General features: G+C 39.2%; 1 protein-coding gene across 4 annotated transcripts; it reads right to left on the bottom strand.

The window, feature by feature from the left end:
• Positions 1-17,015: 17,015 nt before the first annotated feature.
• Positions 17,016-65,475, bottom strand: plppr2a (phospholipid phosphatase related 2a). Of its 4 annotated transcripts, none has more exons than XM_086068415.1 (8): positions 64,986-65,475; positions 54,740-54,855; positions 36,190-36,378; positions 28,455-28,575; positions 24,143-24,393; positions 23,683-23,859; positions 21,538-21,681; positions 17,016-18,110 (listed from the first exon to the last, which is right to left on the bottom strand). In XM_086068415.1, exons 2-8 carry the CDS (start codon positions 54,806-54,808, stop codon positions 18,054-18,056), a joined length of 1,008 nt encoding a protein of 335 aa, XP_085924541.1. In that variant the 5' UTR covers positions 54,809-54,855; positions 64,986-65,475; the 3' UTR covers positions 17,016-18,053. The 4 variants fall into 4 exon arrangements, with proteins under 4 accessions (XP_085924541.1, XP_085924551.1, XP_085924524.1 ...); XM_086068425.1 differs by lacking the exon at positions 64,986-65,475 and adding an exon at positions 64,844-64,950; XM_086068398.1 differs by lacking the exons at positions 54,740-54,855; positions 64,986-65,475 and having other exon boundaries at positions 36,190-36,575.
• Positions 65,476-72,089: the final 6,614 nt, after the last annotated feature.

Below are 72,089 nucleotides of genomic sequence, written 5' to 3'. Positions count from 1 at the left end.
GCAGGTGCATCACTAATGGCTTTTTAAAAAGGTTACAGCATGTCGCTCCCTCTTCATAATGGGGCCCAGGCTGTGCTGGAAATGCAATTTCCGGGAAAGATAATGCAAGGAGTGAAGGGCTGTGTGTGTCAGGGAGGCTGCTTCTGCTGCTGATGTTGGAGACGGGATGGGTGGGTGCTCGCTTCCTTGAGCTTATATTCAAGCGAGAGAAAGAAAGAGAGGATGAAGACAGAGATGAGGGACATGTGAATGGGGATGCTGAGAGGATGGAGCAGGGGCCGAAAGAAGAGAATGCAGGCGTGAAGATACTTGACGAGGGTGGGGAGGGTAGGTGGTGGGACGGTACAAAGAAGGGAGGGTGACAGATTTTTCCTAGATGCTTGAATAAAGAGAGAAGGAGGAAGGTGGAGTGGATGCAGCACATCTGCTGGAGGAGACAGCGCGAGTGCTGTATGAGGGCTATCTGCCCGCCTGCCTGCGTGATCAATAGTTAATGACAACATTATGGCTGGACACCGCACGCGCCTGTGTATGGAAACAAACATTATCCTTCAAGCCTTCAACTTGCTTTGCGCTTGGTTAGATCCAAATATACTAATTAACCCCCGCTCCACCGCCGATATGAGCCTCAACTTTGCCTGATTGAATCTCCCTGCTTTTCAATGGGCAACTGTAATTGCAAGCCATGTTCCAGGCACCATTTACGCGCTATACATTATGTTCTTGTCGACACAGCACACTTGGCTCTATGCTGCAGTAATACTTTCAATTTATTTCACACCCCCTGCACCCAACACAAAATCAATAACTCCCGGTTATGTGTAATTTCTTCGTGTCAGTCTTTAGTTCTGCCTGGACAATTATAATCGAACTAAATTAATATTGAGCGTGTGAGCTTCATGCATGTGTGTGAAACAAGAGCAAGCATGCATTCATTCGTTTGTTAGTGGAGAGAATGGGCAATAGAAGGTAAAGCTGTATGGGGAAAGTAATAATGGCCCATACACACACACACACACGAACATACATGCACGCCTCCCTGCCTTCTACGTCTCTGTCTGTCCCATCATGACTCATCCAGCATGTCTCTCCTCCTCTCCGCCACTTAACCACAATGATGACATGTGCTACTTCCTCAGTGGAACGCCTCAGCCGACTGCTCCTCGCCTCCAAACTGTCAGGGGGAAACTGATGGCCCAAACCAACAGCACCTGCTTTTAAAAACACAGGGCCTCGCATCTCTCAGAAAGAAGACAACAAGAGCAATGGAATTTAAGATTGTGAGTGGGAGTCCACTCACTTCACATGTGTTGTATGTCCACAAGTTACACAACCATCTTGTGACAAGCTACATGAATAAAGCGAAAAGATATTTGCTGCACTACCGGTTTAATTCCAAATGGATGCCTGTATCCCACATCTACATCTACTTTCATGTTTCACGATTAACCGAAATTTGTTTGTGATTTTGATTTTGGCTTCTCTCAATCATTAAAACATAATGATCGAAGAAAAATTATTCATGTTTAGAACGCCGCGGCGCATTTACAAGTTCCCTAAGTTGTGAAAGTACCCTGAATGCACCATATAGCTTGTAGCAAGCCCGGAGCGATTCTGCAGTCTCTAAGCGTCCTTCGAGCTGTTTAATGACAATCCAGCTGGAGTTAACTGTAAAAGAGAACTAAACACACGATAAGGATAATTACATACAGTGTGTATTTAAATACAAAATATGCTTCGCTTTTAAAACACCGCTAGCCTAGCGCTAGAGTTGCCACCCGTCCCTTTTTCACCAGAATTGTTTTCTTTTTTTTACCAGCTGTCCTGGGGAAAAAAAATCTCTCCCAGGACACAATTTGTCCCGTATTTTAAGAAGAATGTCTAAAGCTAATTTGATTTCCTAAATTCTGTAGTCTAAAAATGCCCCCTGTGCTACTGTGGAACACTTTGTTACTGAGCGTACCACGGGTGGCACATTTCCGTAGGTGCACTTTGCATTACCGTAACTCTGGCACCATCTGCGCTATCTGAAAAATTCCAATGGTGTTTGAAAGCTAAGCCCTTGCGCTTTACAGAAAAAAAGTACAGCCATTACGGTAATTTCAGTCCTCTTCTCATGGAGGCCAGGGATGTCAGTGAGTCACAACAAAAGAGTGCAGAGAGAAACAGCGGGATTTTCAGACATTTCTACATCAATTTGAACAAAAATGTTAACAAAAAGGTATGTATATCGACACTTGTATCACATGGTGGCTTTTTATAGAATTGACCAAGTCTGTGACTTTGTAGTACGTATGTTATTGTGGGTGACGTTTTTCTTGAATATTTACACGTTGCCACGTTGTGTTTGTATCTTTTTGTTTTTTAGAGTGTATGCCTTGTTTGTAGTTTACAGTGTGTGTGACTAGCTGAATAATGAATATTTCACTAAGTTCAGACATTTTTTACAAAAAGTGGCACGTCCAAAATTATTCATATGTTTCTCCTCAAAATCAATAGAAACGCCTTAATAGGCTATTACAGCAAATAAAACGCATCCTTAGTTGCTGATTAGCTTTTTGCATGACTTGGCTGATATTTTTGCCCATTCATCTTTAGTGATGAGCTCTTCTTGTCATCACCCTGATCTTTAGTTTCCTCCACTGATTTTCAACTGACTTCAAGTCTGGACTGTCGGGGCCCATGCAAAACGTTAATATGTTTGTCCGCGAACCATTTTTTAACCACTATTGCTATAAATTATTCAAAGTTTTGGGATTTCGTCATGCTAAAATGTATACATATTCAAAATTGGCCGGGTGTATGAATAATTTCGGGCTTGACTGTTAAGCGCCCGGGCTTGGTCAGGTGTCCCTTTTTTTCACAAATCCAAGGTGGCAACCCTACCTAGCGCTAATGCTAAAGACTTGCATGGTGGATCCCATTCAAATGCTAACAGGGAGTTAGCATCGACTTTGGGAGTAATAGTCCTTCAAATAACGAATATTCACACACAAATGCCGTGGAAACACCTACCCACAGGGAAGATAACACTACTCAAAGGCACAAATTCTTCCCAATTTGTGAAAAACTAGTTATTTTAATAGAATTTAATTGCAACTTTTTTCTGTTCTCATTGTAAGTGTGTACACCATGGATGCGCCTAAGAAGCCACAACGCGCAGGAACACCCTGAATTGGTTTTGCAGTTACTGTTTTATTATACTGTATTTTTATTTGTTTTTTTTATTTTAACTTTTTTTTTGTTTAAAGTTTCACATAATTGAATTTTCCTCATGTCCAATGATATTTTTTGTGGGGTCATACCATCACACATTTCCACAAGACATAGCACAAAATATAATCCCTGAGGTCCTAGGTTAGCCCACTAAATCCCCATACTTGTGAAAAATAACACAAGATAAAATAAATATGGTAAAGAGGGTAATGTAATGTTTAAGCTTGAAAATGAATGAAAATGCAAGAGGCTTGAATTTCATATGATATTTACAAGGTTTTGTTATACTTTACAAAAAGAATAGTGTTAAACAACAAAGTGTTTAACGTGAAGGGATGAGTGGGTCATAGTTTTCAATATGAAAAATATGAAAACAAATATTAAGTTTTAAAATCAATGAATAGTCATTTTATTAATCATGATTTCAATCTCAATCAAAATAATCGTGATTATTATTTTTCCTATAATCGTCCAGTCCAGTGACAAGCGGTGACATTTTTTATTTATTTATTCATTTAATGTATTTTATTTAAAAAAATAATAATTATTATTATTATTTCATACTGTGGCAACTGCCGCCGTCTTAACGGGAACACACTCATCAAACATTAGTTCCATGGGGGAATTATGTCAATGAGCACCACAATACCACTGTATAGGTATAAAGTTAAAGCAGAAATATTCAGGACTGACGCAGGTTGATGCACACATACTGTAATGTAACCAGCTCCGCGGTGAGTGAAAAGACACAATCACATGTCCACAAATTTGCCATTACGTTGGAATTTACAGTATTTGGAACTGGCTTGTGCCCACGAAGTGCGCTCAAACCGGGAGAGGAAAAAATGAGATCGCAGAGGAGGGAGTCACAAGCGGTTTCAACCAACAATCAAGTTTGCTAACCTGTGGACATCCAGCGAGCCATTTATATTTTTTGTACGTCCTGGCTTGAAAGTGAGGGACGAAATTCTTCCCCGTTTTCGTGATGACTACTTCAGGAGTAAGACGACCACTTGAAATTATTCTCTTCTTTTCCTAATTTCTTCGGGAAAACAGCACTCATTGTGACTCGGCGATGAACTGAACCACTGACTGTTTGCCGCAGAACAAGTCAAGTAAGCCAATTATGTGCATGCGCGTTGTCAGATAAGCTGCCTTACTGCCAGCTTTTTTGCTATTCAAAAGGCGCACGTACAGAAACAACCTCTCGGAACTAACACAACGTAATTGCTCATTGCGCATGCGTAAAACTAACTGTCGGCTTTTCAGCTCTCCGCGAGGAAAACAGGACAAATTACACAGGAATTTGAGACCAAAACAGTAGAACTAAGGTATAATAAAGGACACATGATTTTATTGAAAGGCTTGGGCATGCACTGCATTAATAGCTTATTATGACTGCTCGACACTGGTCCAGCCCTCCTTTCAAGTGAATCACATCTGAGATCAGTATGTTTACATTTACTAAACAATTAAGACCAAAACAATTGCTGGGTTCACAAATGTAAGCTTTGTCAATGCACCTCCACGGATATTTTATTCATTTGTATATAGCCTACGCAAGCGATTGTCACATTTAAACGATGTTGCAATGGCAAGATATAAGTGCTATATACATATATATATATATATATATATATATATATATATATATATATATATATATATATAAGATATAAGCCTGCTTATTACAGCAGTCCCATTGTCAGTTTTATCCACTTATGATCAAGGTCTCATTCCATGCGTACACTTCTAGAATGTTCTGAACCAACTGACATTTGTTCAGCCTTGGTGGAGCTCAGCATTCTACCAAGGCCTATCCAATAGCTACATATTGTTCAGGTCGTACTTGATTTGAAGAGCCAAAAGGTGGACTTCCACAAAATGTTTATCAGTGCTTCACAATAATTTTTTTGTTACACCACCCCAGGAAGAAGAAACTATTTCTATAAATATTTATATTGGGTTATGAAAGGGATAACCCAGGGAATAAGAATAAGAGCATATTCAGGTTATTGCTCATCTTTACATGGCCTTACAAAACCCGAATATTTCAAATATTCGGGTTTTAAAAGAGTTATTACCTGCGTGTAAACGTAGTCACAGATACGGAAGCAAGTGGTTTGTTAATTGTTGTATCGAGTTTCCGATGTCCTTCACCGCAATAAAAACGACAAGAAGAAGAGTTTGCCACTGAAATGTACTTACCACATAAAGTTACTAGGTGGAGATTTAGCGCATGTCAGGATGTTAAAAATTGTTCCAGGATTTTGCTGAGCAGTTGTTCTTAGACCCTTTTGTAAAAGCTGTAGACTAAAACAATCATCACAGAACCAAAGTATCTTCCAGCGTATTAAACTGAAACATTATTAATAATGGATGGATGGAATCATAGTGTGTTATTGCCCGAGTGCAACATTTTTGTGGCCACCAAATTGTGAAAACAAACAAAATCTATACAGTTAATTGTAGTAGGTCGAGCTCATATTTAAAATTTTTATAACGTACCTATAGGTTATAATGGCAAATTAAGCCACTTCTCTCTTTTGGTTATTGTTTTCTCTTCTCAAATTGATGTTGAGTGAACCACATGATGCCACAAACACAAATGATGTGACTTTTTTCATATGTTGACTAGGATTTAGAGTCTCGTGAAATAATCATAAAAAAACTGGTGGGGAACCAAGGATTGGGAATGGTCCTCTGGTTTGGGGGTGCAACTACTCAACTTGCCCAAGGTGCTGACAACTCACAATATGCTACTGACTGATGGTTATCCAAAGAAAGTAATTCTATTGTCATTCTTATCTTGGGGTTACTGGAGAGCAGTCTTAATCAACAACAAAAAGAGATCCCGCATGTTATTCGAAGGCGCCCTGTAAGTAAGTTATTATCCAAAGCAGAATAATGACATTCAACTGATCAATTAAAATCTAACTTGTGGGCTTGTGTTTTGAAATGCCAGCAAGAGAAACAATCTTCTCCATTTTCTCTCTCGATGCAGCCCTGTTCCCAATCTGAATCTAGACCTTATCAAGCTCAAGGCCATGTTCAGTGTGTGACGTTTTGAAATCATGGCTAGACAATAAATCACACATAATAACACTGTTGTTTGTCTGCAATGCCACCTTAAAAACATTTTGACATTTGTGTATGAAGAATCATTTATGAACAACAAATTTACATGAATAAAAACAATGATGTAAATAACACAATTAGGCTTTTTCTATGGTGCAAGTATCATAATAAAATGTCTTATTTTACCTTTAACTTGATTCAGGTACGAGGCCTTTTATTATTTTGCTGCAGGTGTAGATGGTAATATTTCATTATTGGGACTGTACCCAGCAATTACTGCAACTGCCACATTTCAGCAAGCTACATTGTTTGTTTTTGATAAAACGCTGTGATTATAGTTGTTCTTCTTATTTTTTGGGGTTCTTTATTGTCCCCCTAATTTATGAACACACTTCTACCTATTTCTTATTATGACTTTACTATGACTGCAAACCGCCCAAAACGAGCTGCAAAGATCATGTAGCAATTCCCACATATATTTTGAAGTATATTTCAATTCAGCTATCATTGAGTACATGCTACAAGTTGGAGTCTTCAGGAAGATTTTATTAAAATTTTGAGTGAGGGTTACAAATTCCGACATATTCTGTGTACCTTAAACGCATCAGTAGTTGGAGCAGACGCTCCATACCCCGTCCCAATGGAAAAGGAATGTTAGTTTTACCGGGGATTTTTGCCGCGGCGAAAGTGGATGGGAAGGATTGTGGTCTTTATGAAACTGAGGGCGCGTTCTCAGAAACAACTGCGCCCAAATGTCAGACTTCATCGTAGTTGCGAGGATGATTACAACTTGTGTCACTACATTTCAATTGCATGCTAGGCTAGCACGCAGTATGATCTGTGTTCCTGGCGACAATATCTATCAAATAAAGGCATTGGTTTTGCTTGAGTTTTCTGCATTCTATGACCTTGGCTTTTGTTTACTGTGAGTGAGATTACGTAAATACAAACGGAGCGACCAACTTACTGACCGTAGGTGTAGTGGCGAACGACCTGGCATAATGGGGCGCGTCTCGTAGTATGACGTCATCCAAGGATAACGTAATAATAATAGCTTGTTTTATGTAAATTATGTTGTGGAATTTTAGTTTTGAACGGTAACAAACAATTTTATTTTTAAATATATAAAACAAATAAATAAATAAATGGACAAAGGGACACTTTGGGCTTCAGTGCCAAAACGGCATGTGCCCCGACTTCCCCCCACCCCTGCACGTGCCTGCTGCTATCTCCCTGCATGAAATTATACGGTGAACTACTGAACTGTATGGAATGCTTATGAAATAAGATTAAAACAATGGGGTAGATGCCACGGACTTCCGACTTCCGGGTTTCACACATCAACGTCGTTTGCGGTCACTGAAGGCCACTTTCCAACACCCCCCCCCCCCCCCCCCCACACACACACACACAACCGTATACTCCCGCCCATCGGTGAGAGCGCGCAGGGCGTCTCAACTCTCTGAAATGCTTCGGACAACTGAGACAGACACACTACACACTCGCACTCATCGACGGGAATACGCAACCGAGGGGCACAAAGGCGGAAGCGCTAGAACTGGGACGCGGCCCACACGTCGGAAACAGGAAATGAAAACAAAGCTGATGTGTGAAAACCAGGAAGTCGGAAGGCCCGCCTCCTCTGTGGCATATACCCTATAAATGAATCAAAATTGTGAGAAGTTTGCTGGAGGTCAAAATGAGTTTTGAGGACCAAAAAAACCCAAACAATTTATCACTATCCGCCATTTTGGTTGTTTACTTTCGCTTTAAACGCTTTCAGGTCGGAACTGGGAAAAACTTTTTGAACCCCAATGTCTTCTTTTACTTTGTTGTTTTTGTTTCTTTGGACTTTGCCTTGATCGCCACCTCATTTTTGTCCAATTAAAGAAAATCCCTTTTTTTCTTGGACTTCACCTCTGCCTCCTGGTCTCTACTTCCCTGCAACTGGGTCCTCAACCACATCAAACCTAACAAATCACAGATGTCCCCCCAGTGAGAAAACACTGAAACATAAAAAGAAAATTAAAACATAACATTTTAAAAATATATACATATAAAAACAGTATCTAAATATGTACAAAAAAATCTAAGAGCACTAGAAAAATTACAGGATGCAGAAACACTATAAAAAATAAATGTAACAAGTAACGGCTGAATATAACAATGTATAAAATAGAATAGAGTAAAAATAACAAATGTAAAAAAGTGTAAAAGTATATAAACTATTAACAAATATAAAAGGTGTAAAAGAATATATATTGAATTGGGCGCACGTGATCTAAAAGTAATTAAAATAAAATATGGGTTAAAGAAGAAGACATACACATAAAAAATAGGTACAAAAGATAGAAGTCGCAATCAATTAAAAGCTAGGCTAAAAAAGTTCGTCTTGAGTCTCCCTTTATAAAATATCAACGCTCTCTGCGGCTCTTATGCTCTAAGGCAGGGTTTTCCACCAACGAGGGCTGTAAACCTGGAATGACGTATCGCTGTGCGTCTTAGAGTTAACTCTGGGTACCGTAGACTATTGCTAAAAGGCTAGCACCAGGACCCGAGGGCCTGCGAGGGTTGATATAGCAAAAGATCTGCTGAGAGAGGCCAAGATCATGGATTGCTTTATAAATTAATAATAATAAAACATTTTAAATCCACCTCAATTCTCAAATCAACGCTGAGAATTTTTTAAAGCATCGTCAAGATTCACATACCACTTCCCATAACACTTAGAAAATAAAATTATCTATCACCTTTATTGTGATGAGGTGCAACAACAACAGTGCATTTAACTGCGTGCAAATGGCATTTTTGCCGAAGTGAAATGAAAAACCTCTCTCTCTCTCTCTCTCTCTCTCTCTCTCTCTCTCTCTCTCTCTCTCTGTGTAAAAGCGCATACGTCGTCTTTTTTATTCATGAAATAATTCTGTCGTGGATTTGTGGTATATAAATCCTGTGTAAACGCAGTGTAAACTCTCACAGTTTTGCTAGCCAGTGGTCAGTGTCCATTTGACTAACAAAATAAAAAAATTCTTGTCAGAGCATCTAATACTTATTGCAGAAATATCTGACAAACAAATACGAATACGATTGACGTATCAGGGCCAATGATCACATTGACCTGTAATCCAAAGTAGAATGTTGCTTGGAAATAAAAGTTTACCAGCAAAGGCGTGTAATTAGAATGCGGCAAAGACCTTCGCTCAATTAACATTCCTTGCAAACAGAGGGTGTTGTACTGCCCACATTAATGAGGCAAGAAATAAATAAAACACACACACACACACATACACCCCCACACACAGAAAGACGCTGCAGGTGGCATACTACCAAGGAAACAGCATCATCTTTTGAATCCTTCTGGATGGGATGCTTGGTGGTCTTCTAAGATCAGTGAACCAGACGTTTTCAAGAATTGCATGTGCGTCTGCAAAGTCTGGAGAATTGCGCAGGCTGCAATTAAAGCCAGCAGCATCTCTTATTTATAACCCTTTCACACTCATTTCATTTACACTGTACAGTATTCCTTAAATCAGAGAGAAACGAGCTCTTGCTGTAGATTTTTGAGTATGCAGACTGAAGGACACACGTTTAGCCTCCAGGATGCACAAGTCATTGTTTATAACAATTTAGAAAATGGGCCTTTTCAAGCACAGGTGCATACACTTGCAGCATGTGCAAGAGTATTTCCTTTAATTTCTTGACTGAGTTGGGAGATTCTCTTCATGCAAAAAATGCTCACTGGTGTCAAGAGCCCCTCTTCAACCAGCAATATCCATGACGTACAGTGCCATCTTTTGGATGCAACCTGCAAATGCATACAGGAGTTCATTATGTTTTGTCAATATATACTGTAGGCCTGTTCGATTCATAAGGATTATTCTCATGTTATGTCATTTGATATACATGGCAAGTCGTTTTTACATAATGTATTATATAGCTGTATTATACAGTATCATGATGCTGTGCTTCCATACAGTTGGACTGACCATCTATACGAATGGCTATTGAGCTGTTCACGGAACATGAACCTATCAACACTCATAATACACACAAAATCTAAGTAAAAACAAAAGAATTAAAGATAATATTGTGTCATTGTGCTTTTTAGATATGATTTGAATGAATTAGACGTCGATTGCCGGGGGGTGCCGGGGCACATGCCCTTTTGGCACTGTTGACCAAAGTGCCCCTTTGTCAATTTATTTATTTTATATTTTTAGAAAATAGGTTTGTGAAAGTAGTTTTGTTGCCATTCACAACTAAAATTCAGCAACATAATTTACATAAAACCAATTATTATTATTACGTTATCCTTGGATGACGTCATACTACGAGACGCACCCCATTATGCCAGGTCGTTCTCCACTACACCTACGGTCAGTAAGTTGGTCGCTCCGTTTGTATTTACGTAATCTCACTCACAGTAAACAAAAGCCAAGGTCATAGAATGCAGAAAACTCAAGCAAAACCAATGCCTTTATTTGATAGATTGTCGCCAGGAACACAGATCATACTGCGTGCTAGCCTAGCATGCAATTGAAATGTAGTGACACAAGTTGTAATCATCCTCGCAACTACGATGAAGTCTGACATTTGGGCGCAGTTGTTTCTGAGGACGCGGGGAAGATGTCCGCCTCAGTTTCATAAAGACCACAATCCTTCCCATCCACTTTTGCCGCAAAAATCCCCGGTAAAACTAACGTTCCTCTTCCATTGGGACGGACATGGAGCTTCTGCTCCAACTACTGATGCGTTAAGGTACACAGAATATGTCGGAATTTGTATCTCTCGCTCAGAATGTTATTAAACTCTTCCTGAAGACTCCAACTTTTAGCACGAATGCAATGATAGCTGAATTGAAATATACGTCAAAATATATGTCGAAATTGCTACACTATCTTTGTTTTTATTTTAACTAACGTTTTGGGCGGTTTGCAGTCAGAGTAAGTTCCTAATAAGAAACAGGTAGCAGTGTGTTCATAAACTAGGGGGACAATGAAGAACTAAAAATAATAATAATAATAAGAAACAACAATCACAGCGTTTTATCAAAAACAAACAATGTAGCTTGCTGAGTTGTGGCAGTTAATTGTTGAGTACAGTCCCAATAATTAAATGTTAACATCTACACCTGCAGCAAAATAATAAAAGGCATTTGCTCGTACCTGATTGGCATTGCAGACAAACAACAGTTTTATTATATGTGATTTATTGTTTAACCATGATTTCAAATAAGAATTTTACAATGGATACCCCCCCCCCCCTTTACTTGAGGGATTACAATGAGCATAAAACAAATCTAGATATGTCAGTTGCAGCTAGATGTGGTTCTAGTGCAAGTGTGTCCTGAGTGTCCAGCCTCTTTGTATGTGGGAAGGACGCCTTGCTCCAAACCGCCTCAACAGTAGCCAGCAAGCAGATTAGCATCTCTCCTGCAACTAGTTGCCAATTTGACATTTTTGTCCGCAGGGGGACTGGAACCCTTGACCTAAAAGATGGAAAATCCAAGTCCTCACAGATGTGGGAGTAGTACAGTGGAATAAACACTAGAGGGGTAACACAGAGGGCAGGACTGGCCATCTGCCATTCAAGGCAGCTGCCCAGTGGGCCGTTGTCTTTTGGGGCTGATGCGGTGCTATTTAATTCTCCATTTTACCCCAATTTACAGGCCCACAATTTAGATTGATTTATGAAAGCGTTGAACAAGGTTCTGGATGTGTATGCATTTAATTCCATGAAACACTAACTGTGGGTGGTTTGATAAAACATGACTTCTACTACTGAGGTTTTTGTTATAAAATATCTACTATGTGCGAGAACAGTCACATCCAAGTTTTCATACCCATTGAAACAAACATACACTTGTTAGACTACATGATGAGTTCCAACGCACAACTTTTACTAAAACCTCTGTTTTTGGAGATATAAAAATCAGTTCACAGAGTTTCTCTTATTGCAGTATCCATTTATTGTTCTCATCACACAATTCTTACAAAACAAACAGTTTTCTGCAACAAGATTTGAAGAAAGGAAATGTGTCGCCCTCAGCGTTGTAGCTCTGAAGGACACTGGTGCTTTTTATTCACTTGTCAGTCAACTGCTGTGTTTTTGTTCTTCACTGAAACAGATATTACTTTACAGGAAAGTAAACTGCCATGCTGATGGTTGAACCCGGGAAAAATATACAGTATACTGATCAGCTCTTACTCTCTTGGGCCTTTCTTTGTGTGTCAACACATTTAGAAAGTCACTCTCAGACAGGGAACACTGACACACAATGCACACATATTAATTGTGCGCTGAAAAATTTAATGCACAATATTTGCAGAATAATCATCTGCCATATGTGCTGTTGTTGACCATAAAGTTATACAGTACTCTTAAGGCATTTCTGCTTCATTGTGGCAATGATGGCAAAACAAGGATGTTGTGATGTCATATGCTGCAAATGGCATGTCTTGTCACAAAAAGGTTTGCACACGTGAATGGTGTGTGTACACTGCATCTCTCAACCTCCACAATTGCAGCTTTACTTTTTAGACTTTTCACAGTGCAAGGCACTCAGTAAATTGTCACTAGAACTTTACACCTAACACTATATGAGATGCCTGCACATAATCAATAAAAAAGAAGCAAAAGTTACTACATTTTCATTGGGATAAAAGTAAGTATTGCAACAGCTGGTGCCATCAAATATTTACCATTAGTTTTAATTTAACAGGCCACACATGCATTCATTGATACATCCTGTCTTATCTGTGCCTTCCTTATAATTATTAAAACCATTAAGAATATTCCATAATAATAATAATAATCAATCCTTGTCTTACTTTGGTCCAATCAGCAGTTCATTTGAGACCTAAATATGATGTTATTTTACAGCCAATATATCCAATAAGAACCAAGACACTCTTTTGATCACATCCAGATTTTCCCCATTCAACAGAGTAAGTTATGTTCACCTAAATATACACTCTAAAAATAGTTGGGTCAAAAATAACCCAACTATGGGTCAAAAATGGACCGATCCTCTACTTGGGTCGATTTGACTCAACTTTGAGTCAAGAAATGGGTAATGGGTTTCAGCGCAAAACAACTCATAAATATTGGTCAGATCCTTTACTTGGGTTAAAAAAAATTGGGTTATTTTGTATAAAACAACCCAGAAAGTTGGGTCAAATTGTCAACCCATAAAGTAGATCAGTCCATTTTAGATCCATAATTGTGTTACTTTTACCCAACTGTTTTTAGAATGTATATATACATAGAGAGAGAGAGAGAGAGAGAGAGAGAGAGAGAGAGAGAGAGAGAGAGAGAGAGAGAGAGAGAGAGAGAGAGAGAGAGAGAGAGAGAGAGAGAGAGAGAGGAATAAATAAACTATGTACAATATTATACAGCTTTCAGTGTAAAGTGTGGATCAAACTGGTGGACAATATAAACTACATGAGAAAACATGGACACATTTCATTGTGCACATGGACTTATGTGTGTATTCTCCAGCAGAGGGAAACATTACGCAACAGAATGATAATTAAAAAAAATATGGGAGTGGTGCCTATGGACTGTGAAAGGATTTGTAGAGAAAAAAGCAAAGGGGAGGGTGAATGAAAACATGGATGGGAAGAAGTGTGCAAATCAAAGTCGCCAAACTGTCGCCACATAATCACGATGCGCCGAAAACAACAACACCATATGTCACATACATGTGAATAAATAACAGTGATTATGCACCCAAAATAAATGCATGAACAATTAAAATTAACATAAACGCACAGTAGAATAGTACATAACCTTTAAAAGTAAAATGTGGTGTCACTAGAGCTGATCATTTTCCAATTTGACCACAGCTCAGTCAGATATCATCAACAGTAATATGTAGTGATGGGAAAATGAAGCTTCATGAAGCACTTGTGATATTTTTTGACTCCTCTAGATGCCACTCTTGGTTGAAAGATGCAGTGGAAATGTAATCAATTTCCTTTGCACTAGCCTTTATATTTAAACCAAGAGCACCATCTAGCGGAGTCAAAAAAGTGCTTCATGAAGCTTCATTTTCCCATCACTAGTAATATGGTGCTTATTTTCCTATACAGTAATAATAATAATTCTTGAATGTTTGAAGAATTTAGTTAAAAATTGTGACAATTCGAGTGTTTCCAAAAATGATTTTGAATTTAAACTGACCTCTGGCATCTTGTATAAAATACCATTAAACGCAAAAGCGAGCTTCGTTTGATATGAGGCAAATAATACAATTTAAGAGTCAAGTGCTGGAAAAGATTTTTCCATTTGTTGTTTTACCTCAGCTATCTGATTTGACGGAGAATTGTGACAGATAGCAATTAAAGGGGAAGTCAACCCCAAAAATGTTTTTGGGGCAATAATATTTTCTATGCAGCCCCACTAGTCTAAATATGTTATTCTGTTTAAATATTGCGTTAGTGGAATATGAGTTAAGCAGCAAAATCCAGCCGTTTTTAGTCCATTGCAGGGGGCGGCCATTTTGCTACTTGCTGTCGACTGAAGATGACATCACAGTTGCTTAGGTCTCAGGTAACAACCAATCACAGCTCAGCTTCAGAAGACAGGTGAGCTGTAATTAGTCGTTGCCTGAGCCCTGAGCAACACTAATATTCAGTAATCTTCATTTGACAGCAAGTGGCAAAATGGCCGCACCCTGAGTAATATTTAGTCATGTTTAGACTAGTGAGGTCATATATATTATTGTCAAGAAATGTTTAAAATCCCCACAGAAGAGAATATTGATGTAGATTGATCAAAAATTGTGCTTGCATACTGGGATGACTTTTTTTTTTTTTTACATCATTCAAAGTGAGTTGAGGTATTCTTTGGATGTCAGAACTGATTATTAAAATGTGACACACACTCTAAAAAGAGAATTATTGAACCAACTTAAAAAAATAGCTTCAAATTAATCCAAAGTGAATATATTAAGTTTAATGAACATTAAACTTAATATATTAACTTAATTCAATTGTGTGTTACCATTTGAAGTGATTTTTTTTTTAAGTTGGTCAATAATTATCTTGTTAAACTTAAGTTGGTTCAACAATTCTCTTTTTAGAGTGCACCCTACACATGATTGGGGGGGATCACCATATGTGATCTTACTGCTCTTGTAGGGTGCGGTGTACACATATGACATCAAATTCTCCGTATCACAGTAGAAAGTTTCTATTGTAGTGCCAAAACATAAAGAAAAATGAAACACTTGCTTGTTATTTTCATTGTGGTGAATGTCTTGGGAGACACATTATGTACACAAAAGCTCAACACAACCATTTGCTTCTTTTTGTGTCTGGCAAGATAACAAGCTTCAGCTTGCTTCCTGAATGGCACTTGTCCTGTTTCATGTCACAATCCACACATAATTGTAAATATTGAACAGCTTCAACAGTTTCCATGGTCAACCCTGACCGATTTATGTGCAGATCATGGAGGAAAATCACTCTTAACACACCACAGAATAATGGCTCAGGATAATCTTTTAGACACATTTGAAATTTGTGGACATTGATGGCAAGGGAGGGTACAATGCTCCGATTTGGGGCAATTGTGTGCTTAAGTTTGAGCTTGAGCTTCACTAGCTTTGTGTGAACTAAAAATATGCTCAGAAATGAATGATCTAGAAGAAGAGTTGAGATTTCTGCAGTGACTTGAATAAAGGCTCCTTGCCCATTTAGGCATTTTGCTCCTGATGGTCTTTTGTTTGGCTGTCTGTTATACCAAAATTGTGGAGACGAGTATGGCATTTTTGTTGTTGCCTGTGCCTATAAAATTCGCAGTGAGCCACAGAAACATGGCGCGTTTCGCTATGTGAAGATGTTTCCCATTTAATCCTGTTTGCTTTTGTCTACTGTGTCTGGCAAGAGACCACAAATGGATCCTTTGATCTGAGTAAATCTCAAGCAGTGCTGACAAGAGTTAAGCAACTCCAACTACAGTGTGTGCGGCGCTGCATGCATGAGAGTAATGAGATAGAAAATGGGAGCGAAAAGATAAAGCAAGGGAGTGCAGAGAAGCAAAAATCATATATGTGTTCAAACACTACTTTGCTAAAATTATTTTTTTTGTGGGTAAACCAGCAGCACACATTTCCTTCAGTGGGCTTCTCTGGTCCAACTTCATGATGGCAGACCAAATCAATTCAAGCCCTGATTCACATTTGACTTATTTTGGCATACAGGGAACCCCCGCTATATTGCGGTTCATCGTTCATGCACCGCCTATTTCTTAGATCTTTAACAATAGTTTTTATGGGTTTCTACTTGTATTGTTCCGATACCGTTTTTTGGCCCCCGATACCCAGTTTTGGAGTATCGGCCGATACCGTACCGATACCTAGCCCCCCCCCCCCCCACCCAACATGAAAAAGCTGCCCTGCTATTGGTTCAGAGCATTCAAGGGCCAATAGGATATCTTAGCTTGGCATGCAGTGATCATGTATGACACAAATCCAGAAAATTGAGAAAAAGCAAGCTGTGGGAGTTAGGACAGCTACAAATGAAAGAATATTTTCTTACAAGTGTGCCATAGAAAACAAGCCAAAAACAACTGCAGTCAGTTCACCCCTGAGCTTTCCAATATTTTCAATTAATTTTAGCTCACTAATATCATCCTGTGCTCCCAAACCGGAGATGTGGTCGTGGCAATATATCTTGAAAAGTGGATCTTGGGGCAAGAAGGTTCGGCACCCGTGATTCAGAAATTGTTGTTTTGCTTTATTTTCTACCCATACAGAGGAGACATATGTTAAAACAGTTATATTGTATGGCATATTTGAGTAAACTTTGAGTATCATTTAAGGATCTTAAGGCCGGGCTGAGTGGCCTTATTTTTGGAATTCAAAATATGATCACCATAGTTTTATGTGTAATTCTTACAGTCAACTTCAACTGGCAGTGCCTGGCAGTGCTTGAACCATGAACCTCTTTATGGAGAACTGCGTGAGCAAGAGTGAAACAAGTGCAAGATGCGTGTGTTAGGAGCATGTGGAAGGGATCACACCTTTGCAGTCGGACTGGAACATTTCCCACGGTAAACAGGGGTTCACTGTAATACACGCATTTTGGTGGAGAGGAAAGGGAGAAAACATGGACATTTTTTGTGGTCACAGTCTGATGTGTCTTTCCACACAAAGCAAGCACACCAGTTAAAAATAGTGAGCTTCACATGACTTTATATAAAAAAGTAGAAAGACGGCAAAAAACATTATTGAAAAAGAAAAGTGAATGTTCTGGCCCTCTACTGCAGGTTCCAGTTAAGAGAAAGTCTTTGAAAAAGTCTAGCCTATCGGTTCCCTGGGAGTTTGGGTGGGGTGGGGAGTGTATCAGCAGTCTAGACTTGCGTGGAATAGGAGCGGTGCAGCGTCGCGTACCGCCCGGCTGAATGTGCGGCACAGCGAGGAGAGTGCTGCTCCGGCTGGTCTAGACTTCGCTGGAAATGGAGCGAGACAGTATGAGGACATCGGGTTTGGCGGGGAACCGATAGGGCTGATGGTCATGTGATCTCGGTGAACGGAGATCCCCGCGGAGTCTGCAGGGGAAAGAGAGGAGTGAGAAAGAGGAGAGGGAGGGGGAGGAGAGAGAAAAGCCAAGAGAAGGATCATCAAGAGAGATGCACAGGGATGTAGGGGTGAAAGAGGATGTCTTTGTGGCTCGTGATCATTTACATGTAGCTACAAAACAGAAATATGAACAACAAAGGAAGTGAATAGTGAGGCAAGAGCCCAAAGTTGCTTAGAATGGTTGAACGTAGGCGTTGTAGAGTGGGGGTGAAGAGCAAAGTGCCGGATGCTGGTGGAGAGTGAGGGTCAAAGGGAGCAGATTGAGAGGAGAGAGGCAAGGTGGGAGACAGAGGAAAATAGGCAATCAGGTAAGGGTTAGAACAGGTGACAGACCACAAAGGACGCAAGGCATTTTCCAAACACAGTGGCTATATTTACATCACTAGGAAGTCGTCCTGAAGGCTATTTTTACAACAGCCGCACCATTATGTGCAGCGCAAGAACAGAGAACTGTTTACATCTGTTTTTCATGGGATATGCATCTTTCTTTTGACAAAAAAAAGATCCATTCGTTGACAAAAGTAAGCAACTGCTTGCATTGCACATGGTGATACCTGCGATCCTCCACCTTCCGTTTGAGGACGCCTCAGAGAGCTTCAATAGGGTTTAGTTCTAGGGACATGCTTGGGACCTTTACCCTCGGCCTTTAGCAAGGTAGTGGTTATCTTGGAGGTTTGTTTGCCGGTCATTATCATGCTCTGCTAACTTATTCACTCCCAGCCATTTTCACCAAAGCAACTCCCTTCACTCCCGGCTGTTTTATTGGTTTTTAACAGATTTTTCAAGGCCCACAGAATATGTTCTATTGTTATAAAAACATAGATCAAAAGAAAGATTAGAGCACCTTCTTTCATCAGAAAAAAATAATATTTGTATCTGTTTCCGTTTTAAAGCAATTAGCATTAGAATATAGCTAAGTTTCGTCAATATTCACATTCCTGTCAAAAACACTGACAAAAAGCTTTGTTGCAACATGGCCCTAGCTGATCTCTTATACTCTGTTGCCACTTGCTTTCTGTTTTTTGTTTTTAATAACTACCTTTGCTTTAAGCCACTGGTTCTCAGCGCAGGTTCTCGAGTACCCCTATCCAGCCTGTTTTCCATGTCTCACCAGCCAAAACAGCTGAGGATCGTTCTCAAGCTTCATGCAGAGCTTGCTGATTAGCGGATCGTTTGAAACACCTGTGTTGCTTGTGGGAGACATGGAAAACAGGCTGCATACGGGTACTCAAGGACCGCGGTTGAGAACCACCGCTTTAAGCCACCTCTTCATGTCAGAAGCTGCATCAAAGCCTTCTGTATGCTCTTGCATAAAAAAAACAACAACAAAAAACATGTAAACACGTTTTTGGAGGGCAAGGACAAAGTATTTAAAAACGTTTTGGGGAATCAATGAGTTTAAGTATGTCACAGTACATGTTGGCATTAATGGATCCTACAACGAACTGCAGCTTGCCAATGCCGGCAGCACTCGTGCAGCCCCAGACCATGACACTTCCACTACCATGCTTGACTGTAAGTCAAGTCCTGGTCTCATCAGACCACATCACATTGTTGCAGTAATGCGTGTCCTTAGTCTTTTTAGTCTTTGGCAAACTGTGGACTTTCTTGTGCAACATCTTCAGTAGAGGCTTCCTTCTAGGAGGACAGCTTTGATGCAGAGTGTGGTGTATGGTCTGGGCACTGACAGGTAGCCCCTTCAACCTCTGCAGTAATGCTTGCAGCACTCACACGTCTATTTTCCAAAGACAACCTCTGTGCACTCAACTTGTTTGTCCTGTTAAACTGCGGGGTGTTCTTAGACACTGTGCTGCAGCTCAGTTTCAGGCTGTTAGTAATCTTCTTATCAGTCTCCTTTCATTGACCAGTATGAGGCCCCCGTCCAGATGGAAGCAAAGCCGGCTTCGTTCCTCAAACAAATCTCATACACACAGAAGCACAGACTTGCGTGTGTCCAAAAGAAGACACTGAGGACGTTTAACGGCTGTAATGTATATGCCAAGTCTGGAGTGGCGCTGTAGCGCAGCCACAGGAAGTTAACGGAAAGCGCAGAAGAAGAATCAGCGAAGAAGACGAACACTTTTTTTTCTAACTTTATTGCATTCTACAGAACAAACATGGCTTTGCATGTATCAAAACAACATGAAAAGACGAACAAAGGAGAAGTGACAATGGCGGGTGATTCAAATACAACACCGCTTGTTGAACGTGGGAATAAAGAAGCAAAATATTTTGCTGCAAAAGCATAAGCAAGCTAAGGAGGCTGTGCAAAACGACTACGCTACGGCACGGCTCTCCGCCATAGTTGCTGACAGACTGACGGTTCGCGCAGAATTAGCGCATAGGTCATCAATCAGCGACAAAGCGTTGTCATCAAGCTGCAACCATTACGTCATCACTGGAGGAGTATCCTGCATATGGTGTCGTACGGGGTGCGTTTTGAAATCTTTCCACTCTGGAGCCCAGTTTCAAAAGTGATCGGTTTCAAGCTCCGAAACCGCACCATCGGTAAGAAACTTGTGAGGATACATTGAAACTGGCATTCGTGTGGACGGGGCCAATATATTTAGCTGTAAAAGATAAGGAGGTTGCACAAAACAACTACAACACAACTATCCGCCATTGTTGACAGGCTGACGATTCGCGCGCAGTCACGCGAGAATTGGACCATACGTCATCAAACTCGAGGAGTATCCCGCATATGGTGTCCACATTGGAACGTATGGGGCGTTTTGAAATCTTTCCACTCTGGAGCCCGGTTCCAAAAGTGATCGTTTTCGTCCATGTGGACGAACTGCCTAAACGGTAAGAAACTTGTGCGGATACATTGAAACGGGCTTTCCTGTGGACGGGCCCTAAATATGCTCAATTATGGCATTTTCACTTAGGGGTGCACTCACTTTTGTTGCCAGGAGTTAAGCTATTAATGGTTGCATTTTGAGGGAAGAATATATGAACGCTGTTATATTAGTCTGCACACTGACTACTTTTCATTGTATCAAAGTGTAATTTCTTAAGTGTTGTCCCAAGAAACTATATGATTTAATATCTGGTGTTTTTTCTGCCAATCTGAGGGATGTTTTCACACAGTGTGTAAAACTGCCCCCCCCCCCAAAAAAAAGCCTTCAGATGATAAACTTGTATGTAAATATAGCCAAAAGACGTTGTTTTCCATCCATAAAGTTGCTTTCTAAATCACAGCATTGTGAAGCAGGCGGCTCCAGCCAACTGCTTTTCATTTTTCCACAATGCTGAATTACACCACAAGGGTTGTAGGGCAAACTGCTGAATCGCAACAAACACATAAGTGACTTTCTGCATGTAAACATGTATAACACTCGTGAGAGGACAGCCCTTCCCTCACACACACAATAGAATTTGTTCCATTCTTTTGTTGAAATGTAAGCACAGCACATTTCATGCCATCCAACAAATCCCAGCTGTTGTCTTATCAGCTGACTGCACAATATGCATGTGCACAGATTTAAAGGATTTTCTTCATATATTTTGTTGTTGAGTGCAGTTGGGGACTTCATGCATGCATGTGTGTTTTGGATGTTTGGGGACAAAAAAAAAGGACAACAGATTTAGGTATAAGACAAGGAGGGTTTATCACAGGCGGTCTTGAGTGTGTGTAAGCATGCCTTGGCCCTTACCTGAGGGCCACTTAACTTTTCTAGTGGACTCTCCACACAGGGCAGCGTCACCATGGGCATACCCAGCGTTGACTCAGGGTGCTTGGGTAGTTGTGCGCAAGGTCTGGGGTGCATCTGCTGGAAGTTGTTAATCACACAAGTCACCTGGAGGAAGAGTTAGAGAGATGCTTGACAAACAGTGAGAAAGTCAATTGACAGGTTAATTTGATGGCTTTTTTAGACACTCTTCATTCAATCATTGGGCAGCTCACTGGTCATAGCGAAGATGTGCAACAATCATTACAATCATTAGAATCATTACAAGATTAAATTTAGCGAGCTGGATGGATTTTGGACACATTGTCATGTTTGAGCTCATGATCAACATAAAAAATGTAGTCATTGTTTTTATTTGGTGTGTTCTTTCTTGCACAAACATATGGAAAGAGGTCAAATTGAAAAATGTGTCTGCAATGTTAGAACTTTCTTACGACTGCGTATTAGGGCCACGTATAAATATATAGAGATAAAACTTTATAAAGTGGCAACTTTGTGTGAATTTTTTTGTCAATTTACCAGGAATAAACTCGCAAATTTGCTACTTTATAAAGCGGCAAATTTGTGACTCTATAAAGTGGCAGATTTGCGAGAATAAAGCTCAGAAACTTGTGAGAAATACACGTAGCATAGCTATATTCTGGATGAGTGCTAGCTTTTGTCCACCAGGAGCTAATGTAAGGATTCGTTGTTGGTTAATGGAACACTCTATAAAAAGAAAAGGCAGGACGGAGCCAGATTTCTTCTTCATTTAAACTTTACTCATCATACACTTCCTGATCCCCTATCAGCTGACTAACACTAGCCAATCAGAAATTAGCATACTTTATGTAAATGCAAGTGAATGAAGGAAAACAGCAGAATCGATACGTCAACGTAGCTACTTGTACAAAAAAATAAAAATAAAAATATGAATGTGTAGATAAAAATTCTGGAAACATAAATGTACTGGCAAATATACATTTGAACAAATTAACTTTGTTTGATCCTCAGTGTGCGGACCTTTGCAAAGCAGAGGCGTCTTTGTCGTTGGCAGTACCCAACGCTTCAAAATCCGAATGCTTGATATGGTTGATGATATGGGTAATCTCTGCTAAAGCAATTACTCTCACGGCTGAAAAATATTGGCACAAACATCAGAGTTGCACGCTATGTGTATTTCTCATAAGTTTCTGAGTTTTTTTCTCAAAAATCTTTATAAACTCGCAAATTTGCAAGTTTTTTCTCAGAATATTACCCACCTCTATACATCCATCATCTACCGCTTATCCGGGGTCGGGTCGCGGGGTCAGCAGCTTTAGCAGGGAAGCCCAGACTTCCCTCTCCCCAGCCACTTCAACCAGCCCCTCCGACGGGATCCCAAGGCGTTCCCAGGCCAGCCGAGAGACAGTCTCTCCAGAGTCTCCTGGGTCGTCCCCGGGACCTCCCGCCGGTGGGACATGCCACCTCTACAGGGAGGCATTCAAACCAGATGCCCGAGCCACCTCAATTGGTTCCTTTCAATGCGGAGGAGTGGTGGCTCGACACAGAGTCCCCCCCTGATGACCGAGCTTCTCACCCTATCTCTAAGGGAGAGCCTGGACACCCTGCGGCGGAAACTCATTTTGGCCACTTGTATCTGGGATCTTATTCTTTCGGTCACGACCCACAGCTTGTGACCATAGGTGAGGGTAGGAACGTAGATCGACTGGTAAATCGAGAGCTTTGCCTTTCGACTTAGCTCCTTCTTTACCACAATGGACTGATACAGAGTCCGCATCACTGCAGACGATTACCCACCTCAAAAAAAAATATTATTATTATATGTGGCCCTAATATGTTGTCATACTTTCTATTGCTTTACTACATTTCTTTTCAAAGCTGAAAACATTGAGCACATTTCTCACTTGATCAAGATTGCTAAGGCTGGTAACAGAACTCTCATGGGGATTTCTGGGTATGCTTTCATAGGTACTATTTTCAAAACACTTTGAAGTGTTACCTCCTTCAGAATCTCCTCTAGAACAACAGAGAAAGGTTCTACAAACATGGAATTTTTGAGCTTTAATACTTACAAAAATGAAAATTCATATATCCCCAGAATAGTGTTTTTCAATTTTCTCTTCCTACCAGAAACACAGCAATAGCTCCGCCAGTGAAGAATCCCGCCAGGACATCGGCCCAGTGGTTGCGATATTCAGCCACCCTGATCACGCCTACGATCATTGCCAGACACAGCAAGGTGAAGCTGACGGTGGGCTTTGTCAGACGCGTACCTTTGGTCTTGAACACCAGCGTCACATACATCTGAAGAAAGGCATGTGAGAGAGCACACACAGTAGGGAACAACAAAGCCAGGAATGCCCGTAACCAGCAAATTGCATTTGATAAAAAAATAACAAGAGTTCCTCCTTCCAGCTAAAGGTTAGAGTGAAATACGCATTATTTTCCTACCCAAGATGTATGACTGACTTAAATCTTACTGAAAGGGTCAACTGGAAAACATAATCTCTAATCAAAGAGATGAGATTGATAGCGTGGGTCTTGCAGCTTTTTACAGAAGCGTCACCTCTAGCATGCATCAACCTACCACTGTGTACACTGCAGAGTAGACGCTGAGCGCTGCGTCCTTGGATGGGAACGATTTACGTGCAGACATGACAACGAGAGGGTTGCCGGTGCAGGCCCGACGCTCTGTGATGTATTGCGTGTTGGACTGACAGCCTAGGACTGTGTAGTTTGGTCTGCATGCTGAGAGGAAGTGAGGAGTCTGGTTTCCTGTCACCACCTGCCCGGCGTTGGCGAAGATGGTTGTAGTAAATAGACCAAAGGCATAAACACCTGCATTCAGATGGGAGAAATAAGCACAAGAGCTGTTTAATCCTGACTTTACACTCTTGATCTGAATGCCCATTCTTTTAATTCAGCGTCCAAATCTGATTACTTTGTCTCAATTTATGACTTTTTGACCCATAACCTATATGGTACAGTATGTACTAAAAACTGAAGCAAGCGATGCATGCACACAATTAAAATGCAACAGGGACCCTCAGTATTGACCCCCGCTTTTGTTGTGATCAATGGCGTAACACCATGCTGAGAGGCCCCGGTGCAAAAAACTTTTTTGGGCCCCTCCTCCCCCTATTTTTCCCCCATCCACCGCCCACACACGCACGAGCGCTCCCGTGCACACACGCACGCACACACAGTCTTTGAAGAGAAGTGCGACTTGTCACCAAGGACTTTTGCAGGGCCTCCAATTTTAATATTGTGACATCTACATTGAAAATTAAAAATACCGCAAAAATCTTCCAATACATTATATTCTGTTTTACAGCTTCTAAATCAGTTTGAACATGCTGCGCAAAAGGCTCACTATGGCACCAAAATACAATAAAGTAATTTGCCATTGATTTGAATCCCACTAACTGCACTTCATAAAAATAATTTGTAGCTTTTCTCACTCATTAGAAGCTCATGTGCACGCCGCGCTCAGCAAAGTCATTTACGACGCTCCTATACGTCTAAAGTAGCATTTGTCAGACAAACACCTGTTTCCTTGTTTATTGTATCTGGAGAGCGCCTGAGCCAAATGCGATATTAGCTTTTTGCATTTGGCGTCAAATTCATCCCGAGGCTGCATAGGCGGCTGGGACATGGGGAAGCTGCCTTTGGACCGCCGTGAGAAACGACACACGGCTGGAGGGTCGCTTCTGCGATGGAGCTAGCTGCTGGCAAGCTACAGCTCCACTCAGTTGGGAGCGGGACAGTAGATTTTGCTAATGGCCTGGACTCAAACCATGTCTATCACATTTCTTCCAATAGCTTTAACGTCATATTTTTCTTTTGTCTTTTCTTTTTTGCGCGCCACTTTCTTTTTTAAAGTTTGCAAAGCATGAAGGCGACGATGGCACGCACACTAGTTACCACTTTTTTTTCAACTCACATAACGTCGAGACTCATCGTGACTGACAGATGCCGAAGTCAGGTGATTAAATGATCATTTCCGACATCGTATTTACAAAATAACTCTTTTTAAAGATTTGTGTAACTCCAAGATTTTGCTCTAGGTTTGATTGACAACAGACGTCTTTACACGTTACCGTTTTCATTTTTACTGATGACCTCTCCGGCTTTGGAGAAAATCCTTTCAGTGATTTATATTATAAAACTGTATATAGTGTGTGAACAAATGCCTATAATATGTGCAATTGCAAATTCATCTATTGTGTTGTAATTAGAGCTGTCAAACGATTACATTTTTAATCAGATTAATCACATCTTGGAATTTTGATTAATCACGATTAATTGCTTAATAAAAAGTTTTTTTTAATCAACATTTTTGTCCAGCCAAATTTGAAGAGCACCGTTTATGTGTTAATTATTTTCACATTTAATGTTATGAGGACGTCTTCAACATTTTTGATTCACTGCACGTGCTCATCCGTCTCTTTTTCTAATCAGTTGATTACTTGCATAATTTAAAATGGAAAAAAATTACCCCAATATTTTGACATGAACAAATATTCTAAATGTGATACGCAAACATTCATTAAATGCTTTACTTTAATGCATGTATTTATGTTTATTGCTCAAACACAATCTCTGCTACCTTAAACGTAGCCATCCGCTGTCACGCTAAAGGCTAATCTATGGTCAAAATTAATTAATCTGCGTTCATTTATGACTAATGCGCTAATTTTTTGTGATTAATTAATCAATTAACACTTTAACTTTGACAGGACTAGTTGTAATCTAATCTAACTTCACCTCACGCTCTAAAAAATTGGGAGTGATATATTATTTACTTGAAAAAACCCAGTGACGTTTTTATGTATTATATTTTTAGATGATAAATTTTACAAAGAGAGTTTTGAGTAAATTTTTTAGTACATTTTATCAGTAACTTTTTTATTAAAGAAAGTTACGCAAGTGTGGAGGAACAAACTCATGACCTTCAGCTTGAACAAACTCATGACCTTCAGCTTGGTAAATAGTAGTGATGGGAAAATGAAGCTTCATGAAGCACTTGTGATATTTTTTGACTCCCCTAGATGGTGCTCTTGGTTTAAATATAAAGGCTAGTGCAAAGGAAATTGATTACATTTCCACTGCATCTTTCAACCAAGAGTGGCATCTAGAGGAGTCAAAAATATCACAAGTGCTTCATGAGGCTTCATTTTCCCATCACTAGTAAATAGACATTCCAGCCATAGTCTTGATCTTTGCCAGTAAAATGCATCTCTGGTGTGAGACCAAAAATGGCTCTTTGGGGAACCAGCATTCTACCTGACACCAGCAATCACTTAAAACACAGCAGGAGTGGTGTGGCTCAGGTGGGTTAATTCCTCAACCCTTGAGGGTTTTTTTGTTTTGTTTTTACTAGTAAGATGTACTCAAAACACTTTGTAAAATGTACTTAATTTTAAGTAAAAAAAACTTACCTATAGCTCATTTTCCCAGTAAATATTACTCATTGTTTTTTACAGTGCACCCACCCTTTGTTCTCAATGATTTAAAGCACATAAAAGCTCTCCTCCTAAATAACCCACAACATCTTGAGGGATCTTGCCCCTTTATAAACATTGTGAGTTTGCCTCAATCAAATTGACTGACCTGACCCCACCCTAAACCACCTGGAGTGGCACGTCACAGCCGACACGCGTGTGATCATGTAACAACGCTTCGTTTCCGCGGTGGCGATATTCAACCGGATGAACGTACAAGTATATTGTGACATTAGCTTCCTATGATAAATGTAATCCTTTTCCTTGTTTTATGCTAAAATGAATTTTCTGTGCAAAAGGGGAATTTTGTGGTTGTGATATTTATTGAAATTCTGCCAGATAGACAGGCATGGCGCCAGGATTTATTTATTTTTCTCTCCTGTGGCTTCAGGCGCCTTTTCCGATATGTGGGCGGTTGGGGGAGTAGGAAAATTATTGATTGTCATCACTTCACCTACCTTATGAAGCGGTTCTCTTTTTTTCAATAAAAGCATGATACACAGCTTGAGCATATTTGGTATGAAAGGAGGCCAAGATATAGCTAGCTCTAACGCTCTCCCAGGTCCGCACCCACTCGTTCCGAACGATGAGTGTATAATGCATAAAAAATCAGGGAACGAGCAGGGCTGAGGAGCTGTCATAAATGTCATAAAACCACTTATTTGACATTTTGCAGGGAAATCACCGCAATTCACTTGCTGCATGTATAAGTCAAACTTGGTTCAGTAAAAAAATAACTCTATTGTTATTCATCTTCTTTGAACATTATGTTTACAATCCAAACATTTCCGCACTCAATTTATTATTTGTATTCAATGTGGGAGTGTGTGTTTTAAATTACAGTTCTGGCAGTTAAAAACATGGTGTTAACACTGTCATATAATATAACACATTTATAAACTTACATATGTTACATAACATTACGGGGGAACATAAAACATTCTTATGTAAAAAAGTAAAAATCATACTGTAGAGTTACAAGGTTGTAACTGAACATTAACGTTATCCAAAATAGGAGGGGCGGGGGGGGGGGGGGGGGGGGCACAATTAGGTTAAGTCGAGCCTAAACAAAAGGAATCAAGCATGCTCTTAGATAAAACAGGTGACAAGTCTTTCCTCTCAAAATAGCATCAACACATTATTATCAGCCTGGGTGTGAAATTGCAACTGCCGTTTTCACCTCTGAATATTCAACTTAACAGTATGCTAATTTCTCAATGCAGTTTATTATTTAAATGGCTTCTACTTGTTCAGTAGTTGACATAGCTGTCACTGGCCATTGTCTTCATGTTTGTTTGGTCTTCCTCCACTTAGTGTTTTTACATTGTTCTCAATCAGAAGAATGACAGTGAGCTTATTAAGTGTGAAGGCTGTGGAATACAAAACAGTGTTCACCTAAAAAGCGAATGATGCGTCTCAGGAGGGGGTTGAAGTAGCAGCAGTCTGCAGTGACAATGGTCTTCTCCTGGGTTCCATCAGTCTTGGTGAAGAAAGCGCACAGTTCTCCAACAAGAATCTGTAGACACGCAAACGACATAGAGTTGATGGAAATTGTTGCACATAACTATATATATTTTTTACATTCATGAAAACAGCATTACAAAGTGCTGTATCTGAAAATGCTTGCGCTGCACAGTGATACGAACAGAAAAATAATGCCTGACGCCTGACGCTTTATTTCCATGACCCCAGGCAACTTGCCGGACTACTTTCGTCTCAACCAAAACCGGATCAGATCTCGGGTAACAGAACGCTGTAGCGGTAAGTCAGTGCTGATTGCACACCACTATAAGGTGAGGATGCCGTACTGATTAATGTGAAAAAAAATCCCGAACTTTAAGCCATGTTAAGCTTTTTTTACATGACTGTCCCTATTTTTTTTTTTTTTTTTTTACACATTCCGTCCTATGTTGAATATGAATATGTGATTTTGCCAAGGGGACCCGTTTAGAAAACACGGACAATATAAAGATGGACGTTAATTATATCTTTTTGGGCACAAGTCCTAGAACCTTTCTGAACATACCTTGTACAATGAGTAAAGATTTTTTACAAATGTACAAACGTGAAATCGATACAAGACGAGTGGAAAGTATATACACATACATAATACATACACATGATTCCTTTTGCATACAATGGAGGGCTGCAAGTCTGCTCTATGTGTGTGTAAGTAATCCGATCTTGATTTGTGTCAGTGGCTATTAGTCAGACGAGTGTGCAATCAGACATGACCTCTTTATGATTATGTGGCTATAAGAAGAAGTGATTGATCCCTGAGTGATTTACTGAGATAGATGGAAAGAACAAAGAAAACAAGAATAATACACTGAAAAATAGAGAAATACCAGATCTATAAAATTAAAAAAAAAAGAAACTTAGTAGATGCAACACAATTAATTTACATTTCTTGAGTCAACATGTTTTAATCAGCTAAAGTTAAAGTGGAAGTCAACCTTAAAAAATTCTTGACAATAATATGTAACTTATATGTGACATCACTAGTCTAAACATTCAATTCTGATTAATATTACATTTGTGGAATATGAGCTATGAAGCAAAATCCAGCCGTTTTGATCCATGTTAGGGGCGGCCATTTTGCCACTTGCTGTCGACTGAAGATGACATCAATGTTGCACAGCGCTCAAGCAACAACCAATCACAGCTCACCTGTTATCTGAAGCTGTGAGGTAACAGTAGAAGAAGAGTGTCTTTCGAGTGAAGGCAAAACAAGCTCGAGGGAAACAAATTAAGGTCATATTTAGTTTCTCGACTTGTGTAAAATGAACACATAATAGAGATCGTTTTCTGTTTTTCAATTTCAAATTTTAAACGAGAAACGGGAGACGGCTCGTTCTTCTTTGGCAGCTGCTGCTTTCGCGGAGTAGAAGAACATTTAAATGTCCATCTATCCATTTTCTATCAAATTCAGGGTTACTTTAAGGCCTTCAGCCTATCCCAGCTGATTTAGAGCGGAAGGCAGACGACGTCCTGGACTAATCGCCACTCAATCTGAGGGCTATTGTGTAGAGCCCATTGAGTGGGAAGTGATCCCAGGAAGGATACGTGAAAAACTGTATTATTTGAAACATCAACCTACCAACGGCAACATAATTCAAAGAGTTTTGACTATTTTTCTCAATCATTGGCTGATTTATTTATAGTTTTTTTCTGTGTACCTGACTACATACTCTGTATATGCACTTGATTACTTTCACCTCTACACTGTACTCGCTAATTAATGATTGGAAAACAAATGAAAAGAATTCATGGTGGATTTCTGCTCTTCTTATTTTGCAGTCAACACATTGACATCCATGCAAGCCAAAAAAGAAGGTACATTTGACCCTCCCCCCCACACACACACACTTCTGAAATAAGCTGTTGATCAGCATCAGATAGGCATGAACATGCTTCATCTCTGTCCAATCACACTGTTCACCGCCTAATCCATTGAGTTGATGCAAGAGCTGACTTGGTCCACCAGGAAATTGGCACACAGGGTGAGATTGGCAAGGTCAAATTAACAAAATATGAAATGATGACTGATGGAGAAATTAGTTTTGAAATTCATATGAAATGTTTGAATTTGGAATTTATCCAGTCCATTTTATTGCTGTGAACATGCAGAGCAGCATGCCAATAGGCAGAGTGACAAATAATCAGTCTTTGTGGATATGTACTAAGGAGATACAGCATCAGCAATTCAATTTAAAAGCAGGGTTTTTTTGGGGGGGAAACGTTCTTTTTTCTAACCTTATTTTGTACCTTCTAGTTACATTCAACATTATATGTTCACTTTTAAATGATCTTTTCTAAGCTATTCACCTTGCGTTCACAGACTGAGCAACATAGCTGGTGCAGAGCAGAGAAAACCTCAACCCAACCCAGTAACAACTATTGGTGCTACCCTCTCCCACCACGGAGCCCCTGCCATCTGTCTCTTTGACCTGGGATGATGGTACACATATGAGGGAGGTCTGTATTTTACTGGGGTAACATATGGACATTTGAAGATCCATCAGACCATCTATTCATCCGTTTTCTATATGGCTAAGAATTGCAATGATGGATGGTAATGTTCATTTGTACCAGCCTGTGTCCATCACAGAGATTTAGTGTAGTGATTTACCTTGCTGCCGTAAAACACAATGAACTCTCTGCCAGCTCATGTGAGGAAAGACCAGTACTGTAGGTGTAAGTGATGTGCAATGACCTAGATCAAGGGGAAGGGAAGCACCAACAGCTGGGGCAGCCTTGAAGGATCGCTAAATGGGGTTTGTAAACGAGCTGATTCTTGTATTCATTTGCGAGTAATGATGCTACAGTTTTGTTGTATTGATCTTTAAGCTGTTATCATTATTTATAGTAGATTGTAACATTATTTTATGCAAAATAGTGAAACCAGCCGCGCTCGACAAACAGTATTAAACATCTAGTTTTTTTTTAGCCATTCCTCATCACATCTCACAAGATTAGTCACCCTGGTTTGGTCACCAGCCAATTGCAAGGCACATAGAGACAAACAACTATTATCATTCACACTCACATTTATACTTATATATATATATATATATATATATATATATATATATATATATATATATATATATATATAATTTTGAGTCTTTGATTAAAAGTGTCACATTAGGTGCGAAAATTAGGACGCAAACGCAGACAAGACGGGAAACTTTAAGTAATAACAGAGATCAGGGCTAATAATACACTTAATTAATATTCATGAGTCTAGCAAAGGGGTCAAATTTGGCGGGCCAGTCATGCTAAACGGATGTAAACAGTCTACTAGCAAGATGTCTACTGCGCTAAATCTACTAATTCTGTCCAAGGATAATGTGCACTGGTATAGACGTCAAAGAACATACAAATGTTCAATTAAGGAGATGGCTTGACTGTTCAATGGCTGAAAAAGACGAGGAAAAGAGCCAACGTGATCCAGAGGTACTTTTTTTTTCTCCCCCCTCAAAACATCGTCATTTGCAACTGACACTGACATTCTCCAATTTCAACAAGCTATCTTTCCTTTAGCACCATATGTCCTGTCTGTCATATAGTGATGGGCATGACAGTTATTTTAAATGAACTGAATCTTTAGAAGCAGTTCATTAAAAAGAGCCATTCAAAAGATTTGTTCATCAAATCGTTCGTCTACGCAAAGGAACTGAGAAAAGAACAAATCACTTCAGGAAGTGATCCGTTCACTCACGTTCAATGAAAAGATTTGTTCTTTTTGAACGAAACGTACGTGAACGACACAACACTACTGTCATATCTGGTTGTCTTACGTCTTTGACAGTTGTTGGGGGTACATTTGTATTGCTTTTTGTGTGTGTAGCGATCTCAATTCTTTCAATTATTATATCCTTGCCGCTTATAAACCCGTTTTCTTAATTAAGAAAAGGCTCTACAGATACATTTTCATACATGTCACAACAGCAGAAAGGCAATTTTTTTATTATATATATATATATATATATATATATATATATATATATATATATATATATATATATATATATATATATATTATGGGTGTGAATTGCCTAGTACCTGGCAATTCAATTCGTATCACGATTCATAGGTCACGATTCGATTCAATACCGATTAATCCTGATACCAATCTATAAATTGATTATTGCGATTTTTTTAAAATCAAATTTAGAAAATACTAATCAGTAAACTTGTACATGTACACTGTAAGATTTGTATGAAAATGTATTTATTTATCTGAAAATTCGGGCTTAGAACCGAGCCACTGCATTTAACAAACAGTCTGTTTCATGTTTGAACAGCACTGAAATAAAATATTAAGGCTTAATGTTCCATTAATATAACATTCTTCCATCCTTAATGTGTGAATCCTAACCCTAAGTAAGAAGTTTTGTTGAGTATTCCCATAAAAAATGTATGTTTAAAAATCGATTCTGCCGCATATCGAATCGATTCGAGAATTGCGCACTGTAATATCGCCATATATTGCCGAATCCCTAATATATATATATATATATATATATATATATATATATATATATATATATATATATATATATATATATATATATATATATATATATACATACATATGAAAAAAGCCGGCGGTAAGCAAGACAGGTCCGAACAACAGTGGAAAACCCATTTTAGCATTTTTCCTCGTCATTTATTATTATCGTCCGGCTGTCGGGGTAGGGCCAAACTCCAAACAAATAAAAAGAAAGAAAATCGCTTACCTTTTCGGGACGGCAATGGCCGGTGGTAAGGGTAACACAGCACGTTTTTGGGGATGATGTGGGAAAGCACGGGCAGAACATGCAATAATGCTGCCGGATATGAAATTGCATCAAATAATTCCTCAAATAGGCAAATTAAACTAAGCAAGGGAAGAACAAGCAAACAACCTAACAACTCTGAAGAAATGCTACAATATACTCTCTTTCTAAACTACCTTCCCTGGTCAGCCTTTGCTAATTATCTTATATGGTTACTAAAAGAATACTGCTTGTATACACATAACATTTTAGCTCTTGTTATATTAAAATTGTTTTTGTCCACTGGGAGAATAAACAATAATATTTAATTAAAATTACATTACATTACGGTGTTAAATACTAATACAGTGCAATCAATTTGGAAACTAACCCCATTAAAAATAAAAGACATACTTGTAATATTATTGTTTTTGCTCTCGGATTAACATTTCTTCTGGTTCATGTAAACCCGCACGGTCCAGTGTCACTGGAGACACAAAAGTGTTACCTTGCACAGTAAAGTTTGAAAATATATATAAAAATAAAAAATTAAAAATAAAAATAAAGGAGTTATGATGATAACATTACCGAATGAACAATACTGAGCTCTTAAAAAAAAAATAATAATAATATATATTTTTTGTTTTTGTCCACTGGGAGAATAAACAATAATATTTAATTAAAATTACATTCTATTACGGTGTTAAATACTAATACAGTGCAATTAATTTGGAAACTAACCCCATTAAAAATAAAAGACATACTTGTAATATTATTGTTTTTGCTCTCGGATTAGCATTTCTTCTGGTTCATGTAAGACCGCATGGTCCAGTGTCACTGGAGATACAAAAGTGTTACCTTGCACAGTAAAGTTTGAAAATATATTATGCTCTGAAAATAAAAAAAACTGTATTTCATGTGGTGGGCCTTTTTGGTTCTGTTTGTTGCACATTTGAAGATCCATTATTATCTTGCTTGGAACTAAACAATTACTATCCTTGAAACACAGAGCACATGCACTCTCTCCCTCTATAAACTGCTTTCCTTTGTGTATATTGTCTCTTTTCATTGCCCACCAAGTAATTTTTTTCTTGCTGCAACCCACCATCACTATGTACTGACTTTCGTTTGTTTTTATGTTGTGGAGTGTTCCTGAGTAAATCTTTTTTCTATAACGTCAAGCCTGCTATTCCCCATTAGTCCCTCCAGGATTTCGCAGCCAATTTTTCTAAAAGTTAGGCTAAAAGTTGTAATTTTTTGTGTGTTTTTTTGTTCCTCAAACAAGTTTTCTGCAAATTTTAAGAATTTCGCGGGCATTATTTTATGATCGTTGTGGGCTAAAATGCCTGATTTTGTGGGCAATTTTGTTGCTATATAAGTTGCAATTATTTGTTGTTGCTTAAAACACTTTTAAAATTTCATGAGGATTTTTACAAGAGGTGTTTGGAAAAGCAATAGATAGTTTTAAATCTGTATAATCTTCATTTAAAATAGTTCATTTTAAAGTTTAAACAATTTTTTTCAAGCTTACAAACTGAAAAAGTCATCATTGGACAACAAGTTTACATAACTTGAAAAGTGCAAATATTCTTACAGGTGCATATGCACAATATAAATCAAACTATATAAAATAAATTTCCACAGCTATGAAATGTGCAGTGCTTAATGCTATCATTGCCGAAATCATTGGCATAACTACTGCTACATTTCCTCCTCAAAATCATCAGCTTTTGCTTGATCTCTGAAAAAAATACTTTTTTCAATTAAGAGAGTATGGTTATATATCTTTTGTTTATAATTCTACAAATTTAAAGACATGTTTGATGATTGATTTACATCAGAAACCTGCCAAACTCTAGGCTTAACAAGCATCATTCACATACAAATTTCATAAAGCTACGCACCGTTTCTCACCTTTATTCGTTTGTTGTTCCCGACAGACCTCACCATCGGCTCAGTGAGTGTGATTTGCCGAGACTGCATAATTCTTTCAACACTTTTCATGTGTCTAGCACTCGTTAATTGCTTGTTGAAGGACGACTTTCTTTTCTATTCTATAATTACATTGCATTTGGAACAAAATAGTTCACCACCACTTTTTTTGCAGAAGAACATTTGCCATGATTTCATCAACCATTTTCCATTCCGTTAGTCCGCACGAGGGTCGCGGGCATGCTGGAGCCTCTGCTGTCAATATCAACACATTCACTAGCATAGATATATCTATGTTCACTAGCATTAAAAAAAAAAAAGTGTGTAATGTGTAACTTCTTCGTGAATTCAGCTTCGACGTGAGGGATTTCTTCATCATAACATTTTTTTTTTTTTTAGTTAATACTGTTACTATTTCAAGTAGACCGCCCGCGGAAATAAACCAAAACTGAAGTGAAATGGGCATTTTTAAAATGTATTTGTTGAGGTTAAGTCCTTGTGTTAAGTGCTTGGACAAAGCGGGTAAGTGCGATTTTGCGATTGTTTCTTGATTTTGCATTAATAGTTGCGATCGCAACATCGCAAAATCCTGGAGGGTCTGCATTGTAGATACATGTGCACCTACACACGCACACACACGCACACACGCACACACACTTGTCAGGGATGAGGGGGAGGGTTTCACCTCCATGCAGATCGGCAATCTGCTCACTCTCTATGTATAGTGCAGCAAATACCAGTAATAATTCATCAATATAATGCAGCCAAAACTCACAATCGAAACAAATGTCTCCCTATACGGTACTTGGCAGTGACTTTGACAGCCTCACTGTCCATCAGAGTTATTTTCTTCACTCTCATATTTTATTAATAGATGCACACCAACTTGCTGATTTTGCTTTTCTCACACACTCATAAATAAGTAAAACTCTTACCGTGAGGGTGGGAATGGCGGTGACAAGCGAGTAGATGAGGACAGGCGGAATCTTGCTGGTGTTGTCTGGTCCAGGGTAGGGCTTGGAGAAGGTTTTGTCATAGCAGAAGAACCCTTGGATGTGCACGGGGAAGGTGTCTGTGAACTCAAAGTAGTATGCCAGGAGAACCGTCCCAGCCATGATCACCAGCTGGAAATAGAGCATTATCACTCCGTTAGCAAACGATAGGACAAGAGGAGAGCGAGAGGAGGGGGAGGCGGAGGAGGGGGAGGAGAGGAAGCTGGAAGAGTCCAGTCCCAGCTCCCCTTTGAGGAGACGCATAGGAAAATATCAGACACAGAGTGAGATGTTAAAGTGTTTGGATCCAGAGAACTGAGACGAAAGAGAGCGAGAGAGCAATAAAAATAAAACCAAAGCAGGTTCCTAAGTAAGGAATTGAAAAGTGAGAGAGCCGATATAGAGACAGAAAGCTGCTACATTTGAGTGTGTGTGTGTGTGTGTGTGCGTGCGTGTGTGCTACATTGACAGTGAAATGTGTAGAACTGAAGTTATCTTCCGTTTATGGTCAGTTTCAGTTCTCTTAAGTTCCTTAGCAGAAAAAAAAATGGTCAAAGGGTTTTCATGAGCGCAAGCAGCCTGGAAAACATGTGGCCAGTCACTTTTTGTTGATGGCGAGGTGTGATGGGGAGGACATCACGTGTGGATGAACAGTTACTGCTCATGGTCAGAAGGGGCGAATCAGGCTCACAATAAATCCACTTATTGTGTCTACTGGCCTATACAGATATACAGAATCAGGTTTTAAGAATCCTGGATTGGCTGGCAACCAGTTCAGGGTGTACCCCGCCTACTGCCCAAAGCCAGCTGGGATAGGCTCCAGCGCCCCCCGCGACCCTTGTGAGGACTAAGCGGTTGAGAAAATGGATGGATGGATGGTTTTAAGAGTAAGCAGCTAATTTTGATGGTTACAAGATCATCAGCACAGGCTACAGTACGATGATTACTGTAAAACCTGCAGTCTTGCTAGTAGTCTAGTAGGACAAGTGTCAATAGCCGAATCAAAAAATCACACGTTGATTTGAAGCCACGCCTCCATTTGGAGATCAGAAAGCCCAAATCACTCAGGGAAGATGCATCCTGACATGCAAAACCTACAACAATCTGGTCCTAACAGCCAAATCAATACACGTCATAAAGGACTTTTTAGCAGTGCCTTTTGAATCCATGCCTTCATTTGGAGGCAGAAATCCCAATTTGCTATGGAAGGAGTCACAGCTTTTGTCAGGTGCCAGAGAGTCCTAAGCTATACTGAATCGTAACAACCTGTATATCTAATAAACTAAAATGCAATAGTTTGGTCTCTTAAGTATCTACTGCTGAGCCCATATTATGTTCAAAAGGAATTTGTACTCGAACCCATGCCTTCATTGGGCGACCAAAAGTCTCAACACACAGTGGAAGGAAGTGCACTTTGTGTAGCACCTTAGACCATTTGGTCATGCTGACACCTAAGAACTTGTGTATGTAAACCCAACAGCTGGTCTCAAAGTTTCAACAGGCTGATCAGGGCTACTGTAATCCTCTTGATTTTGGTGATTTTTGACATGACATGGTATGCGATGCCATGTGGGTGATGGTAGCTCATTGTAAGACATTTTAGGCACTTAATCTTCTTCTCCAGATTCTCATTTGTGGTCATATTTTTACACCGCTGCCCCTCCTAACACAATCATCTCCTGATATTGGATCAAAGATATTGCAATTAATGATCCTTTGGTCTGTCTTTTCTGTACAAGTGGGTCTAGGTTGTTGTTGTTTTCCTTGCTTTACTAGGTGTGCTTAGTAGAAAAACTGTTCTGCTATGTTACTGGCACGCAGATTTTTGAAAGTTAGAATATGGCTGAGACTTTTATTATGGCCCAACACTGCAAAATTCTGCAGAAAGATAGTGATGCTTTTTTTGTGTCACATGCATAATGCCTTTGTGCAATTTTACACTACTATATATCAGAAGAAAATAATTACAAATAACTTAAGGCAGGGGTGTCAAAATTATGGTTTCCTTCAGAGGGGCAGTTGAGACTGTGAAAACCATATAAATGCACACGGAACAAATTATGTAATTACATATTTTTAGTTAAAAGCTAATTTGAATCCAGAATTCATGGGAAATAGTGGCAAGTAAATATTGTAGTAGTATACTGTAAAACTATTTACTATACCAGTTTTTGTAGCCTGGCAAGCCCCACCCACTTTCTTGAAAGACAGAAAGTGGGTCTGGAAAGGCTGCCATTGACGGCGATTCATATCATATTTGTTTACGTGCTGTGGTGTATTCTTTGTTTGTTTGTTTTCAAAGTTTGATATTAATGAGATTGGGGGTGGGACTTAATTTAAGGCTAGGTTTAGTTGAGTATTGTCTGGAGAAATTGATCAATTGTTGATTTTAATTGCTGCCTGAAATATATGATGGTAGATAATATACAGTAAATAAAATGCCTTTAACATGGCTTCTGGTTTAATCCCTTTTGTCTCTCCATGGAGGTCAAGTCATGTCCTTGCAGAATGCTGTTAAAGTTGTGTAATCTAAAAGAGCAGTTTTGTGTTTCATGGATGGAGGATTCAGAGCAGAGAGACACGACCACACAGGGCTTTTACCGTTATACACATGCTTTCCATTAAGAGGGCAACTATCCATACACGCTACACTGCACCTGGGCAGCATGTCAAGGGTAGCAAAGTAAAGGGCACTGGCGTGCACAGGTAGACCCCTAGTGGTGCTCACACCCTTGCCCTTCTGCCTTCTCTCAAAAAAAGTGCCCTTTGGAAAGTTCTTCTTTTTTTTTTTTTAATAAACACTTTACTGAGGACAGGTCAATGTTGACACAATCTTTTAAAAAAGCTGCATGATTCATCGCATGTGAAAACCCCCCACCCGACCTACCTCTCTCGCTCGCTTCCTTTGTCACGTGAACGCTAATTACCCATATATATATTTAAATATATATATATATATATATATATATATATATATATATATATATGAACATAATTCGTTCCTGCAAAGTGTTTAAAGTCTGAATTGTTCAACCTCCGAATTATTTTTCCCCATAGGAAATAATGTAAATGCAATTAATCCGTTCCCAAGATCCAAAAACAGAAAATTCCTATTTTAATTTCTATTTATGTTTTTTTTTTTTTTTTTTTTACATTTATACCCTTTACAGTATTTAAACAGTAAAAAAATACCTTAACGTTTTTGTTTTGGTGTGATGACATCAGTGGATGATAAATGCTATGTTAATAATAGCTTTAGTTCAGTGCTGAGTTTGTGTATTTTACATTGGGCATATTGTTAGGCTACTCTTGCGCGCGTTGTTTAACGTCAGGTACGTTGTTGAACAGCTAAGGGGGGTCCTCGTGTCAGTATTTACAAAAGTAGTCACGGTAGTTACAACAACGCGATAATCTCCTTCCTAATTCCACTGTGGTTCGTAGCACTGTATGATTTTCTTTGCTGCCACTGGCACTGTTGTCTTTCTTTAGGCCCATGGCAAAGAAAATTGTTGTGGAAAAATCTAAATGCACTCGCGAGTATGGAGCATCTCTGGGAGTGTTCACGATCTGACTGGAAATGAGCAGTGCATCGTCTCAACTATCGCAACGTGAGCATTCTGCATTGCTCGGCTTTGCTCGGCTTCACTCGGCTACCCGTTTTCAAGGTATGTTCAGCTTAGCTTGCTTTGCTTGGGTGTTCAAACTCCGAAAATGAGTTTAAACTCCGAGGCATTTTTTACTCAGATTTTTTGGTTGATTGTTTTTTGTCAAGCGAGTGCCCATAGAGATTCGTCAATTGCATTTCCACCGACGGAGACACCATTTCATCACCAAGCCACCAAAATACATTTGTGAGTTGGTGTAGCAATGTGGCACATGACATGGCCATTAAACACAGTTACCCCCCACTTCGACATTGACAGCTTAACCTGACATTATTATATAATTATTATCAAATCTAGTGTCGATAACACTGTTAGCAAATGCTCCTTTTGGCTTTAACGTGTTATTATTGCTTCTGTCACCGGTTCAAAGCGGTTCTTTTGCTGTAGCACTTTAACCAGCCTAGCCAATGATGTCATTGATGGAGAAACTTCATGTGGGTGTGGCCATTATGTTAATTTGATATGGAATAGTGGGATGGAAATACAGAAGGCGTAGGTGCACATGTGGACTAAAAATGTGCCAGATTCAAATATGTTTTTTGTGCACCAAACATTTTATAGTACAGAATATGAGCTCAGATTTTCATGGAATAATTGATCAAATTACATTGTGGATGGACAAGTGCAACTGTTTCATACTTGAAATGTTGCTATTTAGAATACATCAGATAGTCAATATCAGGAATTCCCTTGTGCATATTCTGTGCACCGCCCACACTATCAAGCTGTACCGAGACACTGAACAAAAAGCTTTATTGATTGCCCCAATGAATTTGAGTTTTCTGGAAATTGTCCTGACCTGAATAATTGCAGCAAGAAAGCGAACAAACTAACAAATAAACACAAAATCTGAACTGAAGAGAAAGTGTGTGGGAATACTGTTCCAGCTTTCTGTTACTCTATATTCCACAGAAAGTTATGATCTGGGACCTTGTGTTGTTTTGTAGTCAGCCATTGTCTTTGTATTCTACACTCTGACAAAAACAAAAAAACACTCACTCACCAGAATATTGCCAGTACATACACCAAAACTACCCACGCATCATGCTCCCACTGTAATATTCCAAAACAATTGCTATTCTTTTGTGTGTCTTCCTACTATTTATTAAAACTACAGTTATGTCGCAACACATATTCTAAAAGGAAGATTCCTTCCTATCATCGAGATGTAGGTTACATTGCGTGAACAAGATACTGACAGGCGGTCAGTGCTAATTAGAGATTCTCAGCAGGAGTTGGACAAGCTCATTGGCCTGCACTGAAGGCTGATTTGTCACTTTGATTATATGAAAGGCTCCCTGCTGAGTGCTGACAGACATTGAACAGGCTGGGGAAATAGAATGATAACACTATACCTGAAGTCACGCAGGTAGTTTTAGAACCATATTTGTGTGAATTCCCCATCCTACAAATGCTTATGAGTTACATCCGTATAAGATGCTTCTGTGCTTCTAAGTAGAGCTGGGGAACAAACTCTAGAGGCAGAACTCAACAAATGCTGCATTGAAATCCTCAGTGGCAGCTTTATGTTGAAATTATCATTATTGCCCTTGCATTTATATTTATAACTTACAAAGACATTATTATTATTATTTGTAGTAGTAGTAGTAGTAGTAGTAGTATGCAAAAAAAAACTTTACTTGGAAAAAATACATGGAGCAGTGGAAACACAGGTTGGACATAATGACCTGCATTCTTTCAGATATATTTCTTGGAGGGAGAGTGTGTTCATGTGTGTTCATGGGCAAGTGAGGAGGATGGAAAGAATGGAGCATTTGTGTTGTAAAGGTGAGTCATGGAGGGAACTCTAATGGGAATGGCAGAAAGGAGATAATCGCTTTTATCGTCGTACAGCTCAACTTTCTTTCCCCATTTGAAAATCCCATCTCCTATTTTTCTCATGCCATCTTCTACCAGACATCATGTACAAGAGCTTACATTTATCTTTTAATGGATAATTCAGAACAGTATCACATTTCTCCTGCTGGGAAACTGTGTTTTTTAGGCCAGGATAATTAAAGCATCGCAATAGACTCATCTATTAGTGAGAAAATATGTTTGATTGATGTTTGGTCATTAAACTTAATTGCATTGGACTGAATTGCAACCTCTAACTACAAATGCCCCTGAGGTTGTACAATTTGTAATTTGACCCAGATTTTCTGGAAAATTGTTGTCAAAGTCTCCCAAATGCTCATCAACATACATATGATGAGAGATGAGATGTTATTTCACAAGACATCAATTAAACCATATCAAAGGATGAACTGTTTTGTTTGTTCTTTGGCTCAGTTTTGATATTGAGAGAAGAATGTGAGAACAGGTGATGAAGACTATAATCTAAAGTTGTGCAAAATTAGCTTACTCATATTCAATGCTAGAGGTCAGAATCATTATATGAGCCATCACTGGTCACCAAAGTTTAAATGTGTGCATTCAAGTGGTTTTGATATTTGGTGCTCAAAATAGCACCAAACAGCTGCAGCCCACTCTGAATGCTACAGCTCAGGTTTAGACCAGAAAAAAAGAGATCAGAACATGTTACGCCAGTCCTAATGGCTTTGCTCCGGGTCCTAGTCAGCTGTACAATAGATTGTAAAATTGTGCTATTGATTTATTTCCTTTGATTTGAAATGTCTTTGAAATAAATCTTAAATGTGTTTGAATCACCCTTACTCATTTGCCATTTAAGATGTTTTTTTGGGTCGCTATCAATTGTGTTGTTTATTTATTTATTTATATGTTTTATGTATTTGTTATAATTTTTATATTATTGTTTTATTATTTTTTTGTTTTTTTATATATATTTTATGACCGTTAGTGTTAAAGCTGCTCTATATAAAAAAAATGCCCAAAAATATCTTTACAATAGCTTTTTTTATTTGGCCATTTATGACTCAAACATCTTCTAATTAGCAGATTAGCGCCTTAGCCGTTCACAATGGGTACTCCTGCAAGCCACTGGCCAATAGCTTTCAGACTGGTTTTGGGTTTGAATCTCCTGCCGTTTTATGTGCGCATTTTGTACGTGAAGAAGGGAGTGTGCAGTTTCATTTTTTTGCCACAGGTGGCAGTAGCGAGTCAAAATTAATTTTCCTGCATTGAGCAGCTTGTGTAACTCAATAGGAAATGAGACCCTTGCTCCAGCCATCACTACGATTTTAAATCGGCGCTTGCCTGTGGGACTGTTGGACTTGCGAATGAGGAGAGGGTCGGGCGTGGTTTGGCTGTGATTGACAGCAGCAGTGAAAATTACGATCTCAATCATTTCTATAGTATGACAAACTCTGCTAAATAAACTAACCAAATGCTACGCTAATAAATCACTAACCTGAAAATGGGTATAAAAATGTTTGCAAAATGCTACTAATACAACTCCAACAGGAGACGTTTAAGGAGGCGCATACGAGACTGAGCCGGTGGGTGGCAGAGCGACTACGTCATACTGTACAAGTGATGTAGTCGACCACTTCTCATCCAATGAAAGGACAAACAGCCAAATTATGTTTATCCCAATGATTAACCTGAAAATGGCACCACACACATAGTTATTGCCCCAAATTCAAGCTTTCAAAAACATACACTAAAATGTCAAAATTATGACCAGGGTATGTGTACAGCATTAGTAGACACCGGTGTATACAGTTTATCAACAAAAAGAAGTTGATTTAGTGTTGAGCATATCTTTAAGAATGATAAATATGCTACTAACTATAACTCATCAAAGAAGTGTGAATTGTTTTCTAAACTGATGCTTTTGGGTAAAAGTGTTGATCACATCATCGGTGAGATATTGGATGTAGGCTCTCATTGTCTTCCGTAGAGTTGAATTCCACAAATGACTCATATACAGACCAAGACACAATAAAAAAATGAAATGTAGACAGAGTGAGTGTATAGATAGCGAATGAATTCTCATTTATAAAAGCGTCAGGATTCAAACTATTTCCAGACACAAATGTGACCTCGGCCAAATTGAAGTGTCATCCAATAACTTGCGTCCATCATGTACATTGTAGTCCTGGCTACTTCTACTCATTCGTGCATGAGCATCCGCCATTACTAATACACGGTGTCCGTTGAGAAATAAAGGGCATGCCTTTTTCTGGGCTCTCTGTTTTCAAATCCAATCGATGGCTCACTCATCTGAGAATCTGTTAACATGATCAGATTGTTCTCTTGAATGCTCACTGTGTCTGCTATGTTGCTATTCCAAGCTCGGAAGAGGCCTGCATGTAAGTATTTGATTGTGTTGTTTTGTTGGCAAGATGAGTTGACTTCCTATGTCAGGTGTGAAGCTTTATAGCGATAAAGTAAGCTTGGTAAGGACAGTCTTGTTCTGTGGTGCATGAAACTGGTGAGACTTAATGTGTGGCCATATGAGAATAATATACACTCCAAAAAAAAAAGATCAACAAAAAAATAACACAATTTCAAAACAAAACAAAAAAAACATGACAACATTCATTTACTTTCTCATTTATTAACAGGACCTACATAAGACTAATATAGTATAACAACATTTTTCATGGGATTAGAATGTGTTTTTCATATCATTTCAATAAAAAAACTATATAGAGATCAACAGGAAACATTCTAATAGCGTGGTGATATGGCACTTTATAAATTAAATTTCACATGGCATCAAACTACATTTGCTTTTTCTTGAATGCGTCAAGTCTATCAGTTTATTGTGATGATGTCTGCCGTGTAGCAGCAGTGTCATCTAGTGGTGGAATTGTACTCAGTTTCAAATCTGTTTACTGTCCTTCAAAGAATATGACATGCATTTATTTCATTTTCAGTTTATCACAACTGATTTGTGAGAAAAACTTCAAATTAAATATCTTCATTTATTTTAATTCAAAACAGTCTAAAAAATGTGGCTATTCATCTCAAGTGAGATTTGTCAATATGCACACAAAGCTTACATAATAAAGTAAATTAAGCACAGGTGAGCCTAAACTGTTCATCAAACTTGTGATCACTGAGAAATGGAAACAAAATCTTTCTTCTCAAAGGAATTTGATGTTGTCCTGTGAGTCTGGTTCATGTAGTATAGAAGATAGTGTTTGTGATACCTACGTTCTTGAAAAAGTTATAGTGCGAACTAAATTCCTTCACAACAATTATATATCATAATTAAATGAGCGGCATGGTGGCATAGGTGATAGCACATCTCAGTCCTCCTGTCCTGTGTGGGGTTTGGTCCAATTGTGCTTGCATGTGCTTTCTCCAGGTACCTCAGTTTTCTCCCACAGTCCAAAAACATGTATGGTAGCTTAATTTGGAAACTTCTAATTGTGACAATGCTGGAAGCATTCCCACAATTTTTATAATTTATCATTTTTACTCTCCTCACTTTTTTGCCGAGAAACAATTAGTTAAATGTTGCCTAGAAGTGACGTTAGCTGAAAGTGCTTTTCCATTGGCTGCTGCTAGATGACGTCATTTCTGTGTGACACACTTTCAAACCTAATCCTTATTCCGCTTAATATTGAAATAAATATACTTAAAATCACATTTAAAATCAACTTCAAAGGCTAATTTATTAAATTAACTCATTTGCTCCCAAAAAGGTATAAATATGTTCTATTTTAAATGTTTTAAGTGTCCCAAAGACGTATTTATATGTTTTTAATGTTTTGTTTATGCATACAGAAGGCTTTGATGCAGCCTCTCAACTGCAGAGAACGGTTGAGGAAATGGTAGTTATTACTAAAATGTCCAGAAGGCGCCATCAGAGTATAAGAGATCAGCCAGCGCCATGTTGAAAAAAGCTAATTTTCCCACAGTTCTATACATATTTGTGAATAATAATTCAACTTAGCTTTATTCTGATGCTAGTTGCTGCAAAACGGAAACAGAAATATACTTTATTTCCTGATGAAAGAAGAGACTCAAATTTTTCTTTGGGTAGGTTCCATGTTTTTATAGCAATAGAACACAATATTTTGTGGGCCTTGCAAAATCCAGTAAAACAACCGGGAGCGAACGGGATTGCTTCAGTAAAAATGGCTGGGAGTTTTAATTACCAAAGACATATAATGTAGTTTCAGTTAGTTTTTCTAACATATATATATATATATATATATATATATATACACACACACAGTGGTACATTGGAGTTTGAACATAATTACATAATTTGTTCCTGCGAAGTGGTCAAAGTCCGAGTTGTTCAACATCTGAAAATTTTTTCCCCATAGGAAATAATGTAAATGCAATCAATACGTTCCCAACAAGCTCCAAAAACAGAAAATTCCAATTTTAATTTCTATTTATGTTTTTTACATGTACACCCTGTACAGTATTTAAACAATAAAAATATACCTTACCTTTTTTATTGTGGTGTGATGGCATCAGTGGATGATAAATGCTATGTTAATGCTAGTTTTAGTTCAGTGCTGAATTTGTGTATTTTACGCTGGGAATATTGTTAGATTACTAAGTGCGTTTTGCGTGCGTTGTTTAATGTCAGGCACGTTGTTGAACAGCTAAGGGGGGTCCTCGTGCCTGTATTTACAGAATTAGTCACGGTAGTTACAACGGCGCGATAATCTCCTTCTTAATTACACTGTGGTTCGTAGCACTGTATGTTTTTCTTTGTTGCCACTGGCACTGTTGTCTTTCTTTGGGCCCATAGCGAAGAAAATTGTCGTGGAAAAATAAAAATGCACTCGCGAGTATGGAGCACCACCGCAACGTGAGCATTCGGCATTGCTGGGCTTCACTCGGCTATCCGCTTTTAAGGTACGTTCGGCTTAGCTTGCTTTGCTTGGGTGTTTGAACTCCGAAAATGAGGTTAAACTTCGAGACATTTTTTACTCAGATTTTTGGGTTGAAGCCTGAATTGAACCACCGATAGAGACACCATTTCATCACCAAGCCACCAAAATACATTTGTGAGTTGGTGTAGCAATGTGGCACATGACATGGCCATTAAACACAGTTACCCCCCACTTCCACATTGACAGCTTAACCTGACATTATTATATAATTATTATCAAATCTAGTGTCGATAACACTGTTAGCAAATGCTCCTTTTGGCTTTAACGTGCTATTATTGCTTCTGTCACCGGTTCAAAGCGGTTCTTTTGCTGTAGCACTTTAACCAGCCTAGCCAATGATGTCGTTGATGGAGAAACTTCATGTGGGTGTGGCCATTATGTTAATTTGATATGAAATAGTTGGATAGGAATACAGAATGCGTAGGTGCACATGTGCACAAAAAATGTGCCAGATTCAAATATATTATTTGTGCACCAAACATTTTATAGTACAGAATATGAGCTCAGATTTTCATGGAATAATTGATCAAATTACATTGTGGATAGACAAGTGCAACTGTTTTATACTTGAAATGTTGCTGTTTAGAATACATCAGATAGTCAATATCAGGGATTCCCTTGTGCATATTCTGTGCACCGCCCACACTATCAAGCTGTACAGAGACACTGAACAAAAAGCTTTATTGATTGTCCCAATGAATTTGAGTTTTCTGAAAATTGTCCTTACCTGAATAATTGCAGCATATATATATATATATATATATATATATATATATATATATATATATATATATATATTAGTTATTTTGTTAGTTTTCGTTAATTAAAATAACCTTGCTTCCCACTGACCTAGAATTTTAGACATCCATCCATCCATTATCTGAACCACTTATCTTCACGAGGATCACAGGCGTGCTGAAGCCTATCCCAGCTGTCTTCAGGCACTCACAACCACGCCTAGGGGACAATTCAGAGTGTTCAATTAACCTACCCTGCATGTTTTTCGGAATGTGGGAGGAAGCCGGAGTGCCCGGAGAAGACCTACACAGGCAAGCAGAGAATATGCAAACTCCAACCAGGAAAGCTAGAGCCCGAAATTGATTTCACAACGTCTGCACTGGGAAGAGGATGTGCTGACCAGTCAGACACCTTGCCGCCCGAAAATTCAATATTCCGTATATAAGTATCTTTTCCATCACTTCCACTTAAATTTGCCACTCATTGACAGAAAAAAACTACTCAAAGGAAACTAATTTGAATGGGTCTGGTTGATACAAAGAAATGGTCACAATGCTCAACAGGCCTAATAGATGGCTATATATATGCCTTCCTGGATTTGTCAACCCATTCACTCTTTCTGGATGGCAAATTTATAATTGTAATGTGAAGAAAATCTGTTAAGAGTAAAAGTAAATATCGCATTGAGAAGGATAAAAAGTTTTTTAAGAACTTAATTACTGTGGAAGAAACAAACATTTAAAATGCTTATAAAGCTTAATTTATTGTATTACAACATCTTGTTTAACACACCAGTGACGGTTTATCCGTTTGTGATCGAGCTATCTGACATCGATTGTTTACGACTCCATGCACCAAGTAAGAGAATTTCCTCACACAAATGTTTGCTGAGGAAGCAACACCAACATCACTGTGATTATTTTTCCCTGTTTTTAGGTATGTTGTGGGCTAGAAAGTTATTTTAAGTTGTTAGGCTTTAACTAGAGTCAATGCCTTGTCAATGCTACTGTGTGTGTCCACTGTCCTAGGACACACAATACTACCAGACTACTGTTTATGTTTTTGTGATGTTGCATGATAAATATTGATACTGCACTGCTCCCACATACAGAGTTCTTGGCACCAATGGAGATTTATTTCCACACTCGAGATACTTCCACAGCAGCAAACATTCTTTGCTGGATTTTGGAGTAACTTGCCACACGCTGGTCTCAAACCGAGGTTCCAGCTAGAAGAGCTTCCTTGTAGCTAGGTAGGCAGACAGAATCAAGGCAGGAAGAAAGCAGGTAGACAGATCTAGAGGGTAAAGGCAAATAAGAAGGTATTTTATTCCAGGACAAAGGTGATGAATGAAAGTCAAGAACTTCCAAGGTCAGAGTTCAGTAGTCACTCTGATAGAGAATGCTCAAAATCAGGCATAAAATGAAGACAGTCTAGCTCAGGGGTGCTCAAGTTCGGTCCTCGAGAGCCCCTATCCAGCCTGTTTTCTATGTTTCCCTCCTGCAGCACAGCTGAATCTGATGATCAGCTAATCAGCAAGCTTTGCAGAAGCTTGATAACGATCCTGATTATGAATCAGGTGTGTTAGTGGAAAGAAACATGGAAAACAGGCTGGATAGGAGCTCTCGAGGACCGAACTTGAGCACCCCTGGTCTAGCTGAACTTAAGTAGAATGATGCTGCTAGACAGATGGCTAACGCGCCTCAGCTGGACGCTGCAGGTGTGGGTGCTGGGCTAACGGGCTGAAGTGTGGCCAGGAACAGAGTGGAAAATTACACCACAGAAGGTGAGCAGGCAGAACCAACCCCCGGTCTCAAGAGACAGCCCAAAGATGAACTTGCTGGATGAGGGGAGGGGCTGGAAGGAGGAACACAGGCATACAGATACTGAATAAGTGGAACTAATATCTTTTCTAACAAGTGGTCAGATTCGTCAGGGTCGATGCAATAATCTGCTCTAGAAGACCCTTCTGCAGGTGGGTCCTTCTAATAACTAGAAGGAGGTGTAGAATTGGAAGTTTAAGGCTGGCGACCTCACAAATTTGTTGCTGTACAAGAGGGCTGGTCAGGATGATGTTGTTGGAAGTCAGCAAGCAATCAGTTCTGCATTTTGGATGTGACAGGTCGGTACTTGGAACCCTAGATATTTCCTCTCGACCATAGCCTTCCCAGTCCAAGAGGTTCTGGAGACCTCTCCCACAGTGGTGGGAATGGATTAGATACTTCACATCAATGAGGCAAGGTGACGGAGTTGCTCGCAACAGGGGACCTTGACCATATTCACCTTAGACACATGTTGGATGGAAGTGCATAGAATGTGGGAGTTCCAACCTCATCGCCATTGGACTGCTGACCCTCTGGATGGAGAATGTACCGCTCATTCTGGGTGCGAACTTCCTGGATTTCACCCGCAGAGGCAAATCTCTGGTGAAGAGCTACACCTTCAGTCCAACCTGATAGGCAGGGACTATGGAAAGTTGATCGAGTACTGGAGAGAGGAGCAAGCCCGGGCCCAGGTTCTATGGCAGCATTGGGTAAAGAAGAATTGATGAGTCGTTGCCGTCCTCATTAAAGCATTAAAGAGTGAACACTGATACCCATAAACACACTGGAAAGGGGATATTCCTGTGGCAGAGTAGGTGAGGGAGTGATGGTCTTACTCTTCCCACAAGAGCTGTTAAGATCAGGAGGATGGGTTCCTGGATACCATACATGACAAAGCAGTAAACTCCTGGGGATGGGAGCAAGATCAAAGTTCAGACGGGCATCTTCACTGCCAGCAGAACTCTCTTTGCAATGTTATATTTCCTCTCTGTCTGACAGATGGCAAACAGGGGCAGAGCTACTGGCCGGAAGCAGACCATTGGGACAGGATGCCTCCAACTCCTATATCCGAGACATCCGCATCCATTTCTATAGCTGCAATGTGATAGTGGTGGATTGAGGTGCAGTTGGGTAATTCCCGACTGAAGGCCCAGCTAACAAATGCCAAAGATGTCTTGTAAACCACATAACATCTGCTCTCCTTCATTTGTGGCAGCTGTGCCTCAGGGTGTAGAGACGGCCGTTTAGTAACCAGATGGTTGGCTGTTCGATCCCCGCTCTCCCCAAGTCATGTGTCATTGTGTCCTTGGGCAAAGCGCTTCACACACATTGCCTCCAGTGCTACTCACACTGGTGTATGGAAGGTGTGAATAAATGAAAGTGGTGGTCGGAGGGGACGTAGGCGCACACTGGCAGCCACGCTTCCATCAGCCTGCCCCAGGGCAGCTGTGGCTACTTAAAAGTAGCTTACCGCCACCACAGTGTGAACGTGTGAGTGCATGAATAATGTATCCATACCATTGTAAAGCATCTTTGAGTGTCTAGAAAAGCGCTACATAAATCCGAGGCATTATTATTATTTAATCTGGCCTGAATTTCAGAGTCCATCAATGAAAGACTAGCAATGCGATTTCTATGATGTCTATGTGAAACATCAAGTAAGTGATCCACCCACACACAAGAAAATTGTGGCAGACTGCCATGAAAAGTGTTGCTTTTTTTAAAATCAAAGTTGTTTTGCACAGTTCTGCTGTGTGATTGCATTTCTGAAGTTACCCTACTATAGACCGAGCAATAAAGAGGAAGTGTTACAGAGGTCATCTAAGCCTCCGCTGTCTGGACAAATACTAAATCAGAGACCCGTCACAATTAAATGCTTCTTTCTGCATTTTACCTTGCCATGAAAGCAAACAATAGGATTTAAAACAAAAATAACATTTGAAATTAAGGTTTCACCTGTGTTTGTTCTTCATGATAGGGACTATTAAATTGGTTCCTGGACATAACTGGCAACCATGTATAATTCTATGGTCTTCATCAACATTTTGGGACGTTTTTGGATGACTAAAAGGCATATTTTAGATTCATTATTCATCTTAGTATAATATTATTTTCATAGCTGAATAAGTATTTGCACTGATGTCCATTTTCTAAGCCTTTCAAATCTCCGATCATGGCACACTAAAGGCAAGCACCTTAGCAAAGAATTAGGGAGAAAAGTGTTTGAGGACGAAGGCAAAATGGAGGAGACAAACAGAACAAGATGGCTGAGTGGGTCGCAATGATGGGAAAGGTTGTGACTTGTGATTAGGGCACAGCCAAAGAAAGGATTCTAAAAGAAAAAGAACCGAGATAGGGAATGAGTCTAGATCTGTTTCTATGGTAACTGCTGATGAGGTGCAGAGCAAAAGAAAACTGCAGGTCATTTTGGCTTAGTTTGGATCCCTGTCACTGTCATCTACCTCACATACACAAAACAACTCTATACAGACAAGTGGTAAAATGTTTCTACTGAATTATTCTCTATTTATAACTTCTTCTTTTTTTTCATTTTGCCATTCACACAAAATAGAGACGGTTCTTCCCACCATAGAGCAATGTCTTGCACACATTTGTCCAGACACGGACTTGTATAAGTCCATTGTCATTGCTCATATTTTCCCCATCTCATATGTACAGAGGAGTGATGCAGGAGGAGGTAGAAATAATATTTGGTGAAAATGAGGCCAGCCTGTTCGAGCAAGACCTCAAATTTTTTTTCCTCCCCCAGCGATGACGTCATGTCATTGCCGCGCGTAATAAATGAGTCGCTTGCGTGGATAAATTACTAATATCACCACACATGTCAACTTTATACTTCATGTTTTAAGTGGGATTAAATTAAAGTCAAATATAAAGCCACAAATGTTACTATGTCTCCCGTGCGGACCTCGCAGATGTGTCAAGCATGAATAAAGATTTAATGCCCCGCCCGTGCGGACGCCGCGGAGCGCATATTGGACTTTTGATGACGTAGGGGTCGGATATATGCGACCTGGCCGTTTAGACTGCGGTCTCATTGCAAAAAATTTGATACGTATCCGATCTAGGACACAGGTCGGGTATAAAAAAAATCGGAATTGAGACGTTCAGACTGACATAAAAAAAACAGATCTGGGTCACATTTGCCTGCAGTGTGAACGTAGCCTAAAACAGATATTGACCAAACTCCATAGTATGTGTCACATACTGTATCCATCCATCCATCCATTTTCTTAACCGCTTGTCCTAACAAGGGTTGCGGAGCCTATCCCAGTTGGCTACGGGCAGTAGGCGCGTACACCCTGAACTGGTTGCCAGCCAATTGCAGACACTGTACATTTAACATGATAAAAATACATTTGTCATCTTTGAAGGTTCAACATATTTCTCTCTTCCAAAAATAATCGCTGATTTCACATGCACGGCCGACTACATCCTCCGCAAGGGGAGATCTTACAGTTTACCTCTGTAAATGTACTTTACTTTGCATGCCAATCTCATATTTTGGACCCCAGACAGTCAATTTATGATTCTGCAATGTCAAGGACTGTGTCTGTTTCAACCGCCCTGATTTTAAAAGGAATTAAGGGAGCCGCTTCAATTGGCCGGGAATTGCCTGCATTCCATTGTACGACGTTACGAAAAGACTAATTCTATCTGCGCTAATCAAGTTAAAAACCAAAAGAAAGAAAACTCCACCCATGCGTTCAATTAAACTTTCACTGTGCATGAAAATAGAACACTAAAGAGTAAAAAAAATCTCTCTTTCATCACTCAAATATTTTACCCATAAAACATAACATTCTAATTTAAATTAATGTCTTAGCTTTAGGACTATTTCTCCCTTCAATTCCAAAATCTTCCTAGATGTCTCCATTTCTCTATAATAACAGCCTTTAATACTCCCCTAACACACAAACACACACAGGCAGGCATACTCATACATAGGCAAGGGAATTGACTCAGACCTGAGGGCTGAGAGATTATGAGTGGGAGGCACATGGTAGAGTGGTCTAATAGAGTGTTCAGAGTGTATTATTGCCAGGAGGACCAGTGCTTCCTGTGCTCAAAAGGGTGCGGTAGATCTGTCCTGCTGTATCTCAGTCCCTCCCTTGAGAGTGGAGGTTTTCAGGTAAAGGCCAGTTTAAATACATCCACTCATTTCATTCGGTGGCATAAACCGGGAGGTGTGATACCAAAAGTTCCTACACATTTTCTCTATAACAAGTGAACATTAATTTATGTAAAAATGCAGCTTTTCTCTCCAAAATATATACCCTAATGTTTTTAATACGTGTATTGTATAGTTTATACCAGTGTGTATAAGCCAGTGTGCTACATTAGCTTCTGATAACCAGAATATACATGATGTTTGGTGAAGTTGTCAACCAGTGATGGAGACGGGTATTTTTGTTTGGTGAAGTGTCCACAGCGTAGTAGACAAAATATAGTATAATAGTATAGTATGGGTGTTAGTAGAAACCACTTTAGTCATGACGCAAGGGTTCTGTAAAATGGACTTGCCATTGGGCCAAGAGTATTTGGTGCAGATGCCGGCGAGCATGAGACAGCCCTGCCGCCCCCTCAATTACCACATCATCATTGTTTCTTATTTTTTTTTTCATTCTTAATGCCCTGTACTGCTAAAGTTACATGTGTTTGAACAAATATAATTATGACAGCAAAATTAGTTCTTAAGAGTTTAATTTAAGAGCTGATATCTAACACTGCTTTTAGGAATTCTATATTTACTTTTCTGTTAGTCACATGATACCTGGGTCTTTAGTGGTACCAGTCATTCAAATGAACAAGAAATTGAAGAAAATGTCTTATCACTTTATCCATGACTGTACAGCCGTCATTATCCAACTTAAAGGGTTAGTGTTAGGTGTTTAAGGTACGTACAGACTCAAAATAAAGTAAAAATGAGAGTAAAAATATTAAATAAGCTTTGCAGTTTGCACCAGCATTCCTGACATGTTTTATGACGTTTATACATGATAAAGCATGATATTCTGGCTTTTAACATTTTTAGCTGTCCTAAGAGCAAGAAATATATGAAGCTACTCCAAAGCATTTCTGTTGTGCACTGCAACATCAACAACTACCTCCATGAATCTTGCAGTTCATAATTATGGTGAAAAACACTCAATAGGTACAAAACAACTGTAGCCACTTAAGAACATCTCAGCAACCCCTGGTGTGGCAACAAGGTGCGATGTTAGACACAAGTGTTTGCACAACTGTCCCAAACTCCACAGTCCATCTTGAAATATTGATGTCACACTGAGATTGCAGATAGAGAATCAATTCTTAATGCAAAAAGGGGTCCTCTCAAATGACAGCACTAGTAATTTCAGCTAACTTAAAAGAACACAGAGATGTAATCAAAAGTGACACTGGCAATTCTGTTTTGAATAAAACAACATATGCGGTATATTCAATCATTTCTTACCTCTACAAACAGAAAACAGGGCACGATGGAGCTGCTGCTCTTCACACCTGACTTCTCCTCCACTGCCATGCCTCTGCGTGCTTGATTCAGCCTCCCTTGTCTCAGCTCTCAACCTCCTGGTCCGGAAGTAAACAACATTAAGTTAGTCTAGAAACTATACTGGGGTCCAGTGGAAACACATGCAGGACTCATCCTTCCTACATGCATGCATGATCACACAGGTGTTAGCATTCTATTACACAGATTTTAAGTTTTGTATTGCTTAATTATTTGAACACTTCGCATTTCATTATTGTAATAAAAGTAAGCTCATTGTTTTGCAATGAGTGCTATCTGCATTATGTATTTAAAGTGGAAGTCAACCTAAAACAGTGTTTTAAGTGAATACAATAAATCCACTATATATATATATATATATATATATATATATATATATATATATATATATATATATATATATATATATATATATATATATATATATATATATATATATATATATATAAATGAAGAAGTGGGACACTGAGAGGACTGAAGAAAGCAGAAAAGAGTACAGGGAAATGCAGCGTAAGGTGAAAGTGGAAGTGGCAAAGGCCAAACAACAGGCATACGATGACTTGTATGCTAGGTTGGACAGTAAGGAGGGAGAGACTGATCCATACAGGTTGGCAAGGCAAAGAGACAGAGATGGGAAGGATGTGCAACAGGTTAGGGTAATAAAGGATAGCGATGGAAGTGTGTTGACAGATGCCAGTAGTGTGATGGGAAGATGGAAAGAGTACTTTAAAGAGAACGAAATGAGAGAGAACGAAGCATAGAAGAGGTGACTGTTGTGGACCAGGAAGTAGCAAAGATTAATAAGGATGAAGTGAGAAGGGCATTGAAGAGGATGAAGAGTGGAAAGGCACTCGGTCCTGATGATATACATGTGGAGGTATGGGAGTGTTTAGGAGAGGTAGCAGTAGAATCTCTGACTGGGTTCTTCAACAGGATCTTGGATAGTGAGAAGATGCCTGAGGAATGGAGGGAAAGTGTGCTGGTGCCCATTTTTTAAGAACAAGGGAGACGTGCAGAGTTGTGGCAACTACAGAAGAATAAAGCTAATGAGCCACACAAAGAAACTATGGGAAAGAGTAGTTGAAGCTAGACTAAGGACAGAGGTTAACATTTGTGAGCAGCAGTATGGTTTCATGCCAAAAAGGTGCACCACAGATGCAGTATTTGCTTTGAGGATGTTGATAGAGAAGTACAGAGAAGGTCAGAAGGAGCTGCATTGGGTCTTTGTAGATCTGGAGAAAGCTTATGACAGGGTGCACAGAGAGGAACTGTGGTTTTGTATGAGGAAGTCTGGAGTGGCAGAGAAGTATGTTCAAGTGGTGCAGGATATCTATGAGGACTGTAAGACAGTGGTGAGGTGTGCTGTAGGTGTGACGGAGGAGTTCAAAGTGGAGGTGGGACTATATCTGAGTCCCTTCTTGTTTGCTATGATAATGGACAGGATGACAGACGAGGTTAGACAGGAATCTCCATGGACTATGATGTTTGCAGATGACATTGTGATCTGTAGTGAGAGCAGGGAACAGGTGGAGGAGAAGCTAGAGGCGTGGAGGTTTGCCCTGGAAAGGAGGGGAATGAAGGTTAGCCGTAGGAAGACGGAGTATCTGTGTGTGAATGGGAGGGACCCGAGTGGAAGATTGAGGTTACAGGGAGAAGAGACCAAGAAGGTGGAGGAGTTTAAGTATTTAGGGTCAACAGTCCAGAGCAATGGAGAGTGTGAAAAAGGAGTGAAGAAGCGTGTGCAGGCAGGCTGGAACGGTGGAGAAAAGCATCAGGTGTGATGTGAGATAGAAGAGTTTCAGCTCAAATGAAAGGAAAAGTTTATAAAACTGTAGTGAGACCAGCAATGTTGTTTGGTCTGGAGACAGTGCCACTGAGGAGAAGACAGGAGGCAAAGCTGGAGGTGGCAGAGATGAAGATGCTGAGGTCCTCTTCGGGAGTGACCAGGATGGATAGAATCAGGAATGAGTACATCAGAAGGACAGCACAGGTCAGAGAGGCCAGACTGAGATGGTTTGGACATGTCCAGAGAGATAGTGAGTATATTGGCAGAAGAATGCTGAGTTTCCAAATGCCAGGCAGGAGATCTAGAGGAAGACCAAAGAGGAGGTTTATGGATGTAGTTAAAGAGGACATGAAGCTAGTTGGTGTGAGAGCAGAGGATGCAGAGGACAGGGTTATATTGAGGCAACTGATTCGCTGTGGCGACCCCTGAAGGGAAAAGCCGAAGGGAAAATAAGATATATATAAATATATATATATATCCCCCCGCCGAAAACACTTATCATTGGGGGTTTTACGCCAGGATCCCTGTATGGGGATAATGAGACCCTAGCAACGAACAAACTTCATTATTTGCATCAACCATTCTTATAGAGTATTATCGCAGTATCGTGAATCTTGACTTACAGAAGTTAGGTTTACATTTCACTATTGTTTTTTTTTTCTTGTGTGCTTTGCTTTCATTTCTGATTACATGATGCAGACCAATCTTTGAGTAGCACTCGGAAAAATAACTTATGCGAGAAAATTTCTATTCACATTCTTTCTGATGAAATCTGCATTTAGAGCTTCTCCCACAATTATTTTATACTTATTGGCACAATCGTACGCCACACACGGTAGTGCTTTCGCTGTAGAGGAAGAAAATAACGTGGCTAGTAATGCAAGATGGCCGCGTCCGTGCTGTATCAGTCTGCAAATCCACCCCATAGTCTATGGTCTTTTTGAAGCTTTGAGCCAGGACATTTCACTTTTTATTTCACTTTCTTAACTCAAGAGTTATGGTTGTACACACGCGTTAGGGTCTTCTAGCATTGGACTAGCAGCTAGCATCACGTTTACAGCAGCCGACTTGAATGACGTATGCGGGCTTCTTTCGTCAAGCGCAGCTCTATACTACGGTAAATCCATTAAGCGTGCGCATGGTAATGTGATGAGCGCAGGACTTCCGTAGTGTATGCAAATCCGTGGATTAGCAACGCTCACCAGAACAGCTTTTTGGGATCAGAAAACATGCATTGTGAAGCATACCCGAACGCTGACAGTACGTTGTCTGCACATTGAAAAGTACCTTGACGCTCAAGTTAGATTTTTAGAAGTACCGGAGCTCCGTACCGGTGCGTTCTGGCCCACTTAAAACACTGACCTTAAACAATTCTTGACAATAATATGTTATATGTGACCTCACTAGTCTAAACGTAACATTCTAATTAATATTACATTTGTGGAATTTGAGTTATGAAGTAAAATTCAGCTATTTTTATCCATCTCAGGAGGCAACCATTTTGCCACTTGCTGTCGACTGAAGATGACATCACAGTTGCTCCCTGAGATGGCTAAAAAATGGCTGGAATTTGCTGCTCATATTTCACTAACGCAATATTAACCAGAATACCATATTTAGACTAGTGGGGCTGCATAGAACATATTATTGTCAAAAACTTTTTTTGGGCTTGACTTCTCCTTTAACTGCTTCAGTTAAGTATAGTTAATAGCAAAAATAAACAAATAAATAAAAAACACCCTGCAGTTTTGCGGCAGCTGGGGTGCCCCATTAAAAATACAGTGAAATAACTGAAAATTACTTCTCATAACAATTAAAACTTGTGCCTTATTTTCAGGTTGTTTTTAATGTTTAATTAGAAAAAAAATCTCATTTTGAAACAATTAAATTACCTAGAAATAAAGTAAGTAAACGTTGTATTACAAATAGTAATGCTGAAAATTAAATAAATGTGCTGTTATGAGTTGTTTTTAATTACATTATTTTATGGAAAGAGGATGTATAATAATTTGTGTTTGATGTAATATAACATTATATGACACAAACAAAGAATGTGATTCAGCTTTCAAAACATGTCAAAACACTGTTGAAAAATTAGATATTGGTTTTAAAATGGCAAGAATTTACTTTTATGGTAATTCATTTATATAGCGCTTTTCCACCTTACAATGGCCCTCAAATCGCTTCCCATTTTTACTACACATTCACCTTCTGATGACGCAGCATCAGGGGTTCAGTATCTTGTTCAAAGATACTTTGACATGGTCACAAAAGGGATCAAACCCACAACCTCAGAGATACTCGACGACTACTCCATCACTGAGCCACACCACCGCTGTTTATAATAATTTTAAGTGACATGAAATGTATGCTTAGTTGGTAGTGCTGATGCCCCATAAGCAGAGGCAGCATCCCTAAGTTCAAGTCCAATTCTTTGCTTTGCATATTAGTCGCCTTCCCAAGCTTTCCATGTTATGTCTCTTTAGATGTCCTTTCAAAATAAATATATAAATGTTAATACAATGTCAATAAATGTTACCATCTAGGACTTTACAGTAATTGTAGTTATTTTCCATTTAAAAACATTAGTCAATTAAGAAAGAATTCATCATAAAATTGCAAATTTTTACTATTAATTTCTCAGAAATGTTAAATGATATATATTTTTAAGAGTTTTAAAGTTGCATTTTACAGTTTATTCCTTCAAATAACAGACACGTATTTGTGAAATTAAGATTCATTTGTGAACAGATCTTAACAATATGTATGTCTAATGTGTTTTTTGTAAATTAATAGAAATATTGTGTGTTTTCACAGTTACAGTGATTTCATGTTATTTTTACTTTAGCATATGAGACTATTTTTTTTAATTAAATGATATTTAAAAAAAGAAAGAAAGAAATATCATTAAAATAAAGTCAATGGGGAAATGTTGTTATTTTAGGATTTTTTTGTTTGATTTTTATTGTCTAGGTCATGGTGTTATTCTGTTACTGTCTGCCGACAACCCCATGTGTGAATGACAACTTCCAAGTTTTTTATGCACGTTCAGTTCCACAATATTATGCCCAATGACAGGTTTTAGTACATTGTGGTTTGTATTTTCAGTTCGTACTGTATTTCTATTTGTAGTCCAAGCACAAGACATCTCTGTTCACTTTTTGTGGAAAAGTGAAGGCTCAGTAAATAGCTTAAAACAAGAGCTCACTGCAATGTTTTTGTTTTATTACCAATACACCAAGACTGTTAAACTGTACTACAATAAAGTCTGTCTGGTGTATGCAAGTTAAATTTGCGTGTCTGAATTGGTCATTGGGCATTACATTTTGCAGATTTCATATATGTCAATATATGAGATCCTTAAATGTGTATTTTTAACTGATAAGGTGACACTAAAGAGATGAGACAGGTAATGAACAAACGGTCAACTGCTTAACTGCAGTGGACATTGTTGTCTAACTAATATTTCAAAACACTTAACATATAATTTAGGATTGGCTGCTACATCTGCCCAATAAAATTCATCAGTGTTTTAACTTGTCAAATCCATGCTTGTGATTGTATCTGCCATAATGGCTCCAATACAAGCACTTTCCTCTTTGACACGCTAAATGCAGACAGTAAGTAGAGAATGCTGGTGTTTAAAATGTATGGCAAAATGTTACATGAATTTTGAAAATTCTACCATTTCAACATGTTTGAATGAATTAGGATAACACAGGATGTCACATTTAGGGAGAGCAGTCATCTTACCATTGTTTTTGTGTGTGTGTCATCTAAAGGCAAACTATATGTGGCTTCAGATGATTATAAATAACTTTTTTTCTCATGGTGGGACACTAAATACTGTAGTGTAATATTAAAATGTAAAATGTAAACTGTATTTAAAAATAGTGTATGCAAATACAAATGCTGAAAGCAAACATGACTATAGATGGCCTTCTACATCTGCAGTAGATAAAGTTTTCGATATTTTGTCTTTTCTTTTGCAGCAATATGCTAAGCTACTGTTTCCCAATAAACATAATGAACAATAATGCTAATATTTAGGTAGATGGGTGTATGGTCACCTCCTATGCAGCTGTCACTCATTGTATTATAATTGGCCCTTATGGCACATCAAAATGACATCTTCAGAGCAGTGGCCAAAAACGGACAACTTCCATCATGTAGTGTGTTTTCATCATAAGAACAGAATCTGTAAATTGTGTGAGACTAGGCTGTATAGGTGTTTGTGTGACAAAGTGAAGGTAAATAACTATGCATGTTGTACTTATTGATATCTGCCCTAACCTGCTGACTAATCAGATCCAGTGAAACGGACATGTCTACTCTTTTAAAGGCACGTTGTGTAACACATCAAATGGGTCATTTATATCAACATTAAAAAGTATACTACAACAATCTGAATCTGAAACAGAATGAAGTGGAATAGCGAATGTGATTATGACCTTGGTTTTCATACATCTTTAGAAATTAGGATTAGAATGACTGTACACTTAATGAGTATTTTTATGTTTTTATTGTGATCTCAATGAAATGTCGTGTCTTGTCTCACTCTTTCAAATGTATACATTAAAGGACTCTCAAGCAGAGGTGAGTGGTTCTGTGCAGGAGAACTTTCAACTATTGAATGTCCTTTCACGAGTGGAAAGAAAGGCCTGAGGGATGAATAAGGCCTGATTCCAAGCTTTTAGCAAACCTTAGAACAATGCTATGTTCCAAGCAAGACTGCTTTTAGACAGCTCATTTGGAATCAGTGTGTATGTGCATAGCATGCGTGTGTGTGTAAATGGTTGTCAGGTTGTCAGGAGCAACCAGAAACTCAATGTGGAAAAAAATAAAGAAAAGAATCACTACTTCACTTACGTCCATCACAATGACAACGTAATCTCTAAGAGAGAAACAAGTGGATAGGACTGGAGGAGCATTTAAAAAAATGTTTGGGTGATGGTGAATGGAACGTTAGATTTCCTCCTCCTCCTCTTGCTGAGGAGACGACTCAAAGAACATCTCTCTTGCAATTTGGGCCAAAGTACAAGGATGTGTTGGTGGCAGCAATTGTGTTTTGGGAAAAACTGCTTGGTGGCCAGAGATAAGTGGGAGAAGCTTTGATCATCTAAAAAAAAAAAGTGATGCTGAGTCGTGGGACACCTTGGCAGGGATGATCATTCCCAGATTGCCATACCTCGTGGACTTCTGGGCTGTCATACACATCGTGTGGTACAATTCTCTTTTCAACCATTCTCAGTTTTGTTTTGCCTTTCAGGTGCTTAGATCTCTTTCAAAATGAAGATGGTACAAAAGAATTGTCCCCATATTTGCACAAATGTAAAGCTGTCATAACTATATTGTCCTGTATATACAGTTGTGGTCATGATTTGACATTCACAAATCATGGATATGAATGTTTTGTTAATTTTACACTTTGATTAACTATTTATTTGTACTGTTGTTTTTCCGTTGTGGATTGATTGTACAATGGAAACCAGGGGTCTCCAAGTCCGGTCATGCAGAGCCCCTATTAAGCCTCTTTTCCATGTTCCCCCTACCCCAACATACCCAAATCCAATGATGAGCTCAACAGCAACCTCTGCAGAAGCCTGATAACGATCCTGATCATTTGATGCAGGTGAGTTGGAGAAGGGAGGCATGGAAAACAGGCCTTGGACTTGGAGACCCTGATGTGAACGAACAATGATTCCACCCTCGGTCAAATTTATCCATGTAGGCTCAACAACACAAGTGGAGTGTTTTTTTCTGGGGGGGACTAGTTTACAGAAGCAAAAAATAAACCATTCAAAAAGTCAACCACTTCAAACTATTACATGCACTAGCAAGCTTGTCATAACTGGAAACTGATGGAAACCCTGTGTCGCTATCCAGAGTTCATTTTGCATTGCAATGGATTCAGTACCAACTTTACAAGATGTTTATCCCAAAGTCACCATCTGAATCCTGTTGAATTCTTGTGGACGATGCCTCTAAGCCAGGTTTGTGCCATAAAAACAACCAAGTAAACAATTCTGCCAGGAAGAGTGGTCAAATACTCAGCTACAATTATCAAAGAAGTGTGTTGGTAGCTTCAAAAAAGTCCCTGGTCGAGGTGACACGTGTTAAAGTGAAAGTCAACCCCAAAAATTGTCTTTACAATAATATACACATTTTTACAATAATAACACGACATTCGATTGAAAATTTGTAGAATATGAATTAAGATGCTAAATAGTGTTGTTCCGATACCGTTTTTTGGCCCCCGATACCGATTTCGATACCCAGCTTTGCAGTATCGGCCGATACTGATACCATATTGATACCTAAAGTTTTTTTTTCTCAACATGAAAAAGCTGTGTTGCCATTGGTTCAGAGCATTCTAGGGCCAATAGGATATCTTAGCTCGGCATGCAGTGAACATGTCACACATCAGTGAATGTCGTGCATGAGCAAGACACAAGATGCTGCATCCAAAGTCCTATATTAGCGTCAGAATTAATGGTATCGGCATGTTACTTGTTAGTACTCACCGATACGGATACCACTGATTTAATGCAGTTTTGGTGCCTCTGCCGATACTAGTACAGGTATCGGTAACACTAATGCTAAATTCACTCATTTTAATCTATCTCAGTGGGCGGCCATTTTGCCATTTGCTTTCGACCAATCACGGCTCACCTGCTTTCTGAGTTTGGTCATGTGACGTTCGCAAGCTGATCCATAATTGGTCGTTACCTCAGCCCTGAGCAACTGTGACGTTATTTTCTGTCATCAACAATTTTTAAAATGACCACCCCCTGAGATGCATAACAATGGGTGGATTTGGCATCTTAGTTCATATTACACAAACAGAATACAGTGTTTAGAATAGTGGGGCTACATACAACATATTAGTGTAAAGATTAGAAAATGTTTGGGTTGACTTCCCTTATAAGGGTAATTTAACCAAATATTAATGGGGGGTGAATATAAAATAACTTTTAATTTGTGCCCCGCTATTGTTTTTAAAAATGAATGAAGATCAGAATGTCATGTTTAGACTGTGAGGTCGCATATAACATATTATTGTCAAGAAATGTTTAAGGCTGACTTTCACTTTAAGGCTGACTAAAATGTCTTATTCATTATCTGATCATGTTAAGCCTTGCTTGTATCTATCTGTCCAAGTTCCAATTTGGTGAGGGACTCTTCCCAACGACGATTTTCGGAACATGTGCACATTCAATGGAAAGCTTTCCAGATGATTTGAATCTGATAATAGCAGGCAAAGTGGAAAGGGAAGTCTAACTAACCTGTCAACGGAGACAAAGTTGCTGGACACAACGAGATAGGAGAGAGCCAATCTATTAACGTAGCTAAAATTGTGTTTTGAACGAAGCAAAGCAAGTACGCAAGCACACATTGTGGAGGGCAGGACATTAGTGTCCCGATGCTGCTCCAAGGACTCCAGTCAAAGCATAACGATGAGGGCAGCCATATGCCCTCTCTTCTGGCTCTGCAGTCCCATCATCATGCCCCAGGTCACACGAATGCCATTTGACCAAATACTGCCATAGCAGCTCATGCTTGCCTTTTTTTATTTTTTATTATTTCAACCTCATCATACAGATCATCTCATTTTAAGCATAAATCGTCAATTGAGCAACTGTAACATGAGAGAAGATGCAGTGATGCAGCCATAAAAGTGCCAACTGTCTGTCAGTCAGTCATTCTTCTGTTTCAGCAAGCAATGCCACAACCTAAATATTCAAGAGAGTGGAGAAGAGCATGTGACCCCCCCGTACCTGCAGAATGCCTCCTTACATTATTGTGTGTTTATGATAAATGTAAACATTCTGCCTTTGCAAAGACAAATGTCAATTTAACAATGTTGTTGTTATTGTTGGTGTAGTTTTTAGTGGTATAGAACTGCACTGCATCATGTTACCCTATGAGTCAAATGATACATGATACAGCTTTTCTGCTGGATCTCAGACTGTGCAAGTACTGAAAATATTGTTACTAGTACACACATGCATACAACAAACATAAGCAATGCACCTATAAAGTGAGCTAGCAAATCATTTTGCTGTACCTTTATACTACTCAAACAAAAATGTAAGACCCAAATAGGATGAACACTGCTGTGCAATTGGGCATTGTTTGGAGAGTAGCAGAAAATACTGGCTAGCACAGTGACACTCCTCCCATCACATCATACACACCCACAGGCACACTCAAGAATCATAGGAAGAACCCGGCAACAAACAAATCCTCCAGTTACTCACTTGAAGTGTTGAATATGCAAAATAGTGCCTTGCAAAGCACATGCAGATTCTTTCTCTCCAGCACCGGAGGCATAATGGCTGTTAAGAGGGAATCCTGCCATCCATCCATGTGTTTATCCCCCGCCCCCTCCTCCCTTCTTACCTCGGGTACCTCGTTGCTGGGCTGATGGTTGCCGTGGCGCCGGATTCCTATGCAGTGACCATGCCTGATCAGATGTTGATGATGTAAAAGTGCAGTGACAAATCTCTCGCCACGTCCTCTGCTTCTTGCCCTCTGCTAGTCCACCGCTCCTCAGACAGCCAGATGAAGAGAAAGAGGCGTGCGGCAGCCTCCCGAACCTTGCACGTTCTCACTCACGCAGTCCACACACGCATCATCCTTTTAATAAGCTTGCCCCAAACACCAGCGATGACTAATGACTTAAGTGGCTGAAATAACCTCCTGTGCAATATTTGGTCTGATGCGGCTAGACAGCACATAGAGATGGAGAGAAGAGGAAAGCATGTCTGTGAAGGAGTAAGAGTGTGGATGCATGGATGTGAAAAAGTGAGCGAGAGAACGTGCGAGGGAGGGAATGCATTATATGTGTCAGCTCATTTGTATTCAGAGCTTGTGTTCCCTCTCTACTCCTCTTGTCTTCCACTGGCCAGCTCTCCTCGCTCTGCCTTTTCTCTCCTCCTCCCGTCGCTCTTACTTTCTTTCCCCTGCCTCTTGGTGAATGTCGTGAGAAACCGAGAGGACGTGAACCTGCCCAAAACATCAGTGCAAAGTCGGAGGGATGCTGCAGACTAGGGAAGACTTGGGGCAATTAAAGAAAATATTTATTTATCTATTTATAGGTGCGCTGCTGCCTGCCTCTCGCGAAGCTCATGCTGGATGTGAGTTAATGATATAGGCAGGGAGCCAGGTCCACCTTTCAGGATGTTTTTTTTTTTTTTTACTATTATTTCCTGTTATCTCATACCTTGGGCCATCACAAGTTGATAGGGGCCACCCCCGACTCGGGGCCGTTTGCTCATAGGAGCCCAAACAACCCCACCCCATTTGGGAAAAGCTTCTGGCGAAATTGTTGTTTCTCAGGTCCAAAGCAGCACAATCCTAGCAATTTTTAGGACTTTGCACTAGCATCACATTTCCATCGTATGGTTCAGTTACTTATGAGCACATTCCTACACAATTAATGACATTCCAACATCCAGCACTTGGACAAAAAAAGCAAGCATCTATATACCAGAGCAAATAGGTAAATGTCTTGCAATATTGCATTAATTAATAAGCCTACCAGTATTTTTGCTACCTCGTAATGCTATAATGGTGTATTTTGCGTGTTTGTTCATGCAACATGCCTTCCTGCTAGTTCCATCTGTGATTGACTGATGAGCGTGTCCAGAAGTTAACATTACTTATGCTGATTAATGAAAAATCTTAAAGAGATGTTAACATTAAATAAATAACACACATATTTGACGCAAATAAAATGGTTTTCAGACTTTTTGCAAGGCAAAAAAATAAATAAAAATAACACGAAGGCTATTACTTTGCGATTGGATGGTCGAAGGTGCGAAGGCGGAACTTCCACCTTCCAGCAGTGCAAAGCCTTTCCGTATCCGCTCCCACGGCATGTAAGGACGCTAAAATAGATTAGCTTTTGGGCTCATATATACAAAAGCACAAAACATAAAGCATAAAAGCATAGAACAACTTTGGAGTGAACGAGGTTGTTTTTGCTGTAATGTCCTATTTTCGCGAATCTGATCAATGATGTCAAAGATTGATCGGGCAAATTATGACATTACAGGCGATCACCATATATATATATATATATATATATATATATACATACAGTGTTCCCTGGTTTGCGCGGGTTCGTCTTTCGCGGCTTCGCTGTTTCGCGGACTTTTACAGCATGTTTTTTGCAGCCTGCCACCCGCCCCATGGTTCACGCAGACCCGCCACAACGCTCGAGTGGAGTTTTGGGGGCACCGCGGCAATGCGGTCCCAGTCAAAATAGGTTTACGTGTCCTGCCTCGTATCTTCATCATTAAAATTATTTCTAACCGCTGTTGTTGTTGTGTGTGTTTTTTATTACTATTTTTATTTAATTTTTTAGGAAAACAGACCGGCCGGAAAAAATTGATCAATCGCCGTTATATTTTTGTTTCTCAAATAACTAGTTTGGATATTAGATATTAGAGCCCCGACTGCGCCCTTGGCCTCGTTCTTCACACATGAAATCCTGTGCGAGTGGGTGACGCCACTACGCTGGTGCACGTTGCGTTCAACTCTTCCACTCCCGGACAGTCACAACTTTGAAAGACGTGCTTCAGAACCAAAACATATTTTTGGTTGATTTTACGTGAATTGGTGCTCGGAAGTACCGACCCAAATCGATCCATACCACAAAAAGTACCGTCTTCAGTACCCATCCCTACATCCGATCCCAGTTTGTTGAAATAAGTTCATTGATCTTCCTTCCCTCTAAAGCACTGCCGTCTTTCATACAGTATCTACATGTAGGCACATCAGTTGCGTTACAGGTGAACTCTTCCTCTGTGATACCTGAGGGGGTACTAAATGAATCAGGAGGCTAACCTCAAGTGTGTCTGCTCTCCTCTCTGTTGGTAGCTCCTGCCTTGCTATATTATAAATAGTAAATGACCTCAGAGACAGTAATAGCCACTAGCCAACCAACATTATATTTGATGAAACAGTGCATTAAGAAAGCGGACCGATGGAATTAAGAAAGGACATTTAACATTTGTATGGCAACATGTTTAGTATTTACAACATTATTATGCTGATTTGTGGCTGCCTAAATGTCCTAATGTACTTAATTTAATAAACATAATGTAAACCTGAATGTTTCATATTTTTAGTGAAGTGCACAGTAAGCTATATATGTAAACAATAGCATTCATTGTATAGAACACAAGAATGTCTGAATACATGGTAAACATTTACCAATACCAATATAGACATAAGGGGTGTTAAAAAAATATATTAAATATATTATAATAAAAATATCGCAATATTACAGTGCACAATTCTCGTATCGATTCAATATGCAGATTAATCAATTTTTAAAGATACATTTTTGATGGAAATATTCAACAAAATGTCTTCATAAAGGTTAGCGTTCACACTTTAAGCATGGAAGAATGTTATATTAATGGAACATTTAACCTTAAAATTTGATTTTAATGCTGTTCAAACATGAAACAGATTGCAACCTGTTTGTTAAATACAGTGGCTCTTGTTAAAAGCCTGAAGTACATTATCATACAAATCTTACAGTGTACATGTACAAGTTTACTGATTAGTATTTTCTAAAGTTGAAAAAAAAAAGTGTAGATTCGTATTGGGATTAATCGGTATTGAATCGAATCGTGACCTATGAATCGTGATACAGATCGAATCACAAGGTATTAGGCAATTCACCCCCTTAATAGCCAACAATTAGGGAAAGCTCATTTTTATGATGGAAGATTGGGGCAATTTTTTTTTTATTGCAAGTAAAGAAAATTTAGAAGAAGAAAAAAACTTGACAGTGAAATATTAACAGAATCAATTTAGAATTTTAACAAGACAATCTTAAAATACACTCTAAAAACAGTTGGGTCAAAAGTAACCCAATTATGGATCAAAAATTAACCTGTTAATTGTTTCAATATTTATGAGGTTGTTGTTTTTTACACTAAAAGACCCATTTCTTGACTCAAAGTCCATTTTTGACCCATAGTGTAGTTATTTTTGACCCAACTGTTTTTAGAGTGTAAAATGCGATAGTTTGAGACCATACAGACCGGGGTTATATCGTTGAATAATGTTAAAATATTTGTGGCTATTCACTGAATAAACCCACATCCATCCATAACATCCATTTGCTTTACCACTTATTTTGTTCAGAAATAAACAAAGTGTAAATATGAATCTACAAGCACATGTCATTCAGTTTTTATTGATACACTGATTTTGGCTATTGTGGTAAAACCACTACCTCAACATGTTCTACTTCCCTCCTCCACTGCTGAGTGGAGTGGAACGTTGGCTGGCTAATATGTGTCTCTCTGGTATTGTCATGAAAGGGGATGAGATATGACTGCAGCATCGTGGAAATGAAAAAATCTGCCTGATATGGGGCTGTTATAGTTTACAGCACCTAGGGTGGCGGTCCCATGGGTCCCCCCTCCTTCCGGCCATTTACTCTGCTGTATTTCTCAGTCCATCCCCCCAAACATCCAACATCCAAACATCATTCTTATAGGATGAAAGTAGATGTGATGTGAAGCCAGAGACGCGAATATATAATCGTAGAAATATGAGTCTTTCTGAGGTTTTGAATACAGTAGTATACATTTGCCAAAAAATAAACCAACTGGAATTAAATGCATATATGAAGAAATTTGCTCAGCCGTGCACAACCACAAATCCAATAACAGTCACTTAAGTGCATTGCATACGCAAATAAAAACATTCACAGAAAACTTGATACAGTTGGATGCTTTCCTTTACGGTTGCCGCATACTGCCACTGAACATGTCTGATTTAAATTATTCACATCATCGATTTAGTGTCAGTACAACATCAGATGAGCATTCATGCAAGATTGGGGTCAACGTAATAAATCTACAGTTGAGACAACAGTGCAAATCCTAAATTTACACTCGGCCTTCCTTTTGACCAATAGAATGATTTAAATTCCGGAGCATGAGCTAAAAAATGTAATTAAAAAGTAAAAAAAATGTTCAAAAGGTGAGAGGACTGTGCAGTTGTTGCGACATTTCCATACATGACCAATCCCAAGAGGTCACATCAGCACATGACTGCAATTTGCAATTGGAAGCCCATCAAATAAACCCACATTGCACCAACACACACATAAACCTTATTGACTGTCGCATTGTGCCTGCACAACATACAACCCCCCAAGTCAATCCTTCCTGCCCACTATCATTATGCTGCAGGTTCCAGCTGTGGTCTGCACCAATTCATTAATCAGCCCCACAACAAAAGAAACACATTCCTACACTATCCTGTGTCTATTTCTCGGTCAACCTTGAGCCAATTCGAAATCATGTGTATAGATCAGATTTTCTATTTTATTTCCTTATTATTCATAAAAAGGATGTTTTCTCCAGAAGTGGGCGCGACAACAAATTTTGATCATTTTGCAATCAACAGTCAGGACAGCCTTCCATCATCATCAATATCTCAAGATAAACGGCTTTGTAATCATCACTCCATCATTCACCATTATCTCAGCAAAAATTAGGGTTGGTCATCGATGGACCTTCCATCAATATTGGCAAACTGACTTTTTCCCATTAACATTAATGAGCTTCAAGTCATTGTTTGTGACACCAATCACTGTCATGGTTTCATGAAATAAAATTCCAAACATATTAAAAATAATCCAGGCAAGAACATATCCAAGTAAAATTCAGGGTTTATAAATTAGAATTGTGCAGAAGTAAGAGTTTATGTGCATTAAAGGCTACGTTCACACTGCAAGCAAATGCGACTCAGATCGGATTATTTTTTTTGCCCAAATGCGACCTGTATCTGTCTTTTTTATGTCAATCTGAACAGCTCAATTTCGATTTTTTATATCCGACCTGGGTCACTTTCATATGTGGTCCTTGATCGGATACGTATCCGAATTTTTGCAATGCGACCGCAGTCAGGCCAGGTCGCATATGTCCGACCTCGACTTTATCAAAAGTCCAATGTGCGCTCCGCGCGGGCATTAATACTGATATATGCTTGACACATCTGTGAGGTCCACACGGCTCGGGAGACGTACGTGAATAAGCCAAGTGCGCATCTCGACTGCACGGTGCATTATGGGTAGCGGCATTGTGGGTAGGCTAAACTACCATTCGGTCATTGAAAATGAATTGATACAATGGAATGAGCTGATTTCATTCCAACTGCTGGAAAGTTGCTGTTTTTATTTAATGAATTTTAAACATGCATAGCACGTGGTTTACTGACTTCGGCGGTTGACTTGCAAGCTTTAATGTGTACAGTTACGCAAAGACTGTCACCACTCTAATCTCCGCCATTCAAATGACGGTTAGTTGGTAGCCTCGCTTTTTTTTTCACGCATGCGCAAACGTAATGCGCACTTTGCTTATTGGCAAAGTTGTTTTGAGTAAGAGTTGTGGCTTTATAGTTGACTTGCACCATGAAGTAGAAAGATAACATTTGTGGTGGTGATATTTATAATTTAGCCACGCAGATGGCTCATTTATTATGTGCGACAATGACGTGACGTCATCGTTAGGGAGAGAAAAAAAAAGATCACCGTGAGATGAGGCGCTCAAACAGGCTCACCTCATTTTCACAAAATATTATTTCTACCTCCTCCTGCATCACTTCTCTGTAGATATGAGATGGTAAAATTTAGTGATGGGAAAATGAAGCTTCATGAAGCACTTGTGATATTTTTTGACTCCTCTAGATGCCACTCTTGGTTGAAAGATGCAGTGGAAATGTAATCAATTTCCTTTGCACTAGCCTTTATATTTAAACCAAGAGCACCATCTAGGGGAGTCAAAAAATATCACAAGTGCTTCATGAAGCTTCATTTTCCCATCACTAGTAAAAATATGAGCCCCGACGACGGACTTATAAAAGTCTGTGGCCCTGACACATTGAACCATACTTTAACTTCCGCAAACACAGCGTTGTGAGTGACGTATGTTTTTCAAGATGATGTATATCATGTTTGCCACATTATACACTGTTGCTGCCTTATGAGGCGTGCAAGAGTATCTATGTCACGGCTGTGCTCTATGTATGCTGTTTATATTGTTATCCCCCTAATTAGCGATTCATGCAGCCAGTTCACCACTTCCTCCTTTTTGCATATCACTTGTCATGACTACCAGCGAATAAATCTTTGACTATTTATTGTGATGGTAATGCAATAGTGATTAGTTCTTTTGTCGTGAATATTTTTCAACTAACGAATATTAGCTTCTCACATGTGTGCTGCTAACGAGACAATGCGATAAAGTGAATGCTTTTATTATTGTAAGCGGTGATTTCATCTACAGATTGCAGGCAAGTCATTCCTCCCCATATGATGCACAGTCACGGTGTCACGGCAAAATGAAATCACCACGTAGCAACAAACTAGAAAGCACCACCAATAACCAATGAAACAACTGGACCACTAACTAACGGAATAATTTACACAGAACATGCATTTCAATCCCCAGTGCCGCAAAGCATTGCTGG

The sequence above is a fragment of the Leptonotus elevatus genome, chromosome 1 (assembly GCF_054856555.1).
Source record: "Leptonotus elevatus isolate MCC_2025b chromosome 1, RoL_Lele_1.0, whole genome shotgun sequence".
NCBI classification, from domain to species: domain Eukaryota; kingdom Metazoa; phylum Chordata; class Actinopteri; order Syngnathiformes; family Syngnathidae; genus Leptonotus; species Leptonotus elevatus.
This window is presented reverse-complemented; position numbering and strand designations above follow the sequence as displayed.

Coding starts and splice junctions, on each gene's coding strand:
- plppr2a (XM_086068398.1), bottom strand. CDS start 36,510: ATGCGTCTCCTCAAAGGGGAGCTGGGACTGGACTCTTCCAGCTTCCTC. Junction 24,394..28,454: donor ACGCATCATTCGCTTTTTAG/GTGAACACTGTT, acceptor ATCTGAATGCAG/GTGTTTATGCCTTTGGTCTA. Junction 21,682..23,682: donor GAGCTATTGCTGTGTTTCTG/GTAGGAAGAGAA, acceptor CTCTTCCTCCAG/GTGACTTGTGTGATTAACAA.